The sequence below is a fragment of the Ostrea edulis genome, chromosome 7 (assembly GCF_947568905.1).
Source record: "Ostrea edulis chromosome 7, xbOstEdul1.1, whole genome shotgun sequence".
Lineage (NCBI taxonomy): Eukaryota > Metazoa > Mollusca > Bivalvia > Ostreida > Ostreidae > Ostrea > Ostrea edulis.
In genome coordinates this window covers 3,509,037-3,565,524 of record NC_079170.1, presented here as the reverse complement: position 1 = coordinate 3,565,524, position 56,488 = coordinate 3,509,037, and the positions used below count along the sequence as shown (strand labels likewise).

Here is a 56,488-nt window from a genome sequence, read left to right as displayed (position 1 = left end):
GAATTAACGAGAGCAATAATGGATTTAATGCGCGCATTAATTCAATTATTGTTCTCTTAATTATCCCCCATACCTATCATTGGGTCAAATGCTGTCTGACATGTTTCATACCGATTGTTAGGTCATTCTTGGTACACTGATTTTGACTACGGATAACTCCGTTTACCTGGTCAGGATATAGGGGTCACGGCGGGTGTGACAGGGGGGGGGGGGGGTGCTTACACCGTCTAGGCACCTGATCCCACCTCTGGCATATCGAGGGGTCCGTGTTTGCCCAACTCTCTATTTTGTATTGCTTATAGGAGTTTTGAGATTGATCACCTTTCATTTAGCAGCCCATTGAGAAAATTGCCATAAGTATATGTTACATTTTTGCAACATTTACACACAGATTATTTTCATTCGGACCTTGTCCATTTTCATACCTACTCTCATGTTGTCAGTCTGTGTTCTTGGAAGCATCCCCAGCATACCTATAGTAACAACTGAGCGCCCGAGATCTTTGGAGTACATAGTGCTGTATAAAATATTGTTCGTTAGTTCATTACGTCCGTTTGAGAATTTTTCACATTGAGTGAGACGTCACCAGCTACAAGTGCTACAAATTTAAATCTACGCATGCCGCTCAGCAGTGAAGGTTCTTCATCGTGTCAAACGCCTAGCTGCCGTGAGATGGGGCCAATACATTGAGAAGGCGTGGAAACATCGGGAAATTACGAATAATTAATTTTAATGGTGCACAAATTCGTAATCTTCCGTCCTCTAACGTCCTCAGACTAATACTACACATACGTGAAATCAATGAAATAAATAATATTTTCAGATTCAATTCTTGATTCAAAGAAATGAATATATTTTTACTATTATTCCTAAACGATGAACAGGTAGATGATTAACATATTTTAGTGTATTTTTTGTTTATAGCGATTAACACTTGGGCAGACCCTGGTCACTTCAGGTAAATAACATGTGAGCTCGAAATAAAGGACACCACAGAGTCGTCCACTTCTGCTTCATACTTCGATATTTTATTGAAAGTAGACATTAACGGCAAACTGACAACTCAACTGTATGACAAACGAGATGATTTCAGCTTCTCCATCGTCAACTTCCCATATTTATGTAGCAATATATGCCATTATCACCTGGATATGGTGTTTATATGTCTCAAATGATTTGATATGCAAGAGCTTGTTCTGCGTATAGTCAGTTTTTATATCGAGGTAAGCTACTGACAAACAAGTTGATGGTACAGGGGTTTCAACAGTTTCGATTGAAGTCAGCATTTCGCAAATTCTATGGTCGTTATAACGATCTAGTTCGTCAATACAACCTCGCATTGGGTCAAATGCTGTCTGACGTGTTTCATACCGATTGTTAAGCCGTTCTTGGCACACTGATTTTGACTGCGGATAACTCCGTTTACCTGATCAAGATATAGGGCTCACGGCGGGTGTGACCGGTCAACAGGGGATGCTTACTCCTCCTAGGCACCTGATCCCACCTCTGGTGTGTCCAGGGGTCCGTGTTTGTCCAACTATCTAATTTGTATTGCTTATAGGAGTTATGAGATTGATCACTGTTCGTTATCTTCACCTTGCATGTGTATGGAATAGAATCCCCGACAGAATTTCGATTGTAACTTCAAAATGTAAAGCATTTGGTGAGGGAGAAATCATTACCTGTTTTTACGTCTAAGGTTCGAAACAGACAAGGTACTATATTTCAGATTTAACAAAATTAATTGTAATGTACGAAAAAGATACATGTATGGGATTTCATACGGAATGCATATTATACAAGTCTTTTAGGGGCGTTTCTTTCAAAGGGGGAGGGATTGGACAAACAGTTTTCTGAGATATGACGTAATATAACGGGCTCCACATTACATGAAAAGCCAGCCCTCTAATTTTGTGCTGAGGGACTACTATCTGTATACTATTGTGTGGCGCCATTGAGGACTTCGTGATCCAGTTGATCAGATATCAAAATGAAATGATTGGAAATAAGAGTCCATCCTTGACAGACTCTGGTGTGTACAGGCAGCTTAGATGGCGCTGACGATTTCTAATTGTGGATGGTATTTGGAGTTACAGTACTGAAACAGAAGCTACCGCTGACTCCGGTACGTACCAGCAGCTTAGATGGCGCTGACGATTCCTAACTGTGTAAAGTACTGTTTCACTACCCTTGAGTTATATCTGGGATATCGTAACATTACAGCCAGAAGAAGAGTACAATGACGCTAAAACTATAATTTATTGATAAAATGCACTTTGATCAACAATTCAGTCAAGTATGATAGAAAAAAATATAAAAGGTGACATGACTACTAAAAATGTACCAAAAACTACATGCAACAATCTAGTACCAAATTGTATGAGGGGCCTCCGTGTCCGAGCGGTCAGAGCATCGCGCTCAAAATCACATGCTGCGAGTTCAAATCCCGCTCGCGTCGGTAAGTGCGAGAGTTTCCCAGTTTACTTGCTGAAGGTCGGTTTTCTCTTCCACCAATACAAAGTGGGCGCCACCAGATAACTGAAAAATTGTTGAGTGTGGCGGAAAACAGCAAACAACAACCACAAACATATGAACACAGCAGAAATCGTCGTATAATCGTAAATTGAAAACATACAAAGGTACAATCTGGTTATGACTAAATGAACTGGAAGAACTTTACACTATCATCGTAGAAAACACTGATAGCAGTGCCAAATATCCAATACTCATGGCGCGTAGCTGCCTATACGCAAGTCAGCAACTGCGTGCACATCATTAGAGAGAGAGAGGGGGGGGGGAGAGAGAGAGAGAGAGATCTTGGTCGTTGAAATATTTGTACCTAAAATAACTTCATTATATCATATTATGATTTAAGCAGCATCATTATGATGCATTCAATGAAATTTAAAGTCGTTTTTCAATTTCAAATCATTAACATCATGTCGAATACAACGTTAATGTACATCATATGTACATGTATTACATATATGTAGATGGATTAGGATATTTTTTGTTATCAGTAACATTTACCATATATACACAAGGGCGGATCCAGGAATTTCGGTTACGGGGGGGCGCCACTTAATAAGGCAGGGGGTCTGGGGGCGAAGCCCTGGTGGGGGCCAAGGGGGCGAAGCCCCCGGATTTTACAGATTTTGTAGGGCTTGAAATATATCTCCTATTTAGTCTTTTGTACTATTTTCTATCATTTTTTTATGAGGTGAAATTAATAAAATGACGCACATTTTAAGGGATTTTGGAAAAAATTAAGTTTTCCCAATAAAGTAATTCAAGAAATCAATAGATTTTGTCATTTATTTCTCCGGGAGTGGAAGAAATTATTGCTTCTTACATTGTTTAGTACATTTTTCTAAACAAGATACCACGATTTACCTTAAGTTTGAAAATTTTAGGGGGGGGGGGGGGGGGCGGCGCCGGCTGCGCCCCCTTAAATCCGCCACTGATACATGTACCAGTCGAAAATAACAAAATAAAATCGCAGAACGAATGTAAATCAATCATAGTACACACGATTGGCACAATAAAACATTTTCCAAAATAATTTTTTGAATACTTTTTATTTTGAAAATTGACAAGAAACCCTGTCTCTATGCACAAAATAGGTGATTTCATTGGAAAAAAAAACCCCATTAGCTTCTCGGGGCTTGGCCCACTGGGGGCCTGAAGACGGCCCCAGACCACTTGCCATACTTTGTGTATACTTCATTTTCTTTCTGGCTACGCGGCTGATATTTTACAGATATTGAAAGGAAAGTAATGGTAACATGTAGTATGTGTGTGGTAGTATGTGTGTGACTAAGCAATAAGAATATCATAAAGTCATGTGTAAAGGTGGGGTCCTCACCCACAAGTTAAGAAGGTCATGTAGGTCAGGATCTTTGAAACTACCCCACCAAAGCTTTTGCCTACACATCATCCAAAGTCATGTACAACAAAAGAAAGTTTAAACATACGAGTTAAAGTGCCTAGTGCAGGTAAAAACAAAAACATGCGAAAATTAAACATACTTTCGCATGGTCTCACACACATATGATACCCATATGTAATACCCTTTCACGTGTCACCGGCTCCCGTTGCATTTACTTAACTATGAGAGGAGAGGGAGATGTTTTCAATCTTATAGAATTAGATGTGAATTATTAGTGTATACGAATGCAAGGTATCAAACTGATGATATATATACTAGTCCTATGACGTATGGATATTATTACTTGATATCATGTCCAGTTTTGTTAATCAATACTTATTTTTTTTATTTTTCTACGGTGAAATATGTCATTTTTCAACGACTCATGCAACTATTAATCATATTTATTATGTAATCATAAGGAACCCATAAAAAGAAATAAGCTAATTTCCAGTGGCGGATTTAAGTGGGTGGGGGGGGGGGGGGTTAGAAAAATGTACTAAATGATAAAAGAAACAATGATTTTTTATACTCCCGCAGAAATGAATGACAAAATCTTTTGATTTCTTGAATCACTTTATTGGGAGAACTTAATTTCCCCCCCAAACCCTTAAAATTTCCGTCATTTTACTAATTTCACCTTATTAAGAATGATAGAAAATAGTACAAAGGACTTAAATAGGAGACATATTTCAAGCCCTATAAAATCTGTAAAATCCAGAAGTTTCGGGGGGCTTCGCCCCCAGAACCCCTGCCTCATAAAGTGGCGCCCCCGTAACCGCAATTCCTAGATCCGCCCCTGATTTCAGCGTTTATGGCGGTTTATCTCTGGATTATCATGATCGTTACACGTCGCGTTGTCCAGGCTACTTATTCTTTAATTGTTAGAATCCCACAGTGTTATCTAAGTGTAGATTATGTCAAGTTTCAATTTATCGTTTTAAACTGTGATATTTTATACCTGAATGAAATCAAAGGAAATTGAAAAAATTCTAGAAATGACAGTTTGAGTCATTAAAATGACTTCGGCGTATATTTCAGTCAACCATCGGGAATATAATTCAATATAACACTTGTTTTTCGTCGACGACAACAATTTAAGCAGAAGATAGGCAAACGTATTTGTGTGTTCGATTTATTTTACAAGTTGAAAAATGAACTGTACAACTTTCATGACAAAACGAAACTGACACCCGTGACGCCTCTGACATATACAGCTGAATCGTGTTATGTTCCACAATTTACATAACAAAACATGTTCATGTAATCTGAAAATCTGTCAATTACGTCTATGTGTATCCGGGTACTTTTATTTTGTTGGTTTGTTTACGTTCCTTCGAGAATTTTTCATTCATACTGAGACATCGCTGTTTTATTTCAATATTATGGTTTTCTCAGTTTTGCATTTCATAAAACAGTGTTTTCAGGTTCACCTATACAATTAGTTACAAGGTGTATCAATAGAACATCAAAATGTTTTAAAGATTTGACAACTAAACCAATCTTTATATCAAATGTATAGCATAGCACAATCGCCATCTGGTTTGAAATTTTGGTGTATAGTTTTATACGCTCTGTGACAAATTTCAGCTGTCGTGTTGCGCAATGTACAGGTCGTGACAGATTCATAATTATCCAGATTGAATTCATTTTGAATTCAACAAAACTGGACTATATAGTAATAATGATAATAATAATAAAGCCTTTATCTATCCAGGATTACATATTTAGCGATAACGCTAGTTTTCAATATGGTCCTGCATATAACATACAGACAGACATATATTAGAAATAGTTATGAATGTAAGATAAATAGGAACAAAATGAAGCTTAAAAAGTATGGTGATAATCTCTAAGATAATTTCTCTTAAAACACACAACACTTGTTGAGTTTCTTATATTTTGACTCAAGGCATTCCACACTGTGCTCCCTGAAATGCTGAAAGATCTTCTATAATATTCTGTTTTTTCCCTGGGTATATACAATATATTTGAATAAGAATTTCTAGTTTGCCTCTGACTGACTTCTGATACATATTTAAAAAGATTTAAATGATCTGGCATTGAACCATGTAAAATTTTATACACTAAAATGACTTTTCTATAGACAAAGTAATCTGATAGAGGCAACCAGTTAAGTTATGTAAACATAACATTAGATGGTGTTTCAAAATTTCTGATGTTAAGAATTACCCTTGCAGCTCGTTTTTGCAATATAAAAAGCTTATTCACATTTTCAGCATTTTTTGGATTGCTCCATATAGTACAACAATATGTAAAATGTGGAAAAATCATAGTATTAGAAATCTTCAGCAGCGCATCGTTTGACATAAAATATCTTATTCTTCTTAAAATGCCAATTCTCTTGGAAATCTTGTTCATAAGTGATTCTATATGACTTTTCCAGGACAAAGTTTCATCAATAATAATACCAAGTAATTTTGACTCCTGAACACATTCTATGACATGGTTATTTATCACTAAATTTAATTTTCGATACTTTGATAATTTTTGTGCCGATCCAATAAGCGCACATTGAGTTTTAGACAGGTTTAAGCTTAATTTATTTTCCTTAATCCACATTATACTGTGCTGAAGATCTTCACACATCTTTGACTCAATATTTTCCACTGACTTATCTGTTACATCTTGTGAAGTATCATCTGCATACATATTTACATGAGAATGTTTCAGTGCTTGTGGATAGTCATTAATATACAGGATAAAAAACAATGGGCCTAAATTAGGGCCTTGCGGAACTCCAATGGTTACATTTTTTTTCATCCGATAAATTGCCTTTCCAAATAACTCTCTGTGTACGATTTGTTAGATATGATTTAAACCATTCAAAAGTATCATTGCATATGCCAAATGACTTGAGTTTGTGTAATAGAACCTTGTGATTGACAGTGTCAAATGCTTTCCGTAAGTCTATAAAAACCAGTAAGTTTACCTTCATCAATATTTTTAAGCCATCTATCTACTAGAGAAATAAGAGTACTTTCACATGAGTGTTTTGGCCTAAAACCAGACTGACAATCTGTAATTAGAGAATTTACTGACAAATACTCATAAAATGAATTAAAAATATGCCTTTCTAAAATTTTGCTAACACAGGGTAAAATGGATACAGGCCGATAATTATATGGGGTATAATTATATAGTGAGTGATTGCATGAAACTGTGGATGCTCGGCTTTGAGGTGATCAACTTAACTACTGGACAGAGACTCCGCCCTGTCACGGCATAGTAAAGCTAGCAAAGCCTTTGACTGGGCTTTGACAGTGACGCGGCCTCCAAGCTGTGCAGTCCGTGGTCCGTATTTTACACTATGCCCGGAGAAGATGTGTGGGATGTTTTAACTAAAGCTCAAATAGATTGAAATAAGTCTCCACAATTCATGAAATAAGTCAAAATAGATATTAGAATAATTCCAAATGATATATCATTCATATGTAATTCATCAACCCTAATACACATGTAAACATTATCTGTGATCATGGTAAATGGGCGCGTGTATATCAAAACATATATACATCGACGTTGTAGTGTAACGAAATCCGCTTTCCCTGGATGTTGTGCTGGAAAGACAGTGAATAATCGGAAACAAGAGGTCGTGTGATGTTTCATGTAAAATACATCTATATGTTGCTATAAACAAATAATTATAAACATCTGAAGAACAGGAAATGGTGAGGTATTTCGTGTTTATTTTGTCATTATATATGTATACATTTTATTTATTCATTTATTTAGCTTTTTCCGGTCTGATAAGTCAGCAGGAATAAGAAATGAAGACTCGGTGCTTTAAAAAAAAACATTCTTTAAAATTTTATAAGGCTGTTTTTCTTCATTCCAACAGGTGCGCTCGACTCTGTATTATGGACGTCATCCTTATTTAATGATAGCATGTTACACTTGATTGATGATTTGTGAACCTATATAGCAGGAACTGAACGCCAGACAATGGAGGGATAATAAGTTTACACGGTATTAGTTATCCTTAAAAGTCACAAACAACAAACATACATGTATATATAGGAATGCACTGCGCGGATTGAGAGTGAAAGATTAGGACATTAATAACTACAATGGCGAAAGAAGAGGAGCAGGAGCTCTCGTACGCCTGTCGGAACCAATGGAAATTAAGCAGCTTTGGATTTAACTACGAGCAACCCAGATATTTTATTACATTTCAGGTGAGAATTTTCATAAACAAAGTGTTCCTGCGTTCGATCGATTGTAATTAAGAAAATGAATAAATCTCCATTCGGAGTCTAGATTTCGTGTCTGTGGGGAAGCATGGAGCTTCTCTAGGTAAATACCAAATCATTGGATGTCGAGAAAAAATTCTAGCATCCACCAAAAGGACTTTGAGCAGTCCAAACCTATACTGATTGCATGCAATGGACTGAAGGGACACGGAGGGGGAGGGGTGTGATTAGAGAACTGTAAGAAATGTCTGGTGTTTGTGATAAGATTTAGAAATTCAGTTAAAAATTAAGGATGCTATCCCTCATGCGCAGCTCTGATCCTTAGATGAATTGGACTCCAGTGTTTGGGACTCTGTTTTTTTTTTGTTTTTTTTAGTTCTTACAAGTTTATTGTTATTTCGGATTTCCAATATTTCGGCTTGGGCACCACTGAAGAGACATTATTTGTCGAAATGCGCATCTGGTGCATCAAAATTGGTACCGTATAAGTTTTACATTTAAACAATATTTTATTCACAAATACCACAGGTGCGTGGGTTCAGGACCCCCCCCCCCCCTCCCCCTCCGAATAAGCTACATGAGTTGATTTAATTATTTTTTTGTTGAAAATATTTCTAATACATGCCAACAACGTCGTGCATACCCCTAAAGTCCAAAATAATTCAAAATAAGCCCTTTTAGAAAAATACTCTCACTGGTTGTTCTATTTTTTTCCAATGTCGAGCACTACCAGCAAAGTATTCGAAATCAACAAAATAAAACATAAAGAATATCTAGAAATTTGCATTAAGCGTTATATTCCGCCATAGTAAATTTATACATGTGTAGCTGAATGAATTCCAAAACATCTCGCTTGATACATATGAAAACAAACATATACACATAACTTTATATATATATATATATATATATATATATTATATATATATATATATATATATATATATATATATATATATATATATATATATATATATATAAAGTGTTTAGAGTTTTTTCTGTATTTTACTTCCATATATATATATATATATATATATATATATATATATATATATATATATATATATTATACATATATACACGCAAGTATTAGTATAATAAAATTACAAAATAGCCGATTATACACAGTCGGCTCAGTGAGAATTTTTTGATATTTTTATTATACTACTACTGGTGTAGATATTTATTTTATTATACTACTGGTGTAGATTTTTATTTTATTATACTACTGGTGTAGATATTTATTTTATTATACTACTGGTGTAGATTTTTATTTTATTATACTACTGGTGTAGATATTTATTTTATTATACTACTGGTGTAGAGTTTTATTTTATTATACTACTGGTGTAGATATTTATTTTATTATACTACTGGTGTAGATATTTATTTTATTATACTACTGGTGTAGATTTTTATTTTATTTTTCTACTACATGTACTAGTGTAGATTTTTCTATACTTATTTCTGGATTATAAAGGAGAATTTTCTGACTTTTACATAACACATAAGGTTCAGTGAAGCATGCAGACGCGGCACTTTAAAGACATTCCTCCGCCAAATCTACACGTAAATTATACATTGTAGATGGGTACACCGGCACTTTCCGACAACCGACTGACTTAATTAATTACCCAGAACCCATTAAGTGGATTTGCCCCTTCCTCCAACACCCTAATCACGAATCGTGAAAGCTGAACAGGAGAATTTCTCCTGGAAAACTCTTTGAAAAAAGAAGTCTAAGCGGAGATATCTAATTTAATGCGATCGATCCGATATTTCCGACTTTAGTGCACGCGACTGCACGGTTGAATGACCCTAGGTATAAAATCAATTCTATTATGTTCTGTACATAACCCCTCTGTCGTGTAGACTTATAATGTCTGTACAGTATCTAGATCAACAATTCACTTCCCATTAACATTGATCTTTAACAATATGTGACAGTAGTGCCTCCTCATAACACGAGAAGCTTCCCGCAGCTGACAGGGACAACACAAAACATTTCCTATGGTATTGTTAGCGACTTTGATGAAATATTAAAAGTATGTTTAGTACAATCCTACACGAAAAAAAAATCATCCTAGTTATTCAATACATGTATGTCAATGCTTTACGACATCATGGCGTATGTTAATGCTTTACGACACCATGGCGTATGTCAAATTTAAATGCTTTACGACATCATGGCGTATGTTAATGCTTTACGACACCATGGCGTATGTCAATGCTTTACGACATCGTGGCACTCTGCAAACCTTGCCTGGTTTACATTAATTTGTCAATTAAAAGTTATTGACATTGCAAAAATTTAAAATGCACTAAGACTCCTGCTTCATTGATTGTAAAACCACACAACAAGGTGTAGCCCTGTAACGTTTTCATGTCATGAATGAAGTATTCAGTGATGATTTAAAAAATCAATTATAGAAATTACATTACACAGTGTAAGAAATGAATGCAACAGTATTTTTACGTTGATCGATGGATTGAACAAACAATATTTACGCGCTTTGATTTCATTTTTTGTCAAATATTAAGATCAACTGAAAATAAATAACATTCATAAACGCTAAGTACCACTTAAAAAAACAACAACACTTGTTTTCAAAGTGCTTTCAATCTGAAACCAGCTTAACGCAGTTTGGAAAACAAATGAATTTGCGCAAAGAAGTGGGTTGCATTTTGAAAACAAATTCACCATTGACAGGTTTTCCTGACATGGTGTAGTAGCGTCACCGTGCACATTATAGGCTCCTCGTTGTGAACGGTTCATAGTACTTATAAGACCTTAAAATGGATGTGAATACAGTTTTGTTTTTCTTACAAGTACGACATCACAATATTTAACTTTATCAAGAATTTAGATATATTTTTCTACATTGATTCTATAAGGATATAGAATAACCCGGATTTTTATAAACCATAAAAGTTCGCACTGTAAATACACGGGGGTCATTTTAACCTACTTTGCGGTTTACACTTTTTTTAAAACTTGGAAACCCCACCCGAAAATTTGACGGATGAATCTTGACAAAAGGTACTACATGTTTTTTATTCAACAGTACAGATTTTTTTAAAATAGCAATTTTGTCTTAAACATACCATTCTTTTATCTGTAAAGAAACTATTTTCCTTTGAATTCTATAGAAAATAATAATGATCAACTTCACTCATTACATAATTCAAATAGATGAAATTAGATGATATCAATATCAAAACGAAACAAAAAGTATTTGAAAAGTACATATACTTTTGAAAAAAACCATGGGGTAATCGAGCTCGTTTTTCATTTTAAAGAAGAAAACGTCAAAGTTTGATAAAAACAAATATAGAATACAAAATAATAAAAAAAAACAACAAAAAACAAACACCCCCCCCCCAAAAAAAAACCCCACCACAACTACAGTTTTTAACAAAAGATGTAGTAACGAATATTCGCGATACTCGATCGTTGCGCAGATGCGGACCTCGCAAGTTCGATCCGCTTTTCCGCGCAACGACCTCTGGCGGGTATTCTTCCGGATTCTCAGTCAATAGCCTATCAGTGTAGTACTCCCGGTAATTATGTGCCGGAATCCCTAGCGCTTTAAGTGATGCATATCTAATGTACACGGTTTTCTTGCTAAACATCCTCTATTTATTTATTTGATAATCTGTCGTCTGCTCACGATTTCTGCCGATTACGTGCGATTAACATTTATTTCATTTTATTTTCAAAAGTAAAATGAAATAAATTTTCAGCACACGTTGATTTTGTTTTAACACAGTACGTGGAACTGGTCCCATTCGCGCCTTAAAATCATTTTTTTCAAAGTAGATACATCTTCACAAACTTTAGATAAGGCTTTGCGAAAACGTAAACCTCTCACAGAGTGGCGTATTCACAAAGCCTTGCCATTGTGCAGACGAAGCGGTAGAAGCCACAGGTCCAATTTCGGATGCGCTTTAGATTAACTTTCGAATTGCGTTGAGATCGTCACAACATGTCAACCAGCAGGGAAACTAAATGTTGATAGCCACCGGGATATGTGGGTTAATTCAAGATCAATTATGCAAGCAAGTATTTAGGAAGAATTGTATCATATTTAAAACTGTCTGGCCCGACACTCGTGAGCTCGACCCGCTGTGAATTTCGGCCTCATTTTCAATTATAATTTGTGTATATCTTTTACACTGTGTAAACCGACATCTCGTCATATCCGGAAAATATCTCCCAGAAAGTGTCAAATTAGCCAGGTTTCACTGTACCTGATTAGATATTATTGTTTTTGTTGAGATATCGTTCTTATTTTGCAGTGGGGGTATCCCAAAGTTTTCATTGTGTGGACAGTTTTATGGTGCCTACTGCATGTGACGGTCCTCGCTCTACAACCATATTTCTTCAGGGATGAACTGCCGAACTGGGTGTGGTTTACATTCCTGACCAACTGGAGCTACGCCATGTTGGGGCTATACTCTGTGATCGAGTCTATAACTGCCATCTACGTCAACATCTACAGAAAAGATATAATCCACGGAGGTAGGATATTGATCATATCATATTATTCTCTTATTGGGGATTAGGAGGACATGGTATTTATTATCAAATCTAAGAGACCGGTTGCGGTGGATCAGTGGTAGAGAGTTCGCTTCGTAACCGGGAGGTCGTGAGTTCGAGTTCCGCTCGTGCCATGACCGCGTCAAACCTAAGAGTGATTGCTCCTTCCTCAAACGCTCGGGATTTAGAAGTTAAAATCACAGGTCTTTCGGATATGACCTTAAAACAGAGATCCCGTACACGTGTCGTCGTAAGAGTGGCCACGTTATTTAAACGCTAAGCATACAATGTAGGTCTAGATGTGCGGAACTCCACGTGACGTTTTAATTCGAAAAAAAAAAAATCTCGACAGGACGCAAAACAAACAGCCAACCAATCCAATCGAAGGCAGGAACTATTCCATGAGCAAATGTTTTATGGTGTCGGCACGAATAGTTTTAATGTTAGCGTTGACAATCATGGGAGGCGAAGAGGGTTAAAATACATCGACATAAGTTTTCGGGGAAGGAAGAGGGAGCTGTACTACATAATGGTACAATATTGAACACTACTACATGCATGTTACAGATTAGTCTGAGTCAGCTCCACGTTTGTGGATATTTGACACAGACGTCTGGACGCGTTCTATTGAGAGAGAAAAAACCTCGTCCCAGTTAGACGGCGCTAAACTAGTAAATAAAGCTATGGGGATGTTATAGAAAGAGAATAGTGCCTGATGAGAAACTCGTGCGTTTCTCATATTAAATCTAAACAACTTTATCAGAGACAGCTAGGTACAAACATTTGTTTTAAAACAAGGTCACCCGTGATGTTGTCTTGTGCTGGGAAAAGTAAAAAAAAAAGAAAAAGAAAAGAAGCTTTTGTGGAGGAAAGATGTTCCGAATCTTAGTCTAAACACTGAATCTGTTTCTCTCAGTGGAAAACGTTTTAGAATTCGCTTTAAAGTAGTTTCTAAGGACACCAGCATTACCCTATCTACGTCTTTATCAAAATTTCGGGGACATTGGATTCAATAATCGGTTTACTGAATATGATTAGCGATTCAGGCATACATGATATTTTCATTTAAAAACTGATTGAATAACGAAAGCCAACTTTCTTTCTATTTAGTTAGTATATTTGTAGGCGGGACTTTCTTGACCGAAGTGTCAACCCATCAAACTTTCTTGGGTAGCGTTAATTCATTAATGATCAAAATCGTCCAAAATATTGGACCAAGTATTTGGGTTGTAGTGTCATTTTCCTAAATGCCAAATTGTCATGGGGGCGAGTGGTCTGGATACCGGACATACACGCCATCCTGATTTGATTCGGAAAATGTACGTGACCGTTTGTTTTGCAATGTTGACCGTTTATGTTGCAGTCCAATACGTGGTTTTCTCTCAGCTGTGTATTTTATTTCTCATTGTTTAATTTACATATCGTATTTTTTTTTTTACCGGTGGTGATAGCTTAGTGGTTTGGTTTAAGCGCTCGCTTTGCATCCAACGCGTCAATCCTACGACGTTTACCATAGGTAGTGACTATTCCTTATCTCATTCCCAGAGTTCCGTGCGATATCGCACAGTGTATGTGTAGCTTGGTGCCTGGCCTTCCCATAATGCTCCGCAAATGCAGAGCATTATGGGAAGGCCAGGGCACCAGGCTAAGTGTATGTGAAGCTTGGGTAACGCGCCCTCTGGTGAGCGAATGTTCCTTCACTAAGCGCCCGGCATTAGCGGTGAAAGTCACGTGTCTTTTGGATACGACCTTGAGAAGGAGGTCCCATGTCACAGAAGGTGTTGGCACGATAAAGAACACCCACTGTAAAGACCTTGAGCGCTTTGGTCAAAATGAAAAGTGAAGATAATGAACAGTGATCAATCTCATAACTCTTACAAGGAGTTGGGCAAACACGGACCCCTGGACATACCAGAGGTAGGAGCAGGTGCCTAGGGGGAGTAAGAATCCCCTGTCGACCGGTCACAACTGACGTGAACCCTATGTCTTGATCAAGTAAACGGAGTAAACGTAGTCAAAATCAGTGTGCCAAGAACGGTGTAAATTTTGACCCACTTTGTGAAATGCTGCATGCTGATTTTAAACGAGACTGTTGATATGTGGCACATCGCCTAAAGCTGGTGACGTCTCTAAATGAATGAAAATTTTCGAATGGGACCAAAAAAAAAATTAACAAACAAACAGACTCTATTTGAGACCCATGGAAAAGCTTGCATTGAACGACAACGGTAACGAAGGAGTCGATTGTGTCAACTGAAATATATAAGATGAGAATATTCAGGATGTTTGCGTATTCACAGAAGCATAGTACGTGTTGGTCTTTGTTTACGCATAAGAGCTCGGTCTATGCTGTGATTATTGTTTATTTACAGAAGCCCAGTCTTTTCCATGGTATTTCAAACTGTTATGGATTCAGTATTACTTGGCAACAATCCCAGCTATTACCATTACCTTGCTGTACTATCTGCTATTGAATGAAGGTAAGTCTTTGTGTCTCTCTCATTCAGTTCTCTCTCTCTCTCCCTGTTTATTCTTTCTTTTGCTTTCCCCCTCTGTGTCTACATGTTGTACATCTCTCTCTCTCTCTCTCTCTCTCTCTCTCTCTCTCTCTCTCTCTCTCTCTTATGGGACTAATTATTGAACTTTTGCATTGTAGGTAACGATGCCAACAGCGTACTGAAGCACTTTATCAACTTTGTTTACGTTGTTCTAAATCTGCTGTTGACACGAAAACCATTTCGTATTTTACATTTTTATATACCTATGATCTATTCAGCTATTTACATTCTATTCACCTTAGTGTACCACAAAGGATTCAATCAAAGCCCGATATATTCTGCCCTAGACTGGGATAATATTCCGAACGTCTTCATTTATGCTCTCGGAATCCCTCTGATCTTTATACCACTACTGATGGTTATATTATACGGCCTTACCGTTCTAAGAGATGCTATTGGTAACCATTGTACTAAACGGTGTGCCAGTGCTGAAGAAAATCCACACCCATGCTGAATTCCTATTCACAGAGACTTTACTATGGTAAAGTGTTACTATACATGCGCAATAATTTTGTGAATATTTAATTTACCAGTCTGTAACCCCACAGTAGCATCAGTAATGATTCTTCAGGTATGATATGATCATTATTTTTCTCAGGTATTTATCAATATGAATTATCATATCTATAACATATATTTTGTGATGTTCACCGCAAGTATTACGCTTATGATACACTAATTCTACAAATGAAATATTCTATGTGTTGTTTAATAAATCCTTACCAGGAACTAAGAAAATATTTGCTTTCTCTGTTGAATTTGCTTACGCAGCAAGAAAATAAAAATATACAATAATTCAGCTACAATGTATCGGAGAAGTACAATGCTCTGTGCTCTCTGTGAATATTGTACTTTTCTGGTAGCAAATCACCGCATCAATCAATGAGTTAATCAACTATTGATTAATTGATTGATATTTACCGTGTTCTCCGGTCTCGGTCAATATTGTACTTTTCTAGTCGCTAAATCATCGTATTGACCGAGAAAATGTCCACGATTGTTTTACATGTATCGTATGATTGGATTATTTGAAAGATTAGAACTGTCTTTATAAACAGCTAGCCAGCAAGAACTAATTTAATTTTATATTCAAAAGATAAATAACAATACAAATCCTCTTTAAATTGTTACCTATGAAGTCGTTTTGATAAAGATGCCGACACTGTTTGGTAATCCACACATCGTTTAAACAATACACCCTGTAAATTATATCGTATTGATATGTATTTAATTACCAAAACGTGACGGCATTTTTACCGAACGACATTTAAAAGGTGATTTTAAAAAGGATATAACATTCATAAATATGCAATTCCCCCCCCCCCCCCCCCCCCCATCTGGAAGACAAGCCCCTGTGTATGATTCAGTATGTTGTTCCAGTTCGTGATAGAAATAACCTGTTCTTTACAATTAAAGTGCAACGAGTATATATATATATATATATATATATATATATATATATATTCATTCAATTTTAGAATCTACCCTTTACATTGGTCTCATGTGCTATGAATTGTTACATTCAACTCGTCGGCACTGCGTTTGAACATAATCAGCCAAACAGAAAGCGCGGATTCGTACTTGTAGGCGTGTAACATCAACGGTAGCACAAAAGCCCGGGCCTACACATAATTTTCACCCCTCTCCCAAGTTGTTTATGCCTTAAAAAGTCGTCACTTAGGTATGCTATTTCCATTCACCATAACATTAAAGCTGTATGGTCCGAATTACAATATTTTTTTTCCATCTCGTAAAAACGGTATTAAATCATCGCACGTATGTAGTTATGAGACTGTACGGCATATTATAAATTATTTCACCTGTTTTAACCCAAATAATTTGATTTTAAATCGATGTTTACAAATAACCGAGTCACTCTGCCATTTCAAGTGACAGTCACGTGACCATTTCAAACTTTCAGATCATCGGTGGTCTTATCTGTGTAAAGCTGTGCATTTTGTTATAACAGTACCGTACCATAAGTTTAATAGAAATAAAAATATCATATACCTCTTAGTAATTCGTTGTTTTACGCTCTTTCAGCCTTAAAACTAAACAGTTGCGTATGAGTTAACACATCATGTTGGAATTCCCCTGACGCGCGTGGGTCTATTTATAGACGTTTATTATGGGATGATTTATATATGTAGCCACTATATTTACTTTCTAAATAATATTCGCACTGTTTTCTTTTACATGCAGATGTTTTCAAGCATGTAATTAAGGGAAAGTTAATAACTTTATAAAGTAATTAATCTGCTTTAAAGTAATTATGTATAAAAATAATACATGAACATCGGGCCATACAGCTTTAAATTAACTGTAGTAGGTTGCACCTTTTGAGTCTCCGTCATTTGTTGAACTCTCTTCAAAAGAGGTACATTTCAACCGGAAAGCAAAGTCAACAGAATGGCGCCAAAAATCTGCACGAATCTCACGTGACAAATGGATGTCGATGTTTTAGTCAGTCTAGGTATGGATACAGAGCCCAAACCAAAATAAAGTTCAATTATTGTTCATGTATATTCAAAATTTCTGCATTTGGCTTTAATCTTAATTTACATTTGAAATTTTAAAACGTTCCCTTAAGCCTGAATCGAAGCCATCTTATGACATTTCAGAATACTTAAATCCGTTGTCAACAGTCCCCCCCCCCCCCCACTGGATCCCCCGGCCTATTAGGGCCCTGTCCTAGACCCGCTATGGGTTAATCGATTTGTTTGTCTATCACCGCAGCTCAGTGGATTAAAGTGTCAGGTCATTGACCGGCACTTTTGTTCACATCTACTGAAATATTTTTTTTTTTCAAAATCAGATTTTAAAAAAATCAAAATTGCATATTTTCTGCTTTTTTGACATAAAATACTTCTTACATTTCATCGTATCTTTCATGATTAAATCATTTCGTACTGATTTGAGAAACTATTTCAAGGTGTAGCGAGTCACCTTAAGTAATGGGTGTAAAAGACTGATTGTTTATATTACATCTTGTCGAGAATTTTTCACTCATATTGAGATGTCACCAGCTGTAGGTGAAGTACCACTTTAGACCCATGCTTAGTGGTCATCGTAACAGCGAGGGTTCATGCCAAAGCTGCCTGCCGCGACAGGAGACCGGAAGTAGTTTATTAATGGATCTGTACTGAATTTATTAATTGGTACACTTGCTGTGCCAGAATGGGAACCATTCTGAAGAATATTAACAGTTAACAGAGACAATAAACAGTCTCGAGATGCATGAACAAAAGTCTTGAAAATAAAACAAAATGGTCAAGGTTTGTTATCAAGCTCTGGTCGTGAGGCCGAATTTCAATTGATTTATATACACGTGTATGTAGGTGCTTCCTGTTGATTTCTATACACGTGTATGTAGGTGCTTCCTGTTGATTTCTATACACGTGTATGTAGGTGCTTCCTGTTGATTTCTATACACGTGTATGTAGGTGCCTCCTGTTGATTTCTATACACGTGTATGTAGGTGCTTCCTGTTGATTTCTATACACGTGTATGTAGGTGCCTCCTGTTGATTTCTATACACGTGTATGTAGGTGCTTCCTGTTGATTTCTATACACGTGTATGTAGGTGCCTCCTGTTGATTTCTTTACACGTGTATGTAGGTGCTTCCTGTTGATATCTTTACACGTGTATGTAGGTGCTTCCTGTTGATTTCTATACACGTGTATGTAGGTGCTTCCTGTTGATTTCTATACACGTGTATGTAGGTGCTTCCTGTTGATTTCTATACACGTGTATGTAAGTGCTTCCTGTTGATTCCTATACACGTGTATGTAGGTGCCTCCTGTTGATTTCTATACACGTGTATGTAGGTGCTTCCTGTTGATTTCTATACACGTGTATGTAGGTGCTTCCTGTTGATTTCTATACACGTGTATGTAGGTGCCTCCTGTTGATTTCTTTACACGTGTATGTAGGTGCTTCCTGTTGATTTCTATACACGTGCATGTAGGTGCTTCTTGTTGATTTCTATACACGTGTATGTAGGTGCTTCCTGTTGATTTCTTTACACGTGTATGTAGGTGCTTCCTGTTGATTTCTTTACACGTGTATGTAGGTGTTTTCAGTTGATTTTTATACACGTGTATGTAGGTGCTTCCTGTTGATTTCTATACACGTGTATGTAGGTGCTTCCTGTTGATTTCTTTACACGTGTATGTAGGTGTTTTCAGTTGATTTTTATACACGTGTATGTAGGTGCTTCCTGTTGATTTCTTTACACGTGTATGTAGGTGCCTCCTGTTGATTTCTTTACACGTGTATGTAGGTGCCTCCTGTTGATTTCTACACACGTGCATGTAGGTGCTTCCTGTTGATTTCTATACACGTGTATGGAAGTGCTTCCTGTTGATTTCTATACACGTGGATGTAGGTGCCTCCTGTTGATTTTTATACACGTGTATGTAGGTGCTTCCTGTTGATTTCTATACACGTGTATGTAGGTGCAGACCTGTTGGTGCAGACTAATACTGACATAATTTATTCCAGAACTTTTCTGCTCAGTTAGATAATTACAAATACAGATATTATATCATGTACATGTAATACATATCGCCATATTTCATAAAATTATTAGAACTAATTAGTATTTTCAGTGTGAAAAATCCAACGACAAACAAAAATGTTGGCCTAATTTTTCAACAGAATTATGGTCAATCTTCCACGCTTTGCAGTATTTCATTTTATCTAATACATTTTATTTATTGTGAAGAGCGTTTCGCGGTATTTTATTTTATCTAATACATCTTATTTATTGTGAAGAGCGTTTTGCGGTATTTTATTTTATCTAATACATTTTATTTATTGTGAAGAGCGTTTCGCGGTATTTTATTTTATCTAATACATCTTATTTATTGTGAAGAGCGTTTTGCGGTATTTTATTATGCCCCCCTTTGAAAAAGAGGGGGCATATTGTTTTGCAACTGTTGGTTGGACGGTCGGTCGGTCGGTCGGTCGGTCTCTAGACCATGTGTTGTCCGTTCAATATCTTGAGAACCATTCACTTGATGATAATGATATTTCATATGTGGGTTAGTTATGAGTAGAAGAGGACCCCTAATGTTTTTCAGGTCAAAAGGTCAAGGGTCAATCTACTCTGGACATAGGAATATAATGTCCGCTCAATATCTTGATAACCCTTTGCTTGAAAAACATCAAACTTAGCACACTGGTACATCCTAAGGAGTAGATGACCACTATTGATTTTGAGGTCATATGGTCAAAGGTCAAGGGTCAAACTAGGCATAGGAATATACTGACCATTCAATGTGTAGAGAACCCTTTGCTTGACAGACATCAAACTTCAAACACTGGTACATCTTCAGGAGAAGATGATCCCTATTGATTTTGAGGTCACATGGTCAAAGGTCGAGGGTCAAACTGGACATAAGAATATAATGTCCTCTCAATATCTTGAGAACCCTTTGCTTGACAGACATCAAACTTAGTACACTGGTATATCTTCAGGAGAAGATGACTCATATTGATGTGGAGGTCACATGATCAAAGGTCAAGGGTCAAACGGGACATTGGAATATACTGTCTGCTGAATATCTTGAGAACCCTTTGCTTGACAGACATCAAACTTAGTACACTGGTACATCTTCAGGAGAAGATGACCCATATTGATTTTGAGGTCAAAAGGCAATTGTTGAACTGGACATAGTAATATGCTGTCTCCTATATTTTAAGAATTATTTGCTTGATTGACACCAAACTTGGTACACTGGTACAGCATAAGGAGTAGATGACCCCTATTGATTTTTAGGTCACATGGTCAATTCACTCTTGACATAGGAAGATATTGCCTGCTCAATATTTTTGAATTGATGATACTACTATCAATTAAATGATGTGTATGTATAACCCTTTTCAATTTTGCACCATGGGGGGGAGGGGGGGGGGGGCATATGTGTTTTACAAACATCTCTTGTTTTAACTAATACATCTTATTTATTGTGAAGAGCGTTTCGCGGCATTTTATTTTATCTAATACATTTTATTCATTGTGAAGAGCGTTTCGCGGTATTTCATTTTATCTAATACATTTTATTCATTGTGAAGAGCGTTTCGTGGTATTTTATTTTATCTAATACATTTTATTCATTGTGAAGAGCGTTTCGCGGTATTTTATTTTATCTAATACATTTTATTCATTGTGAAGAGCGTTTCGTGGTATTTTATTTTATCTAATACATTTTATTCATTGTGAAGAGCGTTTCGCGGTATTTTATTTTATCTAATACATTTTATTCATTGTGAAGAGCGTTTCGTGGTATTTTATTTTATCTAATACATTTTATTCATTGTGAAGAGCGTTTCGTGGTATTTTATTTTATCTAATACATTTTATTCATTGTGAAGAGCGTTTCGTGGTATTTTATTTTATCTAATACATTTTATTCATTGTGAAGAGCGTTTCGTGGTATTTTATTTTATCTAATACATTTTATTTATTGTGAAGAGCGTTTCGCGGTATTTTATTTTATCTAATACATTTTATTCATTGTGAAGAGCGTTTCGTGGTATTTTATTTTATCTAATACATTTTATTTATTGTGAAGAGCGTTTCGTGGTATTTTATTTTATCTAATACATTTTATTCATTGTGAAGAGCGTTTCGCGATATTTTATTTTATCTAATACATTTTATTTATTGTGAAGAGCACATGTGTAAATATTGACACAAAGAAGCATCAAAGATAAATCTGGACTAATTGAATCTGGACTAATTATAAATCTGGACTAATTGGTAATAAGTATGGAAAAAAGATATGCATCACTGAATCAAAATGTTGACAGATATATTTAAATAGCCAGCTTGTATAATTATTGGGCTCTATTTGTATCCTTTGTCAATGATTAAACAGAGCGGTTTAACGACTTATTTTATCAAACAAAGCTCAATGAATCTTGACTACAGTCTTTGATAAGTATAATATTATCTATTGTTTATAATGAAATAAAAACAAACGTCATCTTATGATACACCAAACATCTCGCATAATGCATAACACGGTTTCACTTCTGGAGCGAGCGATCCCACATGATCCCGTACAATGATTCACTTCATGAAATGCGTGGACTTCCTTTTGCGCTCGAGTGTAACTCTTACAATAAAAACCAGCCACTTCTCGTGTTGACTATCGGGGGAGTTTATTCAAGCTTGGGAGTGGCCAACGGCGGGATTGACGAACGGACGAATTTTACATGATTTAAAACTGTTCGATACGAATTTTCCCCGTTAAACATAAAATTCGAGTTCCTACCTGTACATCTTTATAAGTAGCGTCGGATTGTGTTACGTGTTGGTTTAGACAATATACACCGAGTTCCTGTACTATGAATCTGTTATCGATGATGTTACGGTGGAACTTGGACGCCGTACTGGTGTGGATATACTTGAGTATACCTGTTTCTCTTTCCTCGGAGTCACCTATTAATAAAGTCTTTCATAATCCAAATTCGCCGTACGATTTCACGCACCTGTGTGCATATGACTCCGACGAAATAATCATAGGAGGAACCAATTATATTCATCGGGTATTTGCAGGAAACTTAAGTCTCCAAACTTCACAGAAAATTGGACCGAAATTGGACAATCCAAACTGCTTTTATTCGGAAGATTCTACTTGTAAGAAGAAAATGTACAATAGCTATGTTAAAGTTCTTCTTGTAAATAAACGAGAGCAACCTAACCAAGACGAGCTTATAATCTGTACAAGTTTATATCAAGGAACTTGTGAGAAGCGTAATCTGTCCAGCCTGGAATTGCTGCCCAGCTCAGGTCCTAAAGAAAAACCAAGAAGACCTATAGTTGCCAATAATAAAACAGCCACTACTATCGCATTTTTGGCCCCCGGCCCTAGCAGTGATGGGTCATCTCAGTCCACTGCTCTGTATGTTGGGGCCTCCTGGACTAACACCGGACTAAGGGCCATTAGAAGTCTACTACCCGCCTTCAGTAGCAGGAACATACTCGACTTTGATTTCACATATAACGATCTACTGACCAGTTCTTCTACAATGACGGATGAGGTTGTCCGAGATTCATTCCCTATTCGATACGTGTATGGATTTGCATCTAGAAATTTCAGCTACCTAGCTACAATTCAAAAGTCTAGCGTTCAAACAAATGACTATGTGTCGAAGCTGATACGAGTGTGTCAATTTGATAGGAGATTTTATTCATATGCCGAGGCATCTTTAAGGTGCGAGGACAACGGGAAATTGTACAATTTGTTACAAACAGCATATCTGAGTAAACCTGGTAGTTACCTGGCAAGGGCCCTAGGAATACCTAAAGACGAGGACGTCCTATTTGGAATGTTCGGGTTCGGAAATCCAGATAAACCGGTAACAAAGGACAGGAGATCTGTCATGTGCATCTTTCCAAGCAGACTCATAAGACGGGTGTTTTCCCGTAATATTAGAAAATGTTTCGATGGTAATGGAAAAACTGGACCAGATCATATAGTTTCTCCGAGAAACTGCAAACGTTCAGTATGTACAGTTTGTTTATAGATAGAGAGAAGGGAGCATGTGCTAAAATATTTAAAGTAAAACGAGTAATGCTTAGTATTCATATACAAAATATCTATAACAATGTACGATGCTAATAATTTAACAAATCAACAAATATAACCGCAAGACATTTTACCAATTTCTTTTCATGGAATCATTAAATTCTGTAGTTAGTTTTTATGGTATTACGAAACACTACCACTTGTTTTTGGTAGACAATTGAAATTGGTGATGATTATTGCGGGAAATACGAATTTAACACTCCTATTGATGGTCCAGAGCCTGTCGTCTCTAGCACGAGCTACGCCATCGATACTGCTGCTTCTTCGCTCATAGTAACTACAACACATAGCGGTCACACTGTAGCATTCGTCGGTACAACAAATGGCGTCGTGATAAAGGTAACAATCAAAACACCTAGACAATTCTATATCTTGACATTTCCAATGTTTTTGCCTTAGATATCGTTACAAATTGTAATAACAGCCATTTCCGCATGGATACAGTGCGGTTGTGATAAAAAGCGCGTATGAATCTTTATAGATATAGTTCGTTTATTTTAAGGTAGCTCATTACACTGAAATTGTATTTAATGGCTCGTTAAAATACTTCTTATGAAGTATGATTTCACCATAGAAAGAGTGATACATTAAATAAAAAGTTAGTTTAACGAGCTACCTTAAAGACTGGGAATTCCGACAGATATGAAATCAGAATGTAAATATGAAAAATATATTTCATTTTTGAAAATACAAGTAGGTACATTGTATGACCTTCAACGTTTCACGCTAGTATACTAACGCGCCTCAAGAAGTACGCCAGCGGCATGAAACGTCGCAGTTCACACTCTCATGAATTTTCAAAATCTGACACTCAATCTGTTACTTTTGACCAGTACTGTATTACTGGCATGTAACAAAAACTCTTGCACGTCTCTCACGTGATTAATATGTTACTTTTGACAAGTACTGTATTACTGGCATGTAACAAAAACTCTTGCACATCTTTCACGCGATCAATCAAAGCTATGACCTTACAGGTAAAGATTGAAGCACCAGGGATCGCAGAGGAATACAGCGAGGTCACCTTAGATGCTGGGATGCCCATTACAAGATACACATTTACTGATTACGATCGCCAACATCTGTACGTTCTCACTCCTAGAAAGGTAACTGAGTATTGCACATTAGTACGTTACAGACTGATCACTCTTCATTGTCATTAAACCGACAAAATCTCTATGTTTTACTCCAAGGAAATTAATTCATTATTAGCATACTGATGATGAACAGCAACATATTTATCGCCCCATATCAAGAAACATACATGCAATAAATAAAAATGAAACGTTTATGGAAATATCATTCTTTTCGTTTTTTTTAAATATCGGTTTTTGTCCAATGTTTCAACTCATTTCAAATCACTTCGTTCAACAAACTATTCGTGAGATTCTACTTTATGATGATAACATTTGGACGGATATCAACACTGTAGTACGACCGATTTCCGTCATCTGGTCAATATCGAGGGCCCAGGGCGGTTAAAAGGGGATGTTTACTCCTACCAGGCACATGATATCACTTCAGGTGTGTCTAGGGACCCGTGTTTGCCCATTTACTCAATTTTGTATTACTATTCCTCATGTAAGGTGAAGATAACGAACAGTGATCAATCTCACAACTCCTGTAAGTAATACAAAATAGAGAGTTGGGCAACACGGACCCCTGCATATACCAGAGGTGGGATCAGAAGCCTAGGAGGAGTAAGCATCCCCTATCGACCGGTCACACCCGCGGTGATCCCTCTATCTTGATCAGGTAAACGGAGTTATCTGTAGTAAAAATCAATGTGTCAAAAACGGTCTAACAATCGGTATGAAACACGTCAGACAGCATTTAATACAATGATAGGTTTGTATTGGCAAACTAGATGGTAAAACGCCAAATCTTTGCCGTATTGATTTGAAGAAAATGCACTATTTGTATGGAAAATCTTCAATATACTACATGTATCTAATTATGAAAAGTTTTGAATACTAAACAGAGAGTTAGATTAGCATGCAGAGAATAATTTTTTTTACTGTTTTTAGCTTATCAAAATGAAAGTGGAGACCTGCACACAATATGTTGTCTGCGATAACTGTATACGCGATCCATACTGCACATGGGACACTCAAAAAATAAAGTAAGAAATCTACTTATGAAAGCAAATGTCATCAATCATCGAATTCAGAAGAACAACTTTACTTGAAATTAATCTTGAAAAGTTAATAGCTCATGACCAGGTTCAATACTACCGGTACTATGTGTATCTGCCATCGAGAAAGACATACCTTTTTCAGAACCTTGTTGTAGGTCATCTTCTGTGGTTCAATACTACATGCAGGAAAATATTCAGCTTCTTTTCTTCTTGATTTTAATTTTTTTGTCCTTCTTGTCAGTAGTAAAGTTGAAGACTGGGCGAGTATATTCGAGACCGAGTTATCTAAATTTTATTTTAAATTTGATACAATTTCGTCTGGGCGAATTTTAAACGGACCGAATGAAACTGTTTGCAAGTGTAAAAAGGCGGGAAAAACCCACGAGGTGATACCAATCCTGTATACCACAATTATGGCGTTACTTCCTTACTATGTAGATATGTTGACAAATAGTTTCCCTAGTTGTGTATATTTTCCACCTTGAAAGTGAGATGTGCTGAGCTACATGTAATCAGCCTTCATATTTCGATTCAGAGCTTGGAGAAGTTGCCTCGGAGTTGAAAATGTTGGTATCTCTTCAATGAACGATCAAAATATCGTATGATGAAGAAAACATAATGTTTATTTGGGAATCATTTTAATTCATATAGAAGTTGACCAGAGATGACATCAGAACGGTTGTTTGAAAACTTGTGTTCAAAATGAAATACACGTGTACGTACATGTTAGAGATGAAAAATATTGCATTAATGGATAATAAACAAGTAAATATGTACTGAAGATACAACTGGATGAGATAACAATCACTTGCTTTACAGGTGTATGTCATCGGACAATGTCTCCTCAACCGATGCATTGGTTGGAACTTGTCCATCAATATCATCTTTAAACAAAACTGGAACGAACAACATACCTACACTCGTAAGTGAGATCTTAAACAGAATATGATAATTTTCTGTGAAAGAGGCACATGCAAGCTGCGATTTGAATTTGAGAATTCCAATTGGAAGAGATGAGATGGATTACAGGCGAGATATATCTACATATTTAGAATGAATGGATAGAAACCATTGATGTACGAAAATCTAAGCACGGGTTGATATATTCATTGTTCCATTTTAGTTTGGAAATATGATTGATTGATTGATTGTATATTGTTTAACGTATCTCTCGAGAATTTTTCACTCATATGGAAAAGTCACCATTGCCGGTGAAGGGCTGCAAAATCTAGACCTATGCTCGGCGCTTTTGGCCATTGAACAGGGAGGGATCTTTATTATGCCACACCTGCTGTGACACGGTACCTCGGTGTTTGCGGTCTCATCCGAAGGACCGCCCCATTTAGTCGCCTCTTACGATAAGCAAGGGGTACTGAGGACCTATTCTAACCCGGATCCCCACGTGAAAGTTTAGAAATACTTTGAAAAAACATACATGTATTTTGATAGAATGAGAAAATCTGAGAACTGTGATATTTGCTTCATAAGTTTTTGTTTTTCGCATACTGACATTGTTAATGAACCGGTTATCATTTTATCTTCGTTGCAATAATTATTCAGTTGATACATTATTCAAGAGTTTAAAGTCTGGCTTACATGTAACTGATTCATCTGAAGAATGATATTTAGTTCAATAGTTCAACAGATAATTTTGTCAATTACTATATCTTAACTTAAACTTTCTTGAAGTTAATCATTTCTGTGGCCAACCTACAACAATTACGCGAAGGTCAATACGCATGCTCGTATAACGGGTATGGAGAAAAAATGACGACAACAGCCGAGAGGATCGAGGACAATCAGATACAGTGCAGCATACCATGGGAGGAGTTACCGCCCTTTCCGTTACATAGAGGTAAGTCATCTTATTACTGTAAGCAGACTGCAAATTGTGTGCACTGCTGTATGATATTGCATCTGGTGCTCAACAACAACTGTAGCAACACCAAAAATAAGTACAGCAACAACCAACAACAATTATAACAAAAACAACAACAACAACTGTAGCAATACCAAAAATAAGTACAGCAACAAACCAACAACAATTATAACAACAACAAAAACTGTAGCAATACCAAAAATAAGTACAGCAACAACCAACAACAATTATAACAACAACAACTGTAGCAATACCAAAAATAAGTACAGCAACAACCAACAACAATTATAACAACAACAACAACTGTAGCAATACCAAAAATAAGTACAGCAACAACCAACAACAATTATAACAACAACAACAACTGTAGCAATACCAAAAATAAGTACAACAACAACCAACAACAATTATAACAACAACAACGAGAATAAAAATAACAAAACAACAACTATAAAAACATCAACAATATTAACAAGGGAAATAAAAATAACAAAACAACAACTCTAAAAACATCAACAATATTAACAAGGAAAATAAATAATAACAAAAATATACTCTAACAACAAAAACAACTGTGCCAACAACTGCAAAAAACCCTCCCACATCAACACCATTTTCAACAGCAACAGCAGCTGTTAAAACAAGTGTAATAACGAAAGCCACAACAATAACTGTTTCAACACAACAATAACAGTCATTTAGAGTTCTCTACCTTTACCCTTTAATAGTAAATTCCGAACCAAGCGATATAATTACCTGTGTATATTAATATAGATACATTGTCGTATATTACATGTAATGTGCATTATGTATACTGTCTTAATATTTTCCGCTTTTTTAAAGGCTGTATCAGGATGAAATTGTCTGTGCTATTAGATGGAACACCGATAGCTTTCGAACAAATCGATTTCTTTGAATGTGAAGTAACAAACACGTAAGTTTGCAAGGTGTACACACATTTTATAGATCATAGAGACCGAGCTTCCTCTTATATCATAGAGACCGAGCTTCCTCTTATAGATCATAGAGACCGAGCTTCCTCTTATAGATCATAGAGACCAAACTTCCGTTTATATATCATAGAGACCGAACTTCCTCTTATAGATCATAAAGACCGAACTTCCTCTTATAAATCATAACGACCGAGCTTCCTCTTATAGATCATAAAGACCAAACTTCCTCTTATATATCATAGAGACCGAGCTTTCTCTTATAGATCATAAAGATCGAACTTCCTTTTATATATCATAGAGACCGAGCTTTCTTTTATAGATCATAAAGACCGAGCTTCCTCTTAAAGATATAAATTCAAAAACTTTTAATTCAGTATTAATTTCACCAAATTAACCGTAACTCATTTTGTTCATATCAGATCCTGTTCAACGAAAAATTGTACTGGTAAGAACTATTTCTGATGAACTTGCAAATTTTAATCGATTGTCTGAAGCTGATCTTTAAAATTTCAATGAAAAAAATAACAAAGTACCATCCCCATGCCTTATTTTGAATTCTTAGCACATGAATTTGTAATTTTAACTGAGTTTCAGTAAGTCTTTCTCAAAATGAAGAAGAATATATATTGTTAAAAAATGAAGTAGAGTATCGCAGATTTTAATTTTTTTGAAACTGTCTGCAGTATGATATTAAATAAAAATCGATATGAACAGTTGATGGCTTTTGGAGTTCTTTTGGGCCCTTTAGCGAATGGAGTACTTGCAGTCAAACTTGTGGAGGTGGACAACAGAACCGAACACAATATCGAACATGTACCGACCCGCCAAAATCAGAGGGAGGCAATGTTTGTGAAGGCCCAGAACATAACACAGAGACTCGACAGTGTAATGAACAAGACTGTCCTGGTAGGTCTCTGTGTTATATTAAAAATACTTACTATATTAAATCAGTCATCTGCTAGTACACATAAAAATCCAAAGTATATAAAACCAAAGAACTGAACTTTTTTCCACATCTCTAAGATATATGATATATACTTTGTAGTTTGCATATCTGTATATGTAAAAATAGATATGCAATTAAGTTTGAAAGGCGTGTCCTTTCCCTGTTTGAAAGGCGTGTCCTTTCCCTGTGTGGAACGTTTTACATTTCAGTGTACGGTGCCTGGACAGAATTTCAAGGTGTCCAGAACTGGAGTCAGTGTAGCGTATCATGTGGCGAAGGGAACAAAGTCGTATAAAACTGCGGACCTGCATCTCATCTGTCGTCATAATAGAAACAGAGGTCTGTAATGGGTCAGCATTTGAACAAGAAATTCGCGCCTGCATCCCAGGAGAATGTCCATCAGGTAACAGCTGTTTTTGTCAATTTGTTAACGTAGTAAACACAAGAAAGTTCATGGTAATTATTACGACATTACTGCTATATTGTTTATAAGCTTATCAGTTAATCTTAGATATATTTCGGAATCGTGATTTTATATTGTAAAAACAACCACCACCTACCAATAATAATCATGACATATTATGGATTGTCAACAGACAAATCAATAAGGTTCATGTTAAATCGTTTAACAGAATTTTTGACAAATATTGACTTATGGTAGTAGGCATGCTTTGATATACCATTAATAAATCATATTAATAGAATACATCGCAATGCAGTTCTAAATAGTTTGTACAATGAAAACTGTCTAATCCGGCACCTGTCGGCTAGAGCCTGTCAGATTAGACAGGTTTTGCTATATATGTACTCTTCAATATTTCAGCCACTAGTGTGCATAAACTGCAACAGATATGTCAGTTACTTATCTTATTTGCATTATAAATTGTCATGCTTATTAGAAATGATAGAACTTCCGTTGCAATGCACAATGTGATTGGTTGATTAGCATTGTTAAATACTTTACACCGTAAAAATTGAGTAGCTATTTATAGTGGATGATGTTAGTAGCATGTATATTTTCATTGTGTAGCTATAGATAGTGAATGATGTTAGTATCATGTATATTTTCATTGTGTAGCTATTGATAGTGGATGATGTTAGTATCATGTATATTTTCATTGAGTAGCTATTGATAGTGGATGATGTTAGTATCATGTATATTTTCATTGTGTAGCTATTGATAGTGGATGATGTTAGTAGCATGTATATTTTCATTCTGTACCTATTGATAGTGGATGATGTTAGTATCATGTACATCTTCATTGTGTAGCTATTGATAGTGGATGATGTTAGTATCATGTACATTTTCACTGTGTAGCTATTGATAGTGGATGATGTTAGTATCATATACATTTTCATTGTGTAGCTATTGATAGTGGATGATGTTAGTATCATGTACATTTTCATTGTGTAGCTATGGTGATTTTGTTGCACCTCATGCCATGTTATAAAAAGAATGTTGTACTCCAATATGAACAAAAAATGGATAAGGATTGAATCTAAAACTTGTTTCTTAGCAATTTATACTATTTAATGGCATACAGTGTATATATTGATTCATTCAGTTTTACAAACAGTTTTCAATTTTGTTTTTTTAGGAGAGAATGTGGCGATTGTAAGCTTAGCCATAACTGCCAGTGTAGTTTTAATAATTCTGAGCAGCACAGTCTGCGTTTGTTATCGTCGACAAATGAAATCAAGGAAAGTCTTATCTTCACATCAAACGACCCGTGAAGAGGAAACAGAACCAATGCATTCACATTACAACTACATCACTGCAGTTCTAGAACATTCTGATACTATGAATTCAGTGTACGAAGAGATTGTAGATTTGAATGAAGGTTACTTCTTAAGCCCCAATGATACTGGCGATTTCACAAATCTGGAAAGCGAGAGAGAAACAAATGAAACGTCTCTTACAGAACATCAGTATAGTGAATTGGGGAAAACTTCACGGGAGTGCCCGTACGATGTTCTAAAACGCTCCATTTCCTCTGAAACCATTACCAACGTTGCGAGGTAGCAAACAAGTCGCACATCTCAGAGTTTAACAATCATTACAAGAGATTTGTATGTTTATAATACCTTGTTCTCTTGCTTTCCTCAAAAGAAAGGTGAAGATAACGAACAGTGATCATCTCCGAGTTTAACAATCATTACATGTGTTATAATACCATGTTCTCCTGCTTTCACCAATAACAGAAAGGTGAAGATAACGAACAGTGATCAATCACTACAAGAGATGTTGATGTTAAATACTACCTTGTTCACAATCACTACAAGAGATTCTATGGTCGTTATAACGATCTAGTTCGTCAATACAACCTCGCATTGGGTCAAATGCTGTCTGACGTGTTTCATACCGATTGTTAAGCCGTTCTTAACACACTGATTTTGACTGCGGATAACTCCGTTTACCTGATCAGGATATGGGGCTCACGGCGGGTGTGACCGGTCAACAGGGGATGCTTACTCCTCCTAGGCACCTGATCCCACCTCTGTGTGTCCAGGGGTCCGTGTTTGCCCAACTATCTATTTTGCATTGCTTGTAGGAGTTATGAGATTGATCACTGTTCGTTATCTTCACCTTGCATAAAAGGACAATCAAATATATTTCCATTTTGATTTGTATGGCCGAATCGAAGGTTTTGAATGAATATCTCCACTTCTAAGATTGCCATTTTTACATCGGAGGATTTTGAATTGCCATTTATCGATGTTTATGACTCATTTGTATTTTGTTTTATTTTTTCTCATAAAATTTAATCTAAAGTATTTTAGATTTGTCTTATTAGGATTCATCATACATTGGCCAAGTCAATGAACAATTGCCGATACCAACATGGATCTCTCTAAAGATTAAAAAATTAAGAGTTGGGCAAACACGGATCCATGGAAACACCGGATGTGGGATCAAGTGCCTAGTAGGAGTAAACATAATATTATTTACATACCAATTTTGAGTACAGAAGTGCATTACCGTTGGTATGAAGCATGCCAGAAGGCATTCGACTTCATGGCATGTTGTATTTGCAACAACTACTACAGAGAATTTGCAAAATGCTGATTTTAAAGAAACTGTTTAAATTCCTGTAACATCACCATATTTGTCAGTAGCCTGGCTTGGTTTAAAAATTGATCATAAGCAGAATATGCTCTCGGGTACCGAATCAGTTGAGAGACATAAACACCATGTGCAGGTGATAATGGAATATTGTTACCTGGGAAGTTGACAATCTTAAATCATCCCATTTGTCATAAAGTTGAATTGATAGTTTGCGTTTAATGTTCATATTCAATACAATATCTGAATTTGAAGCAGATGTGAAAGAATCTTTCGAGTATTTTATATCAAGTTCACTGACATATATCGACTCAAAATATGACTTATCCTTGTTCGTTGTGAAAGTGAATATGTTTAATATGAAAACATTGTCAATGTGTTTTATAAATATAAGATTATGTCACGTTCAAGACCACAACAAGATATTTTTCTTCTCGTGTAGGAGCTTTTGAATAAACACTGCCTTCTAAGAATACTAAAACAGATCGGATAAAAAGGAACACAATTTGTGCCCATGGAGATTTCAACAGATTATGGAAGATCCGATCTCTAAAGACTACGTAAATATTATCAAAGAGGAACTCCGGCATGCATCTTATTATTATCAACTTCAGAGTACATGTGCGTAGAATCAGAATATTGTTTCTCATAGAAATTTTATGGATGACTGATCACAAGATATGAATATTTCCGAGTTCCATTTAAATCCAATTCCGCATTAATTTTTCTTATTCCTGTGACATGTAATATAAGTTTGGCTTTAAAAATTCTTTTCTGAAAGATACATCTAAGGAAGTTTTCCAATAATCCTTTGTTATTCAGAAACAGAAATTACATTTGATGAGGATTCTTTACAGTAATTCCCATGTTCATCACAGTTTGGTCACAACAATTCCAGAGAAGGCCTTTTTGTCGCTCTCCAAATTTTCAGACACAGGATGTTCTGTTTCAATGCAACTCTCGTTGGCTATATTGCAAAGATTTTTGTCATCATTTTGGTTTTCGATCCCCTCCAGGACAGTGGCCCGAATCAATTTATCGTAAGTATTTTCATTGCTTTGGTGTACTCCCATGTACCAGTGAATATCCGTGCGCTTATCATCAAATGGCTCCAATGTAGCCCGTGCTTCTCTTGCGCCTTTGATGTCAACATCCGTCATTTCCACTACTCCTAAATATGCCCCATCTAAAGATGGAATTTCTTCCAAATTCGTTCGATGGAAAGGATTTATTTCGTGGTCGTTGATTTCTTCATAGTGAGGATAAGCCTCATCTTCCACGCTTGCATTATCACGATCTTTGAATTTCTTCTGTGAGTTATGTTGTGCAGTCTTCGATTTTCCACAGTAATATACATAGTAGGCAAAAGGTATTATGCATACTACAACACCCGCCACAGACACCGCAATAGCTATCAAAGTTGCATATCCTACAAAAAAAAACAAACAACCAAAATAGATATACAAAACATTCTTCCCCAAAATGTTGATAATATTAAAAACAAATTGTCATCATTGAGCCATAACCAAATAAAAGGAGGATGTTTCCCCATACACAGAATACAAGAAAATTAAAATCTCGTAACACCTGATGCACATTCCATGACATTGCAGGGTCTGGTGTCCTTTTGAATGACTGATCCGTTACATATCTGCAAGACGTCTTGTAAGCCACGCTGAATACAGGTGCGTAGTTTGATTTGGCTTTCTATACCTTCACCACAAGTAGCACTGCATTGACTCCATTCTTCAATTTCTTCAAACGGGGTCCATATCCCATACACTATAGGTATTAGAATAAAGTAAAAATTTCTGTACTTTGGATGAAATGAAAGTTCCATTAAGTGTACGTTTTCTGATGACATAATGAAGAGGGTTGGCCCAGCAAGGCGTAGACACTGCGAGCTGTACAAATATTATCGAACTTTCATTCAAATTGTCAGTGATATATGAAACTCGAACGAGTTTTCAAAAAATCGTCTACTTATTTACTACTTATTTTGCTCTATATATTTGTTGGTGTTATATTTATTTCGAAAGTGAATAACCTGTAGCTTTTAAGTACACCATGCCAAATCTACAGTACTTCTGGTACAAACAGGATCGGTGATACGACGTTCTTATTTATTATCCTAATGCTTCACCAGTAAATCTACAAACGTTGTCATTTGTGGTATGACGTTGAATGTTTTGAGAGTTTGATAAGCTTACAATTTACTTTTCCGTTCCTAGCTTATTGAATGATTCAATGACCAAAACATCTAAACTATTTCCAGTCTTGGCGCCGTTTCTTTTACAAATCGCATCGTTTTTATTTAAATGTAGCAATTGATTAGTAGCAATGTTTGCCGCTTTGAAAAACACTTTAACATGTTTACTTGTGGTAAATCGAAAAATTTACTGAGTGTTTAAGCATAGGAATTGAAAAACATGGGGGATGGGTTCTTGCAAAATTAAATAAAAAACAACGACAACAAAAATAACAAACCAATTGAAAAACGTAAAACAAAAAGTAACTTATCGGTGTGTGTTTGAATATTTTCTAATTTACGTTTACAGTAAAACATTAATAGTGAAGGAAAGATGAAGATAACGAACAGTGATAAATCTCATAACTCCTATAAGGAATACAAAATAGAGAGTTGAGCAAACAGGGACCCCTGGATATACCAGAGGTGGAATCAAGTGTCTAGGAGGAGTAAGCATCCCCTGTCTACCGGTCACACCTGTCGTGAGCCCTATATCTTGATCAGGTAAACTGAGTTATCCGTAGTCAAAACGGCCTAGCAATCGTTTAAGAAACACGTCTGACAGCATTTGACCCAAAGATATGTTACATTTATATCGGCAAACTAGATCGGTATAACGACCATAGAATTTGCGAAATGCTGACTTTAAACTAGACTGATGAAATCCCTTTCACATCAACTTGTTTGTCAGTAGCTTGTCTCAATTTGAAAACTGATCATACGTAGAACAAGCTCTTGCGTATCGAATAAGTTGAGAAACATAAAGACTATATGTAATTGATAATGGAATATTGCTACATAAATATGGGAAGTTTACGATGGCGAATCTTTTTTTTATCACAATTTTTAATCAAGAATCAAACACGGTGACATTTCTCTGGTTTATGCATTGAGTAATTTGTGGATATATTTAGAAAAGAGTGAATGTATTAAAAGTTAAAAAATACTACGAATGGAATCTTTGTAAATAACTTAACCCCATCTATTCTGATTCTCAAAACATATTCCAGTTTCATATATACATGTAGATGAACCATTAGTACATTAGTAATACATTTAAGGTTATAAGTTAAAATTATCCAGCACAGAAGCGTAAAATTGATACGAAATAGATATGAAGATTAATCAAAACGAAAACGTTTCAAACAACATGGAAATGTGAATTGCAGAGCATATATACTTAGAGACAGTGTCATACCTGGACACTCCAGTGTGTTACATTGCCTAGATTCGGTATCTAGTCCGGATCCGCCACAGAAATCCCCACCATCTGATGGAGCAGGATTCGTGCAGTTTCTTGATCGTGTTCGATTTTGAGAACCTCCGCCGCATGATTGGCTACACGCAGTCCACTCGCTAAAGGACCCAAACATGGACCATCCACCGTCCACTTTTTAGGGATAAAGATACAAACAACGCATACTGAGTATATATATATATTTCTTTGAATAATGTATCAACATCAATTTATACTGACGGATTATGATTGAAGTACTTTTTTCTTTACACGGATTTAATTGTCCACTATTTACTTTTTCTGTTCATTCCACAGGTAGAAAACATAATTCACAGATTTCTCTGCATTTACACCTTTGCATGCAGTATGCTAGTAGTAGTCGTGCAATTCTTTCGATTTCTTATTACCACATATTAAGCGTACCACGTCAAGAAAACATATTAACAGTACAGTGATGATATCCAAAATAGTGCAGTGATATCTTTTGAATTCATATAGGTTAATACTCAGAAACAAGCATTCAGAAAGTAGAATTGCATAAGCAATACATGTCCCATACTGGCGGCCCCATTACTTGACGTCTGTACTTGATATTCGAGAGAACATACATTTGATGTTATTTGACCTTGAACTATGACCTGATACATTGATACCAAGTCACCATGTTTACCAGTATCGAGTTAGATCAATGTTTTGTTGTTCACACAGTTGACGCATGTGGGTTTTTTTTTTTTTTATCAGGGATGAAATAGTTTTAGTCTTTGGAGAAAATATGTGGAGCAAATATTTAAATAATCGTGCAAATTGGACACAAAACAATACACCGATATAACATTCATATCTGTATGTTGAAAATACTTATAAAGGACTTCTAAATACTACTTACTCTCAATTGTTTGAAGACTGATTTCGAATTGCAGGATTGCGGTAATTTGACAACTGCCACAGCATCAGACTGCGCTCACCGACTACACGAAAATACTTGCGTGATTAATAAATTTGATATCCATTTTCATTGATATGTTCCTTTTGTGATTAATGAGCTTGAAATGTTGAATTGATGAAGTTATCTTTTACAAAGCTAACGATCAAGTCTCGTCGACTGCCTCTATTCAGACGTAATACTTTTAGCGCATTTCCATCGTAACAGAATCCCGATCCCGATGAATAAAACTTAAAATATTAAATTAATTTTTGTAAAACTTGTCCACCAAACGTTGAGCTGTAGTTTGCCACTTTGAAAGGTTCCGTGTTTGTCCAACTCTCTATTTTGTATTGTTTATTGGATTTATGAGATTGATCACTGTTCGTTATCTTCAGCTTTCTTTGAAACTACACTGCAAGCATAACGAAAAACGCCTGGAAAACCAATATGGGACAGGCTGACAGTCAGACAGAGGGACAGATGGAGAAGAAAGCTATAGTCCCCTTCGGTTTTACAACCGGCAGGGGACTAATGACGACCAGTCATAGCTAGTTTGACTGAATCAGTAAAATTAATCTAGATTAATATCAGATGTAGGTAATGTGATTGAATCAGTAAAATTAATCTAGATTAATATCAGATGTAGGTAGTGTGATTGAATCAGTAAAATTAATCTAGATTAATAGCAGATGTAGCAAACCACCAGCCGTAGTATGATACAATGTATTGTAACGTTATATAGGTAAATACCCCGAAAATAACGACCAATCGTAGTTAGTGCTAAAATCTAATTTGTTAAATTCATAAATAGATTGATATACAGAAATAATTATCAAAAATAGCTGGAATGATGAAACTTTTGAATTTATAAAGGTTAATACTTAGACATGATAACCAATGATGGCTAGTGGGAAGGAAACTGTTGCATTCATACTGGTAAACACCCAGACAATAGAATTCTACTAGTAAATATTAATGATATTCTCACCGATACAGGTTTTAGATGGACAATCTCTGTAAAATGAAATAACTTTGCTCTAAAACCATGCTTCTAGTTCCAAACTGACACATGATGAAATTGAACTACGTATGTACTATCGGCATCATTCATTTGGAAATCTCTTATTTCTACAAATCTACAGTTATTGAGAATGTGATGGTAATGGATTTTCTCAATGTTAATTTTTTCACATATATGTATACTCTTATCAGTGCTAACTTTTCCACATATATAATCAAAAATATAATTCATAGCTACATTACTCTTGTGAGCGTTTGAAAACAGGTATCTACTGTTAAAGTAATGAGATAAATAAAGAAAATAAAGTGCAAATTTTTACTGCTTCTTTCCGTCTTTCGGGGAAGAATTGTCATGTTCAGATTTTAGACACACAGTACATCCAATACCATGGGATATATTCAACAGATAATGTCACCTATGGTTATACTTAAAAAACACAAAAACCAAGTTCCCATGGCAACAGAACTTTAGTACATACAATATAACAATTCACTAACACTCACACTGTCATATTGATGCAGTTGAATAGGTCGATGTTTGATGACAATAAACTAATCCCGTCAAGTAAGAGGAAAATTTCCATCTTAATGCAATCTAAAAAGAGTAAATAAAACAGTACCATAGAATATGTAAATGGAATTAAAATCACAATATATCAAAAGGATGTTGGGCTTTGTCATTGACAACATTATATGTAATCTTTGAACATCAGTCCACCATGGGCACTAATTGTGCACCTTTGTAGGTGATCTGATTTCTTATGAAGATAGAATTTATTCAAAATGTTTAACATAAGACGAAGAGATATCTTGCTGTGGCCTTCGGTTAGGTATTTAGATGCATTGACGTCGTTTTATTTTTAACAATATTCACTTTCATTCACATGTCCATTCGATATATCCCAGTGAATTCGATATAAAGGACATCACAAAGTCTTCCACATCTATTTCATATTTAGATCTTTCACTGAACATGGACGTTAATGGCAAACTAGGATATCAACTTTAAAACGAACGGGATGACAATATCTCTTTCGTCTCTTTCGTCTTTCCATATTCACGTAGAAACATTCCATGACCACCTACATAGAGTATTCATGTCTCCCAACTTATTCGATATAAGAGACCAAGGTTAGACTACTGACAAATAATTTGATGTTATAGGGGTTTCAGCAATATCCTTTTAAGGAAATATTTCGCAAATTACATCGTCGTTATAGCGATCATATTTGCAAATACATCGTCGTTAGGTAGAATGTTTTCTGACGTGCTTCATATCAAATGTTAAGCCGTTCTTTCTATTCGCATTTTGACTACGGATTACTCTGTTTACCTGTTTAAGGTAGAGGGCTCACGTCGGGTGTGAAGAGGGGATACTAGACACCTTATTCCCCTTCTGGTGTTTCCTTGGCTCGTATTTGTTAATTTTGTATTCTTTATAGGAATTATGAGATTGGTCCCTTTTTGTTATCTTTTCAGAATATTAAATATAGCACCTACCTCAGGAGAATTGGTTGTTGATACTGACCGGGGTACTTATTTACACTGATCCGATATAAACTGTAGTCATCTACATGTATCGAAAGTGTGTTGCATACTTCTGTATCATGCCATAATTTCCAAAATGTCAAGATATTATTAACAGTTTGGTGTTTGAGGCTCTTTGGTAAAAAAAAAAACCCAACCATTATGTGTGTGTAATCCATCTGATCCCAAATACATTAGAAAGATGATAAATTTTATATTTACTCCTAGGCACCTGATCCCACCTCTGGTGTGTCCAGGGGTCTGTGTTTGCCCAACTATCTATTATAGCTTATAAAGCAATACAAAATAGCACCGTCGTGGTGGCCGAGAGGTTAGAGCGTTCACCCCGCATGCGGAAGGCCGGGGTTCGAATCCCGGCCGTGACAGACCTAAGTCGTTAAAACAGGTAGTGACAGTTCCATCGCCAAACGCTCGGCATCAGGTGTGAATGTCACGGGTTCTCGGAGATGACCTTAAAAACGGATGACCCGTGTCACAGTAGGTGTGGCACGCTAAAGAACCCTCACTGCTCAATGGCCGTAAGCGCCGAGCATAGGCCTAAATTTAAACCCTTCACCGGTCTTGGTGACGTCTCCATATGAGTGAAAAATTCTCGAGCGTTTCGCTCGTTCAGCAAGATACAATCAATCAATCAATACAAAATAGATTGATAACTGTTCGTTATGTTCACCTTTCATACTAGAACTGTTTTTGCTTGAGACCCTTCCTATCAGCATACTATGAATCTGTAATTTCTATAGCCAATAATATATCATTTTACTTACTTCGAGATGGAAATTCTGGAAGGTTCGGTACCTTAGGCAGATCACATATCATTTCGTTGTCTGTCAATTTTTCTCCAGCCATCAATATAGATTTTTCTATTGTATTACCGCTGTATAAGCAGGAAAGGAGACCTGGGTTTGCAGGCGGTAGGAATTCAAAACTGATGCTAAGCTACATAATCAGGAAATTTAAAATAAAACAAAATATCTTGTATTCATGCTATAAAGGCCGCTTTCAAGGTTTGTTTTAAGGATTTGACAAATAAAGACAATTCATAGTGTCTAAATATGAACGTGAAATATCGTATAACTGGTTTTTGGCAGGACATAAATTTGGCGAATTCGGTTAAACAAGGTATGCCACTACTTTTGGTGGATAAAATGTTGGTGAACTATGATTTTTTTAAATTTATCTATATAATACTGATGTACGTAAATTTTGTTATATTATTTTGGTGAATCTTTGGAAAACACCAAAATAGACCAAAATTATATACCCGTCAAAACATCGGATATACGGTACTTCTCTTGAGAGTGCTGGCCTGTAATGTAAAACTTATCCCAAAGATGAACGTGCGAAGATATGTTACAAACTGAGTTTTAAACACCATCTTGTAATTAAGATCAATATTAGATAGTGCTTAGTTCTACGATACCTTTGATGTCGTGTTTAGACAAGATCTCACGATAAAAAGACTACATCACAATACATCACCACTCAGAAAGAAAGAAAACGAAAAACGAACTGCCTTATGCCAGAGAATCTGAAGTTATACCTTTTAAAGATCTAAATACGCTTTTCAGAAATTAATTTTTATACATCAACAATCTAGTCAACTTCGTTTAGAATAGGTCCTCAGTACCCCCTTGCTTGTCGTAAGAGGCGACTAAATGGGGCGGTCCTTCGGATGAGATCGCAAAAACCGAGGTCCCGTGTCACAGCATGTGTGGCACGATAAAGATCCCTCACTGTTCAATGGCCATAAACGCCGAGCATAGGCCTAAATTTTGCAGCCCTTCACCGGCAGTGGTGACGTCTCCATATGAATGAAAGATTCTCGAGAGGGACGTAAAACAATATTCAATCAATCGTTTAAAACTTACCTTTTTATTCTCCATTACATCATCCATGGTGATATTCTTAGGACTGATTGAAGATATTCGTGGACAGTTTCCGCTGAGGATATCTACTCCCAGTGTTACGTTCTCATATTCCCTTCCATGCTGACACCTAGAGTGTGGTGCACAATTAACAATGACAATGAAGACATAAGATTAGACTTTTACGTTTATCAATGTCGATATGTTTACAATGAAAACCGAGGGAAGTTGAAGAAATGCCATGAATGGCGGGTGAAGATAACGAACAGTGATCAATCTCATAACTCCTATAATCAATGCAAGATAGAGAGTTGGGCAAACACGGATCCATGGATATACCAGAGGTGGAATCAGGTGTCTAGAAGGAGTAAGCATCCCCTTTCAACCGGTCACACCAGCCGTGAGCCTATGAATAGAGTACACTACCTTCCTTGGAGAGTGCGCCACACACAGTATGGATCTTTTCTGCAAGTTTCACAGGATGCATAACCTTCACATTCACTGGTAGGTACTTTGTAAACCTGTTAGATACACACAACATATTTGTGGATTCAATTAAAAAAGAATTAAAACTAAAAGTCTTAAAAGTATTCAATGATCTTTGATAAAACAATCAGGAAAAGTATATGAACATGTATGGTCCTACAACAAATTATATAGTAGACAATTAGTAGTAGGTACTAATGTGCAAGTTACGCAAGAAATGTCTAAATCTATCGGAAAAGTCAGTGTTGAAATGCCTGAATATATCGAACAATGTGTCCACAGACACTTAAACAAACTAATGAGGTTACTAGTAGTCTAATACCCTAAACTAACTAAATCTAAAGAAGACTACCTATAAACAAACTAAATCTAAAGATATTACCCCCAAACAAACTAAATCTGAATAGACCACTAAACTAACTAAACACTACCCCTTACTGGGTGTGTTATTATGATATTGTAGCAAAATAACAGAGAACTTTCTTGAAGCGTTCATGAAATAACATCTGGTCAAACGTTTTTGAAAAAAATAACCTGCAAATCAACGTTTTAGGCTAAAAGTAATTAAATCTTGTCCATTGGCAGGTTAATATATCTTTCATTTACCGTGTCTCTGGTAATTGTAAACACATATTTGTTAATGTTATCAACGATCACATCCTGTAGAAAAGAGTTCGCCTGATTCAATACAACGCTTCCATATTCCCGTGCCTCTGTCAATGAAACGCTTGAATATTCCCATGCTTCTGTCGAAGAATGGAGTACTATCTGTCAAAGAGTTATATAATTGCGTATCAATTAAATAAAAACTTTCTGTTGTGATATGAACATTTATGGACATTTATCAATACGAAAGGTGAAGATAACGAATAGTGACCAATCCCATAACTCCTATAAGCAATATAAATTAGATAGTTGGGCAAACACGGACCCCTGGATATACCAGAGGTGGGATCAGGAGTCTAGGAGTAAGCATTCCCTGTTGACCGGTCACATACGCCGTAAGCCCTATATGTCGATTAGGTAGACTGAGTTATCCGTAGTCGAAATATGTGTGCCAAGAACAGCCAAACAATCGGTATGAAACACGTCAGACAACATTTGACCCAATGATAGGTTGTATTGGCAAACTAGATCGTTACAACGGCCATATATTTTGCAAAATGCTGACTTTAAATAAGACTGTTGAAACCCCTGGACCATCAACATATTTGTCAGTAGCCTGCCTCGATTTAAAAACTGACCATATGAAGAACAGGCTCTTGCGTATCAAATCAGTTGAGAGACATAAACCCCATATGCAGGTGATAATTGAATATTGCTACATGGATATATGGGAAGTTGACGATGGAGAAGCTGAAGTTGTATCATTTGTCATAAAATTGTGTTGTTAGTTTGCTGTTGACATTAATGTTCGATTTATCCAAATATGTCTATAAGCAGATATAGAGGACTGTGTAGTGCCTTTTATTTTGAGTTTATTGAGATATATCGAATCGACATATGAATAAAAATTATTATTGTTAATACACAAAACGTCGTCGATATAAAGGTATCTAAATGTGAAATTGAAAGCCACAGTAAGATTTTTTCTTCACACGTAGAAGTTTTTGAATAAATTCTGCTTCATAGATATTATACATATATTTTTGTTTTTGTTTTTGACAGCGGATTGCTCCGTTTACCTGATCAATATATAGAGCTCACGGTGGATGCGACTGGTAGACAGGGAATGCTTACTCGTCATAGGCACTCGATTCCACCTCTGGTGTGTCCAAGGTTTCGTGTTTGCCGAACTCTGTATTTTGTATTTCTTATAGAAGTGCTAAGATTTATCACTGTTATCTTCACCATTTCATCAAACAAGTTAAAAAGAAAGATTATGCCTTTAATCGTATATATATATATATATATATATATATATATATATATATATATATACAAAATACAGAGTTGGGCAAACACGAAACCTTGGACGCACCAGTGGTGCCTATGACGAGTAAGCATTCCCTGTCTACCAGTCGCATCCACCGTAAACTCTATATATTGATCAGGTAAACGGAGCAATCCGCTGTCAAAAACAAAAAAACAAAAATATATGTATAATATCTATCTATCTATCTATCTATCTATCTATCTATCTATCTATCTATCTATCTATATATATATATATATATATATTATACATATATTACAAAACATAGATGCAAGGAATACATGTTTAGAATTTGTTATTGTTTTGTTAACAATGAAAGCGTGGAGGAATATCTGCATAGTTACCCTTACTTCTATTGTTTATATGTGACCATAATACGAACAACCTACACATTTATTCCTTAATGAAAATGAAATAATAAAGCATAAATTTTGCTACACGTCCCCACCTTTCGTAATTGTCCTCTCGTGGTGCCCACAAACGCCACAGTGTGACCCGAATCTACGACCAACAAGGCGAGAGAATTCAGCAGTGGAACTTTGTCGATGGCTGGAAATTCCAGAACAGGTGACCCTTCAATTGGTGCACCATTAGTAATGATGAAGTGACTTAACGTAAAGCAAAGGAGTTCAGCGTCAGTGAAAGATGGTGCCTGTGAAAAAGTAAAAAAGTATTTATGTAATTCCTGTCATTTCGGGTAATTAGTGTACCTTTATTATCGGTTGCAGTGGCTCAGTGGTTAGAACATTAGGTTCGTGACCGGAAAGTGTTGTTCATACATTAGCCGCCTCAAACTGAAGACGAAAAAATGGGCAGTGACTGCTCATTCCTCAAATGCTCAACATCTTAGATCTTTCTAAGGTATGTGTAAAAGGTAGGTGTTATTACGATAAAGAACCCTCTCTGCGATGCCATTAGATATCATATATCTAGATTTCCATGTTTTGCCTTTGATATTTTTACACATTGTAATGATAACCATTTTCCTCATGAATGCGTTGCAGTTGTAAACAAGACACGTCTATGAATACGGAAGTACTTAATAGTACGTCTTATTTAACGGCTGGATATTCCGAGAGAGAGAGAGAGAGAGAGAGAGAGAGAGAGAGAGAGAGATTTAAAGTGTATGTATATAGCTATACTACAAGTGTAACAATGAAATCAAATATAACTAACCGTATATCTGATAGGACATTGATTACCATAATCATACTTATGATGTGCAGCAAATGTGTAATTTCCGTTCAGACATTCTTTTGCAGTGTCTAGAATATTTTGTATTATGTCAGACATTTGATACACACACATTGCACTTCTGTTACTCAGGGTTTCGGTGAACACGCCCACCAGAATATCCTCCACGGAAGACAAGTTGGTAAGTTTTTGTTTCGTGGAATTTTTAAAATAGATCCCCGGTTTGATCACTTTTGCCGAATGGACAAAGTTAAAATTTGTTTTCCCTTCTCTACAGATTAGTGGAATCTCGATGTAAGTGTTTAAATGATCATCAAGCCTACACATATGAGCGATTTTCGAATGATATTGAGAGTGTGTTTTCCGCCTTTCATTGGATATGATGTAGCTGAAATTTCCCACAGAAAATCCACTGACGTATAAAACATTTTTCGGTTCTACGAAAGACGAGTCGGTAACGAAGCGCATTTCTCCTGTTGTACTGAAATAGATTTCACTGAGACTTCTGATACTTACAGCAGGAACAGAGGTTCTTAAATTACGTTCAATGGAATATTTTGGAAAACTATTGCCCTCGGTGGCTACATACATCATAGATTCCATTTTTGATTTTCGTGAATTGAAAACTTCAGTAATAAAAGCAACAGAATTCACATTTTCTTCATTAGGAACAACAGCCAATGATCCTACCCCTATTAAATCGCTTATATTTCCTAACCTGCGAATTTCACAAGTTCCCTGACGGATAGAACCGCAAACAACGACTTCGTCCTCGTGTACTAGGAGAACGTTGTTAGTATTATTTGTTAAAACCAGCTCTGACGAACAAGAATAATCCGAAACTCCACATCTTTGAGAATCATTCTGTGGGCCGGTTATTGCACGTTCCATGATTTCCAAATTCGAAGAGAGCTTCAGAATCTTATTCATGCCTCCGATGAAAATATTTCCCGTCTGATGATCTAGCGCCATGTGTTGGAATTCTCCATCCCTGTCTACGAAAGACAAGACCCTCTCATTAGAAACGGTGGACACCCCCATTACTATCAATAAGTGTAAAATTAATTTCATGATGAATGACGTGGTTTGGCGTCTGCTTAAACTGAAACACGTAGAACAAAGAATTTTTTTTATTAAGCATATCCACAAAAAATAGACGCCTTTATACATTAGTTTCCTTGTGAATTTTGGACTTATTTTAATTTCCCTGTTTTTATCTACAACATTTTATAATGACGTCAACAAGTGTCGATTTTGTGTTAAATGATAGGAACTGTAGTACTATAGTTGTTTCGATAGACACGCGAATTTCTCTCTTTATTTCCCTACACATCGGACATGTATATATCGTGAATTGATAATCACCGTATTTCGTATAGACATAAACAAGCCCACGTGTCCAGGACATTTACCATATTTGACAGCATTGTGACCAGGAAGTAGTTTATCTATCGATATAGCTTAAAACAAGATGTGTTTGTGAAACACTGATATCCCCGTATGGCAGCACATTAATTCTGGTATCCAAAGAAAGGTCTTGTCTTATGAAATACACGTTGTGAAATACTAAAGTTCTGAATTACTAACCATTTAATAAAAAGGAGACAAATTGCTAAGAATAAAAAAATGGCGTATAACTGGTAGTGAATATAATTATGATTTTGTCACATTGGCATTGATGTCTAAAGGAAGACTGAACTCTCATGAAATCAGAAGCCATATTAGGTCCCAAGCGTGGGGTCCCGACCTGCCCCATGTATTAACCACATCAATTTTATTGCTAGAAGAACACTTTACACATTCTGACCAATTAAATTAAAACTTTGACAACACCCATAATAAGATACTAGTATATTGGTACATGTCTGTGTTCAAATCAGCTGAATTTTAAAGTTAATAAAAATGCCCCATTGCTTGTCTCGTCATTTATTAACTTTTCAATTCAGACAATGGTGAGGTTAAACACACGGAATATATGCAGCTACCTAAACAGTTTCATATATTCGTTCTGTAATCCGCTCTAATGAACGATATCCTTAATTCGCATACAGCTCGTTAGAGAATTAATTTTAAAAGGACGTCATACATGCTTAACTTTCAAATATGATGGAGTATTTGCGCAAGGAATTTAAAGTGAAGACTAGAGAAAATATTTTACATACAACTTAAGTAACGTGATTAGAAAAATACGGATGGTCAAGACCGCGGTGACAATGACTTGGTCACTAAGGATGCCAGTGAGTGGACATAATGACAGAACCGCGGGAAGACCAGCGCTGCTGTAAATCTTGCCTCAGTAGAACTAAAGAGGAGTTGGAAGGGAAAAAATGGACTCTGGAATATGACGACCCGTCTGATTTTGTTAAATTACAAGTAAGTAATTGCGAAAACAGACAAAAATGAAACTCTGCGAACACGTCAAGCTTAAACACGGGATTTCTAACTTGTTTTATATACACACTACTACGAGTGCATGTTTAATGGAAACTCTTAAACTTATGTTCAGGAGTAACTTCCCTTGGAAAAATAGTTTTTTCGCTAAAATACAGGTAATACTAAATATTGTATCATTATTCCTGATCTGCCCGTTACATTCAATTAAATATGGACAGCAGATTATAAATGTATGGAATCAATTACACCTTGAAGTTTGTACATGTGTACTTTTGATATAAATATTTCCATTTAGCAAAGTTACGTCAATAATAAAACTATTTATTACATTTCTGAATTAAAATTCTGACCTATCAACTCGACATATATCTGTATATTACAAAATATAACAATTAGGAATTGAGGGGATATAAATAACAGACACTGGGGGTGATTTCTGTATAATCAGCCCGTAAACTACACAAATTAACTCTCCCTGACATTTACTTCTCAAATCAAAGTTTCCTAAATGAAATAAATCAAATTCTGTGCACAAACGCTTTGTAGATATCATGTTGATCAATGATTAAAAAAGAAATGAAATATAAGTACAGACGATTGTGTACTGCAAATAACACGTGCTAACGTATCCGGTGTTTTCTCGAGATGTACACAGGATGTCCATGAACGATCCATTTGCTGTCATTAACCTGTTATAAATACAGGATGCACATGCACCAGTTTCAATCACAAGCATTCGACGTTTTAAATACCTATAATAAAACAATGTCTTCCGATAAACAAATTGTTTGTAAGAAGATACTAGTATTCTTAAAATTATAGATATTTGAAAAGTTGAGTGCCTGTGTGTTTTTCTCTCACGGAAATACTTAGGCACTTGAAATAACATATGGTCAGAAAGTTGTGATAAGTGTCCTCTTTCATTTTTGTACAAAGGGCAAACTATATATATAACTCTATATTTATCATTCACTCTTTACGGACCCTCTATACATCAATCAAACTACGTTCTGGACGACTACAGTTACATACCCTATAGAATTTTGCAGTAAGAGGTCAAAGGTACTTCCGTTTTGAAAGTATACGAGACAATATTCTTTGAACCTCTTCATACTGGCACATTAAATGGAGTGTATTAGCAAACTGCATACATTGTGATTTTGATAAAAAAAACAACAACAACATGTTGTTACCCGTTAGGTATAATGTAGTCATACGCAGCGATAGTTGAACATTTACAAGATATAACCTTCTGTTTTAGGAAGAATGGGAAAACAGAGTGAAGATAAATACAGTTTTGTCTTCGTAGAGTACCAGTGTTTTTCATCTTCTGTCAATGCATGTATGCATTTCATGAAATACTTTACTATTATGTCTAAAATATGTGTGATCTTTTTTTTTAAATAATGAATTTATGTGATTTAAACGAGAAACCTTCATTTTAAAGATAATATATTACAATGAAATTCTTCGCACAAAAAGAACAAGTTTCATCCTTTATTTGTGTGAATTCATCCTAGTGTCAACACTTCCTTACCACTGTATCAAAGGATTTGATACGAAAAATTATAATCCTTCAGAGTAATAAAGTCGATTTCGATTGGCTGGAAACAGGACGACTGCACAGTGATGACTGTGACGTCTTTCGCTGGAAAACGAACAAAGATTCAGGTTGTCGTATGCCCTGAAATGAAACAGCGAAAGGCAACCTTATCAACACAGAATCTTGAGTCAGGAACATAAAACAAGTGGCTGTCCTTTAGAAAAGGATTGCAATAGGTGGACCATAGGCATGCGTTTCTACCAAAAACTTAGTATATTCTCGGTTGAAATAAAATATGTGCATGTATAAGTATTTTAAAGAGGTTCGTACCTGAGATTTGGAGTTATGTAAACTTTTTGGGAACTGTATTTTTGATTTCGATCCCGTGGGGATCCGGGTTAGAATAGGTCCTCAGTACCCCTTGTTTGTCGTAAGGGGCGACTAAATGGGACGGTCCTTCGGATGAGACCACAAAACCGAGCTCCCGTGTCACAGCAGGTGTGGCACGATAAAGATCCCTCCCTGCTCAATGCTCATAAGCACCGAGCATAGGCCTAAATTTTGCAGCCCTTCACCGGCACTGGTGACGTTTCCATATGAATGAAAGATTTTCGAGAGGGACGTTAAACAATATACAACCAACCATATAAATTTCAAGGTCTTGTCTTGAAATTTAAAATTGAACAAAAAAAGTGGGGTTAGAGATAAAAAAAAAAATATTGATTGTTGGCGAAAATATTGATTTTTTATACAAAATTTCAAGTAAATTGATTTAAACGTTTTAAAGAATCGGTGCTCTGTTTAGAAAATTATATCAACCAAATTACTAAATTACAACATTTGAACTAGTTCCAAGTCTCAACTACTTATATCATAAATTACAAAACTGAAATACACATATAGGAATATAAAAATAAAAGATATATTGGATGAAACAGAACCTTTGAAATTATGCAGATTTAGAACTATTTGATTAATCAATCCTTCCGCCAAAACATATAGTCCCTGCCAAACTCTTTCAAAATTTGAATGGACACAAAATCTTTCAACTGGATAGGGCTCAGTAATAGCAGTTTTGCTCAAAATCTCAGGAGCTAACTCCCTTAAACCAGATTTTTTAAAATCTCGAAACATGCAAATCTTATATTTCATTGTTATGTCTTATTGCGAGAGCCGATGATATACTGACCTAAAGGGAATGCTATTTTTTAGCTTTGACGTTTACCCTCGGAATTCAAAGTCATCCTTGCATTTGATCTGGCTTGGATATCTCGAAAAAATCTCATAAAGTTTGAGTTTTCTTATTTCAGGGGCCACAATGATATAAAGCTGACAACAAAATATTGATGCTCACAAGCTTGAATGTCGATTTTCGCTTCACAAATTCACAAAATGTTACTTTCTTTGATTCGATCTATCCCTGTGAGCTCGAAATAAAAGACACCACAGAGTCATCCATTTCTGCTTAATACTTGGATATTTTATTGAAGGTATACATTAACGGCAAACTGAGAACTGAACTGTATGATAAACGGGATGATTTCAGCTTCTCCATCGTTAACTTTCCATATTTAAGTAGCAATATTCCATTATCACCTGCATATGTGTTAATATCTCTCAACTGATTCGATACGCAAGAGCTTGTTCTGCGTATAGTCAGTTTTTAAATCGAGGCAAGCTACTGACAAACACGTTGATGGTATAGGGGTTTCAACAGTCTCGATTGAAGTCAGCATTTCGTAAATTATATCGTCGTTATAACGATCTAGTTCGTCAATACAATCTATCATTGGGTCAAATGCTGTCGGACGTGTTTCATGCCGATTGTTAGGCCGTTCTTGGCACACTGATTTTGACTACGGATAATTTCGTTTACCCGATCGACATATACGGCTCACGGCGGGTGTGACCGGTCAACAGGGGATGCTTACTCCTCTTGGGCACCTGATACCACCTCTGATGTGTCCGGGGGTCCGTGTTACCCAACTCTCTATTTTGTATTGCTTATAGGACTTCTGAGATTGATCACTGTTCGTTATCTTCCCCTTTCATGTGAGCATGTTACCATGTAACTAAGCAGAAATAGATTTATCCATTCAAGATTAAAATAATTTTTATTCAAAACACAAAAATCTGTTTTTTACGAATCATGAAAGGCGAAGATAACAATCAGTGGTCAATCTCATCACTCTGATTAGTACCGGTGTAAACTTACCTGAATACCTCTTCTACAGGAAAAAAGCTTGATCTGTAACTCCCGCTCTAATCCTCTTGTATGCGTGGGTCTGGTCAGATACTGTTCGTAATTCCAGCACTTATCAGTTTGATCTTAAAATCATTCAAGTCCTTCACACCCACGACCCAGTCAGGTAGACTGTTCCAATCGTTAACCACTCTTCTTGTTAACGTTGAGGCGGCGGTGTCTTTTAAACAACTTCATACTGTGTTCTCTTTGTAGACACTGTCTTTTCCAGTCAAGATCTTGTACACTTGGATCATATTGCCCCATTTCCTTCTGTAGTATAGGGATGGTTGCAGCTTTTCCTCATAGGAAAGATTCTTGATGTAGCTGCATAGCTTCGTTGCTCATCTCTCTACCTTTTCTAACTTGTCGACATCGCCTACAAACTGCTGCATTGTCGCACTCAAGTGTTGGACGAACCATCCATGTGTACAAGTTTTTTATGACTGTGCTAGCCCTTGTAGTAAATATCCTTTTGATGTCCCTCAATAATCTGAACTTCATTGGCTTTCCCTATAGCATTGTTGACATGCTGATGATACGACAGCTTGTTGTGCACCAATACACCAAGGTCTTTTCATTCTTTGTTGTTTCCAGTTTTCTTTGCTGACCATCGTTGTCTATCGTGCTGTAAAAAGGGTTCGCAATATTCCGCCCAAGGTGCATCACACTACATTTGCTTGTGTTGAACTTGAGTTGCCACTTGTTTGACCATTTTGACAACCTCTCGATGTCATACTGTATTATTGCCCTGTCATTATCTGTGGTTGCTCCCCATACATCTTCATATCATTAGCGAATATACGAGTCACACAACTCACTGCATCCGAATTGTCATTTATGAAAATTATGAAATAGCCTTACGAAGAGTAAGGTTTCAATAATGCTGCCTTGTGGAATCCCACTTGTCACATCAGACCACTTAGACTTGCTGCAGTTCATGAATACCCGTTGCGATCGACCTTCTAGCAAGTTGTTCATCCATGCTCTGAAGTTGCTTTTGATGCCACAGCTTCCAATCTTGCTCGGTAATCTCTTGTGCGGAACCTTGTCAAAAGCCTTTTTGAAATCTAGATAGACTGTATCAATTATATACAGTGCTTCTGACCACTCATCCAGGTACACTAACAGCTGTGTCATACAGGAACGACCCATCTTGCTCATAACAAAACAAGTAATCACTAGTCATATGCTTCACTGCACCTCTCACTATGCCTCCATAACCTTTCAGAGAACCGACGTCAAACTAACGGGTCTATAGTTGCCATGTGTACTTTTGTCCCCTTTCATGAATATGGGTATAAACTGGCCCTGCTTCCACTGCGTCGGTAGATGTCTGGAGTCCAAAAACGTTCTATAGATGATGTTGAGGGGTGTAGCAATGCAAGGTGCCAGCTCCGTCAACACTCTAGGGTGAAATCCGTCTGGGTCCAATGGCTAATTCTCTCCAACAATTCCTGCCTACCAGATCTATCTTTCATTTCTGGAACATTTTCCACACCTTCGTTTTTAATGACACTACAGAAGAAATCATTGAATGTATCTGCTTTAGCACTGTCATCACTGTGAGTAACACTGTCTTCATCATTTAAGTACGCCACTCCACTCTTCATGGTCAGCTTGGATTTCGTATATTTTCAGAGAGCTTCTGCGTTAGTCTTCATCTCCTCTCTATCGTAATTCTCTTGTGTAGTTCCTGAGCTTGTTTCTTGCTGTAAGTATTTCTGATAGTCATTAGAGTTTTCTGTGTCAGTATAGTGCTTCCACGCTCGCTGCTTAGCCTTCACCAGTCTCATACCCTGCTTATCTATATACGACTGTCTCTTCTTGTTTCTCCTTCCACAACTAGCATTAGTAGGACAATGGCTGTAAATCGCATTTTCTAGATGTTCACTAAAACAGTTCCATGCCTTTTATGTGTTTGTGTCATTTAAGCCATTCCACATTCGAAAGAAGGTCTCTCATTCCACCATAGTCACCTTTAGCATATATGTATTTCTTAGTTTTGGTTGTCTCGGTCTCAACTTTACACTTGTACTCGAAAACTAGAATCAGTGGTCCCTGTTTCCTAGTGGTACTAAGTACTGCAAATCACTGACTACATTCTCCTCCACTGTTAACACCAAATCCAACACTGATGGTCTTTGGTTTCCTCGATATCTAGTTGGTTTAGGTGATAATCTCTCAAACACTCTGTAAACTGGTCACTATCTGAATTATCTCCATCCATTGAAACACAATTCTCCCAGTCTATGTTGCATGGTCATGAAAATTATCGTCCGATATTCCACGTAGTAACGCTTCTATGTTCCTATTATTGTCGCTTGTGCTTGAGGGGCTCCGATACACACATCCTATAACCACCGATTTGTTTCTGTCCACTTTTATCTTCACCCATACCGATTCCTTAAAATATCGAGTGACCTCACTCATATCTAAAACTTCAACCCCTAAATGTGTTTTAACACATATATGAATATATCGGCCTTCACCGTCAAGGTTATATACAGGTGGATGCTAATTTTCAATGAAAACCTCTGCTTCTTGGAGTGACACTCTACAGTTCTTGGGTTTCACTTCCGTAAATGTGATAATATCAGGCTTGTGCTCCTCCACGCAATGCGCAATGTTCACCATTGTGGTAGCTATTACATCCACATTGCTTGATTAAAAACTTCAGACCTTTCGGATTAAAACTATGCAAGGTGAAGATAACGAACAGTGATCAATCTCATAACTCCTACAAGCAATACAAAATAGATAGTTGGGCAAACACGGACCCCTGGACATACCAGAGGTGGGATCAGGTGTCTAGGAGGAGTAAGCATCCCCTGTTGACCGGTCACACCGCCGTGAGCCCTATATCCTGATCAGGTAAACAGAGCTATCCGCAGTCAAAATCAGTGTGCCAAGAACGGCTTAACAATCGGTATGAAACACGTCAGACAGCATTTGACCCAATGTGAGGTTGTATTGACGAACTAGATCGTTATAACGACCATAGAATTTGCGAAATGCTGACTTCAATCGAGGCTGTTGAAATCCCTGTACCATCAACTTGTTTGTCAGTAGCTTACCTCGATTTAAAAACTGACTATACCCAGAACAAGCTCTTTCATATCGAATCAGTTGAGATATATAAACACCATATGCAGGTGATAATGGAATATTGCTACACAAATATGGGAAGTTGACGATGGAGAAGCTGAAATAATCTCGTTTGTCATACAGTTGAGTTGTTAATTTGTCGTTAATGTCTACTTTCAATAAAATATTTAAGTATGAAGCAGAAGTGGACGACTCTGTGGTGTCCTTTATTTCGAGCTCACAGGGATATATCAAATCGACATATGAATGAAAACTATCATTGTTAATAGACAAAACGTCATTGATATATCTAAAAGTCGAATTGAAGGCCACATCGAGAGATTTTTTTTTCTTCTGTGTGGTTATACTCGTATTTACAGCCTACAGAATACATACACTCACATATTTCACAACATCTACACTTTAGATTACTTACTGCAGATGAGAACAAAATTTGGATTGGTTCAAACTTTACTCCAGCGGGCACTGGTTCAGTGAAGAAAGAAAATTATATCCCAGAGGGTTACGAATGGAATGATTCATATGATATCCCAGAGTGTTACGAATGGGATATTTCAGAAGATATTCCAGAGGGGTAACGAATGGAATGTTTCTAAAGGGATGTCGACGTACCCATGAAGAAAGGTGTGAAGCATACATGAGCAAGTTAACAAGTAGAATTGATGGAATAGGGGGAAACTTCAACAGAAATGCAACATAATAGATGTTGAGAAGCGTGTTAGACAACTGGAAAATACAGACAGGGCGACGGAACCCGCGACAGAAGTAGTAGTGCAACACAAATCGACACAGTTAGAGATTCAATTAATGAGCAGCAGGAGAAGGAGCTTAGTGTGAGGAACCTTATTACACAGAACCTTCCAGAATCCGAGAAAAGTGACTTCGAAGAGAGGCAGAAGGAGGACGAAGAGCGGAACAAGAGATTACTGAGAGTGATTGGTGTAACCTATGAAGGGAATCATTGAAGAACTTGTCAAGAGATCACTGGAAGTGATTGGTGTAACCGATGAAGAGATTAAGTCATGTGCAAGAATCGGCAAAAAAAGTGATTAAGGTCCGTATCATGAAGATTACTGTGGACATTGTGCTAAGAAGAAAAGTGATCCTCAATAACGCAAAACCCTTGTAGAAGAATAGTAACTAGAACAATGTCTACACTGGACCTGACCTTACTAGAATGCAACGAGAGGAGATATTCAAATTGACGAAAGAACTGCGGGAAAGGAAAGACAGGGGGGGGACTGATATTTTTCTCAGGGGAAGAAAAATTGTATAAGGAAAAGATAGGCCGTTTCGGTTCAAAGGTGGTGCAACTCCAAAGGGGGTAAGGTCGCTACAGGAGGTAAAGCCATTGAAGAGGGCACAAACTCGACAGGGAGGACAGCCACATGAGAAAGAGCAGTGAAGGACGTTATCTTCACCTTGCACATTCTTAGAATGACATTGGTGCTCAGGAATGCAAGATTTGTATACCCCCACCTCTAATCAAATCAATGTAACTTTTACATAACAGTCATATTTGACTCAGAAGTCAGATGATTGAATTCAAATTGATGAATTTCATATTGATGTGCGTGTGATTGTTATTATATAGTGTTACAGTATTGTTTAACACGACTTTTGGTCATATTTCAGTGTGGTCCTTCCGGGCTCTTCATCGGCTGGTCGGTGAGCTGGGCGATATTACATATACTCGGACTCGGACTTCAGCCTTACTTCCACAGGAACTCCGAGCCCAGCCTGAAATGGTTCTCCTACCTGACCTACTGGGGATACACCACTCTGGGGTTATTCACATTGTCGGACTCTGTAGCAGCCGTCTATGTCCACGTTCGACGACGAGATATTATCAAAGGAGGTTAACAATTACTGTGTTTAACGCATGTAGGTGATGAAGCAATGTACATGACTTATATATAATA

At 36.4% G+C, this 56,488-nt stretch overlaps 4 protein-coding genes across 8 annotated transcripts in view; 3 read left to right on the top strand and 1 right to left on the bottom strand.

The window, feature by feature from the left end:
* Positions 1-7,440: 7,440 nt before the first annotated feature.
* Positions 7,441-15,978, top strand: LOC125654120 (protein rolling stone-like). 2 transcript variants are annotated; one of them, XM_048883906.2, is made up of 5 exons: positions 7,441-7,620; positions 7,791-8,127; positions 12,442-12,664; positions 15,055-15,162; positions 15,339-15,978. In XM_048883906.2, exons 2-5 carry the CDS (start codon positions 8,020-8,022, stop codon positions 15,692-15,694), a joined length of 795 nt encoding a protein of 264 aa, XP_048739863.2. In that variant the 5' UTR covers positions 7,441-7,620; positions 7,791-8,019; the 3' UTR covers positions 15,695-15,978. The 2 variants fall into 2 exon arrangements, with proteins under 2 accessions (XP_048739863.2, XP_048739864.2); XM_048883907.2 differs by having other exon boundaries at positions 7,441-7,625.
* A 6,216-nt stretch (positions 15,979-22,194) lies between these two features.
* LOC125654119 (plexin-A1-like) lies at positions 22,195-32,531 on the top strand. 4 transcript variants are annotated; one of them, XM_048883903.2, is made up of 12 exons: positions 22,201-23,758; positions 23,995-24,180; positions 24,819-24,947; positions 25,869-25,963; positions 26,798-26,900; positions 27,668-27,833; positions 28,701-28,791; positions 29,230-29,255; positions 29,525-29,716; positions 29,966-30,159; positions 30,580-30,609; positions 31,355-32,531. In XM_048883903.2, exons 1-10 carry the CDS (start codon positions 22,598-22,600, stop codon positions 30,049-30,051), a joined length of 2,235 nt encoding a protein of 744 aa, XP_048739860.1. In that variant the 5' UTR covers positions 22,201-22,597; the 3' UTR covers positions 30,052-30,159; positions 30,580-30,609; positions 31,355-32,531. The 4 variants fall into 4 exon arrangements, with proteins under 4 accessions (XP_048739862.1, XP_048739861.1, XP_048739860.1 ...); XM_048883902.2 differs by lacking the exon at positions 30,580-30,609 and having other exon boundaries at positions 22,203-23,758; XM_048883904.2 differs by lacking the exons at positions 23,995-24,180; positions 30,580-30,609 and having other exon boundaries at positions 22,197-23,758.
* A 493-nt stretch (positions 32,532-33,024) lies between these two features.
* On the bottom strand, positions 33,025-46,456 carry LOC125654118 (plexin-B-like). The gene is made up of 11 exons (XM_048883900.2): positions 45,262-46,456; positions 44,534-44,737; positions 42,756-42,917; positions 42,090-42,184; positions 41,667-41,793; positions 40,563-40,734; positions 38,755-38,845; positions 38,219-38,244; positions 36,267-36,458; positions 34,408-34,602; positions 33,025-34,249 (listed from the first exon to the last, which is right to left on the bottom strand). The coding sequence occupies exons 1-11, from the start codon at positions 46,447-46,449 to the stop codon at positions 33,693-33,695; spliced, it is 3,009 nt and encodes a 1,002-aa protein (XP_048739857.2). The 5' UTR covers positions 46,450-46,456; the 3' UTR covers positions 33,025-33,692.
* A 904-nt stretch (positions 46,457-47,360) lies between these two features.
* LOC125656791 (protein rolling stone-like) overlaps positions 47,361-56,488 on the top strand; it is an 11,250-nt gene continuing 2,122 nt past the window's right edge. The window contains exons 1-2 of the mRNA XM_048887374.2: positions 47,361-47,652; positions 56,202-56,424. Coding sequence (XP_048743331.1) covers positions 47,530-47,652; positions 56,202-56,424 — 346 coding nt within the window. The 5' untranslated portion in view covers positions 47,361-47,529. The remainder of the gene's footprint in view (positions 47,653-56,201; positions 56,425-56,488) is intronic.

Bases quoted from the DNA above. Each gene is read 5' to 3' on its own strand.
- LOC125654120 (XM_048883906.2), top strand. From the start codon at position 8,020: ATGGCGAAAGAAGAGGAGCAGGAGCTCTCGTACGCCTGTCGGAACCAA. The intron at 8,128-12,441 runs GTGAGAATTTTC...CTTATTTTGCAG, and splicing joins GATATTTTATTACATTTCAG to TGGGGGTATCCCAAAGTTTT. The intron at 15,163-15,338 runs GTAAGTCTTTGT...TTTGCATTGTAG, and splicing joins CTATCTGCTATTGAATGAAG to GTAACGATGCCAACAGCGTA.
- LOC125654119 (XM_048883903.2), top strand. From the start codon at position 22,598: ATGAATCTGTTATCGATGATGTTACGGTGGAACTTGGACGCCGTACTG. The intron at 24,948-25,868 runs GTAACTGAGTAT...TACTGTTTTTAG, and splicing joins ACGTTCTCACTCCTAGAAAG to CTTATCAAAATGAAAGTGGA. The intron at 29,717-29,965 runs GTAGGTCTCTGT...TTTACATTTCAG, and splicing joins TAATGAACAAGACTGTCCTG to TGTACGGTGCCTGGACAGAA.
- LOC125654118 (XM_048883900.2), bottom strand. From the start codon at position 46,449: ATGTATAAAGGCGTCTATTTTTTGTGGATATGCTTAATAAAAAAAATT. The intron at 42,185-42,755 runs GTAAATGAAAGA...TGTATCTAACAG, and splicing joins TTACAATTACCAGAGACACG to GTTTACAAAGTACCTACCAG. The intron at 38,846-40,562 runs GTAAGTAAAATG...TACTCTTTTTAG, and splicing joins TCCAGAATTTCCATCTCGAA to ATTGCATTAAGATGGAAATT.